General features: G+C 46.0%; 1 protein-coding gene across 1 annotated transcript; it reads left to right on the top strand.

Moving 5' to 3' along the window:
• Positions 1–16729: 16729 nt before the first annotated feature.
• Positions 16730–50728, top strand: TNFRSF12A (TNF receptor superfamily member 12A). Its single transcript, XM_086932067.1, has 5 exons — positions 16730–16914; positions 38000–38101; positions 39450–39584; positions 45340–45397; positions 46829–50728. The coding sequence occupies exons 1-4, from the start codon at positions 16845–16847 to the stop codon at positions 45393–45395; spliced, it is 363 nt and encodes a 120-aa protein (XP_086788193.1). The 5' UTR covers positions 16730–16844; the 3' UTR covers positions 45396–45397; positions 46829–50728.
• The last annotated feature ends 21361 nt before the right edge of the window (positions 50729–72089 follow it).

Genomic DNA, 72089 nt, shown 5'->3' with positions numbered 1-72089 from the left:
CGCTGGACCCAGCACAGGCGGAACACCTCGAACGTAACATTCACGTGGAGGAGGTGATATCAGCGATAGCCAGGCTCAAACACGGAAAAGCTCCAGGCCCGGACGGTTACACGTCCTTGTTTTACAAAACCTTTTGCCCGGTCGTGGCCCCTATTCTCACCCGCCTGTTTAACTCCTTTTCCGAGCCGGGAGCCATCCCACCGGACCTGTTACGGGCAACGGTCTCAGTGATCCCGAAACCTGGGAAGGACCGGGCCCTTAGCGGCTCATACAGGCCTATCTCGCTCCTGAATGTCGACCTTAAGCTGTGTACAGGGATTCTAGCATCTAGGCTGGCCCTGCATCTGCCGGGCCTGGTTGAGGCTGATCAAGCTGGCTTTGTGCCTGGCAGACAAACCGTCGATAACACTAGCGCACATTTTGGAGAAAGCTTTGCGGATCCCGGGTGAACGGATGTTGCTAGCGGTGGATGCCGAGAAGGCATTCGATCGGGTTCACTGGCCTTATCTCGAGCAGGTGCTCCGGAAACTGGGTGTTGGAGACAAATTCTGTTCGATGGTCTTCAATTGCTACAAGTACCCTTCGGCGACGGTGAGGGTCAATGGGTGCAGCTCCCGCAGTTTTGCGATCGAACGGGCACTAGGCAGGGATGCCCGCTTTCCCCACTCCTCTTTGCTCTCTATATGGAGCCGTTTGCCCAGAGAATTCGCCAAAACCCGGATGCGATTGGGATCAAGATGGGGCAGTATATCCACACGGTCAGTCTTTATGCGGACGACGTCCCGTTGACCTTGGATGATCCTAGACGGGCCCTCCCCGCTTGTATTCATGAACTAGACGCTTTTTCGAAAGTGGCTGGTTTTAAGATGAACATGGCCAAGTTGGTGGCTTTGGATGTGTCCCTGGCCACGGATACTAGACAAGATCTGCAGCGGCTCTTCCCCATGCAATGGTCATCATCCCTAGTGCCATATCTGGGGATTCTATTAGCGCCCATGTTGCCAGCGATGGTAACGGCCAACTATGCCTCTCTTAGCAGGAAGATCAAGGAAGAGCTGGGCCGCTGGAGTAAAAGCCTGCTGTCCTGGCTCGGCAGGATTGCGGCGGTCAAGATGACGGTCCTGCCCCAGATCCTATACCTCTTTCGGGCCTTGCCGCTCCAGCCTCCTGTGGGCTGGATTAGACAGACACAGGCCGACATCGCACGCTTCGTCTGGCAAGGCCGCAAGCCGAGGATGAAGAGGGTTCTTTCCACGCTGGCCCCGGAGGCGGGGGGCCTTGGTATCCCGGACCTCCGGAAATACTTCCAGGCGGCGCAGTTGCGCTATCTTGTGGAGTGGAGCAGGTGGGAATCCGACAAACACTGGCTCTTTCAAGACCAGGCGGTGGCGGGCGCACCCTCCAGGAGGTTCCATTCTTGCGCCGGATTCATCGCCCCCCCAACCTCTACGCTTCTTTCGTCATGCGAGTCCCCTTGAGGGTATGGGACGCGGTTAATGAGGTTTGTGAACTCACCACGTTCCCTTCGCCTTTCACGCCGATAGCGGACAACCCTGATTTCTCCCCCGGGATGGAACCAGGCGCTTTCTCCCACTGGAGGGCGGCGGGCTGCCGAGCGCTCTTCCAGATATATGGACCGGAGGGGGTGATCCCCTTTCAGCAATTGCAACAGGAGTTCCAATTGCCTGAGTCAGATAGGTTGCGATATATGCAGGTTAGGCATTGGGCGCTTCATTCTCAGGTACGGGGCTCTGCTGACCGCCAGATAACGCCGTACGAGCGGTGGTTGGTGACCCGCGCCTCTGATGCTAAGCTAATCACTGATCTTTACAAATTCCTGCAGCCCCCTCCGTTTCATTTCTATAACCCGGGCAGGGAGCGCTGGAATAGGGAACTGGGAAGGACACTTAGTCATAAAGAATGGGATCAAATTGCGCACCGAGCGAGACACTCTGCATGTCACACAGGTCTCACAGAAACACTCACCAAGGTGTCCACGTATTGGTATTATACCCCGGAGAGGCTACACGAGATGAATAGGCATATCGAGAAGGAATGCTGGAGGGGTTGTGGTCGGGTGGGGACCCTTACACATATACTTTGGGACTGTCCCTTGCTAGAAGCTTACTGGAGGGAGGTTCTCGACGAGATTGATGTTCATTTTGAAATTGAATTGCCACGCTTCCCGGCGTACGTATTGCTGGGCCTCCCGAATGGCCTGATGTACCCGCTGAAGTCCCGCAGGGGCAGGCAAATTGCGATAGCGCTGGGTTCAGCGATTCAGAACATTTTGATCCACTGGCGTACCGCCACGGTCCCCTCCATCACAGGTTGGCTGCACAGGCTTTGGCATGTGCTGGGTATGGAGAAATTATCGCTTATGGTGGCGGGAGAAGTGGACCAATTTGATGAGCTATGGCAACCTTTACATGCGCTTTTATCTACAGAATTTAGGGAACTCACCTGCTCGAGGTACCTCAGACTTCTAAGATTGACACCACCGGTGCTTTCACCTGACTAACGGGACACAAGATCTGGGCTCACGGGGAGGGGGGTGTGGCGGGCGGGCAGGTTGCGTTATAGCCGAGTATTGGACGGGGGGGAGGTGGGTGGGGGTTGGGGTGAGTTGGGGTGTTTGGAGGGAGGGGTTCGGGGGGCTGGTGGGTTGGTTTATTGCATTATTATCTTTCCTTTTCTAGTCTGCTGAATGGTGTAGACTGTATTCAGCTTTGATCCTTTTGCCATTGTTTTTCCTTCTTTTACAGTAGCTTTGTCCACCATCGCGCTCGTAGATTTACACTCAGCTCATCACCTGAATGTATGTAACTCTACTCCCCATGTGTCCTTACCTCCTATGTTTTGTCTTAATAAAAATGCTTTAAACCTAAAATATAGCTCGTTGGACTATAGAACGGTTAGCACTATAGAACGGTTAGCACATTCACTGATTTGTAAACCTACCTTCCCTTGACCTAGAATAAAGAATAAAGTACATTATAGATTTGAAAATAAAGGGGGAGAATTAACGGCCAGGAAAATGGGCAAAAGAAAGGCTGAATCTATTAGCAAAACGAGTGCGGGCATGGGTGGGCAACAGTCGCTGAAAATTAACCTCACTAGAGCAATGGGGGAGATCGAGGAGAAAATAAGCTCAGTGGAGAAAAGTGTCACGCAAGGGCGGCTGAGTGCGCTTGTAGTTAATATTGAAGAGCCCGAAAAACACACAAAAATGGTGACATCAAATAATGAGGTGTCTAATCCCACAGTAAATGCAAATGGGTGTGTACTGTCCATCTCAGAGGGTGTAGAGGTGTGCAATTTAGACCTTGAAAACCAGCCACCCCCTAAGCGACAGAAAAACCCTGTAGAAAGCCCGGTGATTAACAGCACCCCACCTACCAGAAAGAAGAAGGCTATAGTTAGGGGGGCGAAAAAATTGGATGGTAAAATGGCTGCAGTAATAAGAAAAACGCCATGCCAAAATCCTACAGGAGATCAGAAAAATGAACTTGTGACATTAAGGAAAGAGATGGGTGAGTTCAAAGACAATGTAATGAGCATTCTCAAGAAACTTTTAGCCAAGATGGAAAAAATTGAGTGTAATATGGGAGATAAGGCAACAGCACATAGTGGTAGTGTTAAGCAGGGTGAGACTAGAATTATTAATGTGGACAGGGAAAATAGTAGGGGGAAACAAATTAATGGCCCAGAAGGTAATGTTGAACGAACATCAGTGCCTAATGATGATAGAGGATGTAGTGTGGTATCCTGCAGATAAACCACTATCCATGAGCAGGGGCAACCACAAGGGAACTACGCAAACTAAAGAGGAATGTAGACCAGGGCTAACTTCCCCACGATTAAATGAGAAAAGTATGTACCTAGATTTGCCGCCTGCTGCTTCCCCCTATGTAGTTGTAATTGCCAATGTACCGCAGGTAGTACATGGGGAAAATGAAAGTTGGCAAACAGTTTGTAATACAACTTTACACTGGGTGGGAAATAAACCTGGTTTGACAGGTGCAATATTTGAAAATTTTTAGATGGTCAGGTGGGTTGCCTGGGTGGGAAGGGGCCCGAAAGCCACAAGAGGTGACTGTATTGTACTGGCGCTTAGCGATCCAAGGTTGATACATGCTATCCTGGTCAGCGCTGGAAGAAATTATTTGGGAAGTGATGATCTTAGCATTCTTCCGCTAGGCTTTTTCTATTGGGGCCAAAATCAACAAGAACATGGTCCCTTGAGGAGGGGGGCATGTAACGACAGGCAGAATTGGAATACAGTACAGTTGTTTAACAGATTCGAACCCCTGACAAATTTGGAAGACATTGACTGACTGTACGGGGCTCCCAAACGGGCGATGGGGTGTTCCAATAGATCACATATGGAATATGTGCACTCTGGTAGGATTAATTCAAATTATATAGGAGATCAGGAAATAGTCCCAGGGTCCGTGGTAAAAGAAGTTGATCCAGAGAATATACATCCCGCAATAATGGAAAATATAATGCTTCTGGAGGAAGATAGTCAGCCAACATCTAATTGTTCAAAGTTGGGTATAATGTTCTAGAACATTGCAGGATTATCTAGCAAAATGGCAGATCAATACTGGCTACAGTTCATAGCAGAGTATCCCATTGTTTGCTTTCAGGAAACCTGGGTGGTTGCTGAAACCCATATGCCAGGTTATCGGACCTTCCATACCCCGGCATTTTGGAGTGTGCAGGAATGCAATAAGGGTGGATTATGTACTTATATTTCAAGTACCCTTGGCATACAAAAAATAAAATCAGACTGTAAAATTGAATATTATCAGATTATAGAACTTTATATAACTACGGGTAGATGTCTGGTGTTGATTAACTTTTACAATAATATTCCTCGGAATAAGACGCTGGGCGTCTTAGTGAAATTACAGAGGGAATTAAGTAAAAAACTGAAAACATTAAAAGGGGAAGTGTATTTTATTTGGGGTGAGGATTTCAATTGCACCCTATGTCAGTTTTATCATAGTACCAATAGGGTATTATTGGACTCACTGCGTTGTTACTGAAAATGTCAAAGTCTGTTAGGTGCTCCGGAGTATCGCCCTCTGACTGGGAGCGTAACAAATGTGAAGGTAGCACTGCTCAAATAGTGAGAAGTGTCCCCCGGGCTCCTTTAAAGTCCTTGTATTAAGGTTTCACCAGTAAAAACGATACGAAAATTGTACTTTAGAAATGCTTGCTTTTTTATTCCATCTTGTTTTATTCACAAGGAAATCTTTGTTGTAGGCATAATAACATCTGTGGCATGGGTGAAAAGAAAGGGGAAATAACACCACATTTTGCGCATGCGCATTAGGGGAGAAATTGAATGAAATTATATTACAATTTGATTTAGGGTACTCTAATGACATGTGCACCACGATGGTGGAATTTGAGCCCACCTATAACGGGAGGGGCTGCAATTCAACAATTGATTTTGTCTTGACGTCCAGCAAACTAGTTGGTAAGGTATCTATGTTTAAGACACATAGTATGCTATATAGTGACCATTACCCATTAAGTATTAACCTCAATGCTGTGCTTGGTATACCCAGGACCTGCAGTGCAGGGGATAAATATGGCACTGATATAACACTTGCTAGCCTTAATGGATACTCGCTAAAATGGAGCAAGGTTGAACCCCAGCCTTTCCTGGTTCAACTCATCAAGGAACAGGAAATGGATTTTTCCACCTGCCTAGAATTGGATAAGAAGGGTGAAGATGTCATAGAAGCTTTCCTAAAAATATCAAATAAAATCAGGTGGATGCTATTTGTGACCGTTAAGGGGAAAGAACACATTAGGAAGGAAAAGGTATGGTTCGACAAGGAATGCAGCAAGGCCATAAAAACCTTAAGAGAGCTTTGTAAAGCAAACCAAAAGTGCTGGCAGACATCAAACAGGCTACGCATACGTATAAACAAGCGCAAAAGAGGAGAAAACTGGAATTAAGAACAGAGGCATGGCAGTACCTGTGCAAGGCTAGTGAAAATAAATATAATATAGGGTTCTGGAACATAGTTAATGCACCTTTTTTTATCCACGAGAGAAACAGATATAAGTGATGTGGCAATCGAAGAGGATAGGTGGGTACAGTATTTTAGTGGTCTCTATAATGATAGAGCAGGGGATGAAGATAGTGTAGATATGGAGGAGGGGGAAGGTGAAGTAAGGGGAGAAATAAGGGATGTGACACATGAATGGAGAACGTAACACAAGATATTTCCCCTCGACATTATTTTGAATTTGGATAAAGTAACAAAAGCGACAGCAGATAGTGCGTCTGGCAAAGCGCCCGGCCCGGATGGCATACCAGTCGACATTTTTAAGCATAATATTGACCTATGGGCTCGCTTTAATGAATGTCCTCACGAATTGTATGCAAAAGGGTTATATTACCACTTGGACTGACTCAATAATCATACCAATTTTTAAAAAAGGTGATCAGAATGAACCGACATGTTACCGTCCCATCTCCCTGCTTGACTCCCTTCTGAAAGTGGTTGGGAGGGTAATTTTGAATAAAATACAACTCTGGGCCGATGAAATTTGTGTATTAACAAAATTACAATATGGCTTTCGAGCAGGCCTTGGGACAGTGGAACAAGGTCTGAATTTGAGTCTGATCATTGATAAGTACACCGTAGCAAAAAGTGGTAATATATTTCTGACATTTGTTGACCTTAGTTCAGCATTTGATTGTGTAGTACATGAAACATTGTGGGACATTTTATTGAATATGGGTGTTGAATCAAGCATTTTGTTGTTCCTAAAAGAGTTGTATAGGGATGCAGGTGCAAGAGTTAGGTATGGGAAACAGGGGGAATGCTCCAAAAATGTTTAATAATCAAAGGAGTGAGACAAGGGTGCGTACTCGCCCCATTCCTTTTCACTCTTTATATAAATAGTGTTGGTAAACATCTGGCTGGGCACCCAAATGACCACCCAGTAATTGAAAGTTGTCCCATACCTATTTTATTATATGCGAATGACGCAGTTTTAATGTCCAGGACACAAAATGGCCTACAAAGAACACTTACACAGTTCGTGGAATATATGCAGGACAGTGGCCTTAGGGTGAATATTAAGAAAACTTTTAGTATGGTATGTGGAAAGAACACCATTTAAAAAAAAAGTCGTTTTTTATTAACAAACAGAAAATCTAGTGCATTAATAGCTTTTCGAACTTGGGTATAGTCTTTGCGAGTACAGGAAAATGGAGGAATGCTATTCAGGCTAGAAAACAAATGATGCTGAGGGCAACTGGGGGGGTTACAAGTTTTGCAGGTAAACTGGGCAGTAAGCCAATCCCAGAGATGATCTCTATATATAAAGCTAAATGCATTTAGACGGCAGTGTACGGGGCTGGCATCTGGGGCCTAGCAAACGCTAAGAGTTTACAACAATGTGAGAACGTGTTTCTAAAATATCTTTTGGCGATACCTAGCTCCACTGCCAATTTCACCTGCCACCTTGAATTGGCTTTGTCACATATAGAACATACTATCAGGACTTATCCACTTTTATTGTGGCACAAGCTTTGGGTGACAAATGAAGCGATTTTTAACCGCAGTGTTATCATGGACTGCATGAAAATGGAGAGGGCGGCACACATCCCATGGCTGAGCCACATTAGGGCCGTCACAAGTGACATTGGGCATCCGGAATATTTTGAAGATCCCGAAATATGAATTCTATCTCCAGAAAACAATTAAAAAAGGAATATATGTTATACCTGGAAGATAAAAGATGGTCCCAAGAGAGAGGGAAACAAACAGTCATGATGAACTATGTGCTACAAATAGACCCAGGAATGCACCCTTGCTTATCCCAACTTTGGGGGAGCTACGATCGTATGCTGCTGACCCGGTTCCGATTGGGCATAGTGTTTAGACTAGTTACATTTTATGAAACTAATGACTGGTTGCACGATCTGAAACCCTGTCCATGTGATGATGCATCAAGACAATCAACTATCCACGTCACCTTTTTCTGTAAATTTTATGTTAACCAGAGGAAAAGATTTTTAATACCATTTTTAAAAAAGAATGGCCTGAGACAGTGAAATGATGCCCTTATGTTCTTACAATGAATGGATAGGGAATTATGTATCAGTGTGATGGTTTCCTACTTGAAAAATGTAATGAGATTCATAAGTTCAATGTAGGGAAAACATATTGTGATGTAAGTAAGGCGTGACATCACATTCTGTGGATGCTGTTAACAGCATAAACTACAGGATATGAACTGTAATGGACTTGTTTAAATTAATCATATTATAAGGTGACAAAACATGTTTTTCCTGTAAATATGAAAGTGTGTCCCATCTAAGGGTGGGCGTAAAATTCGTTTCGCGGGCGAATTTGCGGATTTTCCACGATTTCGCTATCCGCGAATCTCGCGAAATCGTGGTAAAATCCGCGAATCAGCGGGGACGAATTTTCAGCCAAGCAAGGGTTACAGCAGCAGGTGCAAAAGTTGAACCTAATTTCTTTGTAACCTTTTACAAAAGAGTTACAAACAAATTAACTTCAACTTGGACACCTGCTGCTAATTGCTTCCTGGCGCCTCGTTGCCTACTTGCAACTATTCTCTGACCCTGCTCTGACCCTTGAAGCAGGGTCAAAGAATAGTTACAAGTAGGCAACTAGGCACCTGTCCAAGGAATTAAACCTCATCAGGAAGCACTTACAGATATAAAAAAACAGGGAGAAGGGAGAGGATGGCAAATACACCCATTTTGAGTTGTCAGGAGGGGTTAAACTAAAAGAGACCTTTACAGCACAATTTTCATATGCATTTTGCTAAAAATAAAAAGCTGTATGTTCTGTAGGAGCAACTCAGGAATCTGGCCCTTCAGAGATCCGGCCTCTCTTTCTTTCTCTCGTTCCCTCTCTCCCTCTCTCTTTCCCTCTCTTTCTCTCTCTTTCTATCCTATCTCTCTCTCCCTCTCCCATAAACGACTGCATGGGTAACTTCGCTATGCAAGCGGCTCGCGAAGACGCAAAAAGCCCCGCGAACACGCAAAACACCCCGCGAACACGCAAAAATCCCCGCGAACACGCAAAAAACTAAAATCCGCAAATTCGCACAAATTCGCGAATTTTGCGGATCGCGAATTCGCAAATCCACAAATTCGCAGATCGGGAATTCGCAAAATTCGCCCATGCTTAGTCCCATCTTCTTATTACGGTTTGTGATGAAATAGAAGCAGTTGTGTATGTAATGCAAATGTTTTTATGATGCTTTTAACTTGTGCTTTTATGGTTTTATAACAAAACCAAATAAAGTGATATTTGATTTGATTTAATGTAATAGCAATAGTGTGTGTTTAGAGGAGTTCTGAAAATGTTTGGGCATGGTGCCACTGCACCTGCTGCACCATTCAAATCAAGCCTGTAATGCCTGCAAGATAACTGCATTTGTGACTGTCTGTTTAGTAGTAAAATATAGCAATATTTGGTGTTTATATGAGTTATGAAAACCTTTGGCCCCTATTCCACTGCACATGCTGCACTATTCAAACCATGACCCTTTTGCTTGTAAGGTAACTGCACTTGTGACTGCCTGTTTCGGAGTAAAATATAGCAATATTTGGTGTTTAGAGGGGTTCCCAGAGCTTTGGCCCCGGTGTCACTGCACATGCTGCACAACTGAAATCATGACTCTAGTGACTGCAAGGTAACTGCACTTGTAACTGCTCATTAAGTACTTAAATGTAGCAATATTTGGTGTTTAGAGGGGTCCCTGGAGCCTTTGGCCCCAGTGTCACTGCACCTGCTGCACCATTCAAATCAAGCCATTTTAACTACAGTGTAGTAGTAAAACATATAACAATATCAGGCTTTAGAGGAGTTCTGGCCACTTTTGGGCCTGGTCCCACTGCACCTGCTGCACCATTCAAACTATGACCCTGTTGTCTGCAACATAACTGCACTTGTGACTGCCTGTATAGTAGTAAAATATAGCAATACTAGTAGCCCGCCCCGGCGTTGCCCGGGGCAGAAGGGGGCTGGGTGCAGCATCGCAGCAGGAGAGGGGCAGCAGAGCGGCCGGGAGCAGCATAGCGTACTTACAGTGTTTCCTTGCACCCGTTTTGTTGGTCCTGGCCGCTTCTGCCCACGCTCGTGTCCGCTGGTTCTCTGCGCTCGTTTTCTTGGTCCTGGCCGCTTCTGCCGACTCTCCTGTCCGCTCTTACTCTGCGCTCCCCTGGGCATGTCGACGCTCCTCTACTCGCTCCGGACCTTGGAGGGTGTCGCTTCCGCTGTTTCTCCGCGCTCGTTTTCTTGGTCCTGGCCGCTTCTGCTGACTCTCCTGTCCGCTCTTAGTCTGCGCTCCCATGGCATGTCGACGCTCCTCTCCGCGCTCCGGACCTTGGAGGGTGTTGCTTCCTTTCTCCTGTCCGCTCCTCGCAGGGTGTTGCTTCCGGCTTCCGTGCTCCCCGTGATGTCAGCACGCATCAGCACGCACGTCGTTAGCTGGCGCTACTTCTAAGGGACTACTTTCCCTTAAAAATTAAGTTTACCTTCTAACATATATATTTTGTTTTTATATAGCCTATGTCCTTCTGCTTGCCCTGACGTTTTCAAAGATGCATTGGATGTTTGGATTGGTGGTATACTTTTTGAGTTTACCTGGCTCAAAGGACACAGTTCTCTCTTTATAATAGTAGTATAGATTAGGTGTTTAGTCAGGTGCCTTGAGTTTTTGCTCCTTGTGCTACTGCACCTGCTGCACCATTCAAATCATGAACCTATTGCCTGCAAGATAAATGCACTTGTGACTGTCTTGTTTAGTAGTAAAAATGAAGAAATAATTTGGGTTTAGTGGGGGTTCCAGGAGCTTTTGGCCCCAGGGCCACCGCACATTCCATACCGTTCAAATCAAGTCCATTTTAACTGCAACATAACTGCAATTGTGACTGCCTGTTTAGTGATCAAATATAGCAATATTAAGTGTTTAGAGGAGTTCTGACATTTGTGGGCCCGGTGCTACTGCACCTGCTGCACCATTGAAATCAAGGTAACCGTGTTAAAAAGACTGCTATTTTCAATTTTAAAAAATTACAGAAATAAAAAAGAAAGCAGCGACATGCATCCCGCAAAAAGCCAGAAGCCGGGAAGACAAAGGGTATAAAAAGATTATTATTTCATGGCCCAGTAGCAGGCAGCAGAACCTAATGAAAACGCCTTCGATTTACAATCTGGCATAGCTCATGAGCAGACAGAGAGGGTTAAGTGAGATCTGCACTTTGGCCTTTCAACTCTTTGAACGGTACACACAGCAGGTGGCTTGGTACATCCTGTCGCTCACCTTCCACAAGCCTTCTAACCCGGGTCTCCACCAGTACCTTCGCACAGGGAAGGGTAAACCACAGAGGGGTGAATTCACAAAGATATCTGTGCTTTTAAGTGACACGTTTGTGAACTAAGTGGTATGAAGTGATTTTCTAAAAGTAGTTTCTACCCCTGATTATTCATGTGGACTTAAGGCCAGATGTACAAACTGAATCCATCACAAACCCGCGAATCTGCAAAATTACAGGATTTGAGACCGCAAAGAGTTTTTCCTAATGTATGAAAGCCCTTTTATAAGTCATAATCAGGGGGCGGCTCCATTTGAGTGGAGAAGCGTTGCCCCCCTGAAATGCCCCAGAGAGAAAAATAAAATGGCAATGAAGTTAATTCATTATCATTTTAATTTTTTTCACCCCATTCCGAACAGAGCGTCAGGACGGGGCGGGGCTACTGCTGACTGGTGCAGCAGAGAGAGCAGGGCGCTCTCAGTTTAAAGTGTGCATGTCTTTTTGGCTAACCGTCTTGTGGCTGCAAGCCACACATACACACTTTAAACCTCTCTAACCCAGTTGTCTTAAAACCCCCAGTGCTCTTCTGAGCGCTGATAGAGGCTGCTCCCACCAATCCTGTCACTGCTCTCATGCTGGAGAGCAGCACCAGGATTGGCTTGGGAGATTGTAGCCGGCCTGCCTCGAGGATAAAAGACCATTGAGGAGGAGTAAGCATTGCAGGTAAGTTCTTTTAATTGCATTTTTTTTTAATGTCCCACCCGGCCTACCACCCTCGGGACATGCAAACCACTACTAATAAAATTAGTTCTAACTCAACATTTTTGGCAGGAGAATCTTTCTAGATCACAAATTTGGATGGGAGTGGGGCTGCTATTTCTCACATAAAAGGAATGTATCGATAGTTTGTGACTACAATTGTAGGTGCAAACCACTGATAAGTCACTGGCCCCCTACTTGGGGTGGCAACGGATTTGCGAATGGTTAGGTGTCACCCCAGTAATCCTTCCCCTTAGCTAATCATGATGGTGGCCTGTGTGGGAGAGCAGGCAATAGTTCAGACGATCACTGCCTCCCCCACCCCATGTCCTACAAAACATTTCTTTAAAAAGCATACTTGCACCTTTAATGGACATAAACTGTTCTTAATAAATGTTTCCCGTTTTGGAAAGGAAAGGCAGGGATGGAGATCTGTTGTGCCCTGCAGGCCTCCGTCCTTGTACTGGCAGTCAATCACAGAGTGCCGTAAACTGTGACCTTCCAAATTAATAATCATTAGGTAGCTTGTTTCATGATCCCCTGTGAATGGACAATGTGTGTTGCGTACGTAGATCGCATCACAAACTGCATTCCCATTCACAAACCCGTCACTGTGAAAACTGCACCTCCCTGGTTTGTCAATGGAAATTCCACGTTTGCGACTTTCTCTTTTCACAGCAGATGTACCTTTGTTTTCAGAGTGGAATATGGAGAAATTACCCCTTAAATTAGTGGTGCTGGGAAAGGGGATTCTCCAGTGTGGGCCCCGGCATTTTGGGACCCTCTCCTGTTGTCGCTCTTGCCCTGGGTGCATCTTGCCATGTTGAGATGGTTTCCATCAATGCCCACGACCCTGGTCCGCCATTTTGTTGATTCTTGTCCTTTCCTTTGGTCCCTTGGATTCCATCCAGCTGACCTTCATACATTTCTCTTACGCTGGACTGCCTTATCTCTTCCCCCCTCAGGTCCCCCTCTCTCCTCTCACCAATCTCAGCCTCCGACTCTTCTCCCCCACATACCGCTCTCTACCTCTTTTTATTTATTTATTTATTTATTTATTGTTCGTTTTTGTTTCTCTTTTCCCTCTGTAAATATGTGATGCATACTTGTCCAAGCCTAATCGTGGGTAAAATGGAATCCTGAGACAATCTACTGTTTGTATATATATGTATATAGCGATAACTCTGACCACTAGTGTATGTAGTGGACCTTTGTACTCACTACCATTCATATGTGATTCTTTGAGTTTATCCATTTGTATTTCTTCCTTGAGTGACTTTACAACTTGTACATTTGCAATTTTTTCTATTTGTATCTCTTCCCTGTGTGACTTTACAACTTGTACATTTGCAAATTTTTTTCTTGTTTGTATCTTTTATGTAACTCATGTAATCCTAAATCCTTATGTATCGCAACTGGCTTTTTTGTAAAGCATTCTGACAACTTCGGGTAATGTTCGCGCTATAGAAAATCGCATTAAATAAATAAATAAATAAAAATAAACTGAACTTGTGGTTGCCTGTTTAGGAATAAAATATAGCAATATTAGGTGTTTAGTGAGTTGCATGGAGTTTTTGGTCCTGTTGCCAATGCACCTTCTGCCCTATTGAAATCATGACCCTAGCGCTTGTTAGATAACTGCACTTGTGACTGCATTTTTTGTTGTAAAATGCAGTAGTAATTGGTGTTTAGTGGGGTGCCTGGAACTTTTGCTCCTGGTGCCACTGCACCTGCTGAACTATTGAAAATATTACCCCAAAGTGTGCTAGATAATTGCACTTGTGACTGCCTGTTTAGTTGTAAACTATAGCAATATTAGATGCTTAGAGGAGTTCTTACAACGTTTGGGCCTTGTGCCACTGCGCCTGCTGCACCATTCAAATAATGACCATGTTGACTGCAAGATAACTTCATTTGTGGCTGCCTGTTTAGTTGTAAACTATAGCAATATTAGATGCTTAGAGGAGTTCTTACAAGGTTTGGGCCTTGTGCCACTGCGCCTGCTGCACCATTCAAATAATGACCATGTTGACTTCAAGATAACTGCACTTGTGATTTGCTTTTTAGTAGTAAAATATAGCAATATTTGGTATTCAGTAGAGCTATGACAATTTTTGATTCAGTGCCACTGCACCTGTTACACCATTTAAATCAAGCACCTTTTAACTGCAAGGTAACTGCACTTGTGACTGCCTTTTTCATTGAAAAATACAGTAATAACCGGTGTTTAGTTGGGTGCCCGGAGCTTTTGGTCCTGGTTTCACAGCACCTGCTATATCATTGAAATCATGACCCTGTTGTCTGTAAAGTAACTTACATGTGTGACTGCCTGTTAAGTTTTACATTTTAGCAATAATCTGAGTTTAGTGGGGTCCCTCGAGCTTTTGACCCCGGTGCCACTGCACCTGCTGCAACATTCAAATCATGACCCTGTTGTCTGCAAGGTAACTGCACTTGTGGCTGCCTGTTTAGTAGTACCATGTAACATAGCTCTTGTATATTAACTTTATTTTTAATGTGCAATGTTTATTCCAACATTTAGAATTTGATTATAATGACCAAATAGATTACGTTGAAAAAATCTATCTGATAAGGCCTACAAAGTGCAAAGAAAAGTACTGAGGCATGAATAGGAAATGCCACAAATGTTCTAAGGGTACAACATCTGCTTTATACAACAAAGTAATAAAAATCAAGCATTCCAGCATACTGTTGTAAGCTGTCTACGTTTTCCATGGGAAGAGATCTCATCTTGACAGTGAATGGGGCTTAAATAGTGTGAACATATTTAGTAGAAGTATTGTAAATGCGCGCAGCCAGGGGAAGTTAAAAAAAAGTTCTACACAAAAGCGAATGAACACAGTAGTTTGTGATAGGGACAGATAAAAGTTACCTTCTAATATATATATTAAATACAAGATATTTCACTAGAAACCCTAAAAAAACATATGTGAATCAAACTGACTGCATTTCGAAAGAACTCACTTGGTGCTATTCCTACATTTCTAATTAACCAAATAGAACGGTCTTCAGCTTTTATCGATAGAAAGTGAGAGAGGTTACCTGTTTTAGGTAATTTAGAAATGTGTTCCAGAACAGTAGAGACCTGGGAGAGGATGTGGCGAAGTAACTCTGACTTTAAAACTGGGAAAACGGGTTTGGCTCAACATCCTGTCATTCTGGGCAAATCACTTAATCTTCCTGAGCCTACAAAAAATGAATGTATTATTGCGTAATGTAACTGGTGCTCATAAAGTGCTCCAATACCTTTGGGTCGAGTTTGCTATATAAAACTGCAACAACAAAAACGTTTGTTTGTGTGGACATCTGGTATTCTCTCTCATAGTGTTGGCAAGTAAGAGGTCAGGCTCTGTGGGTATTTGTAGATTGGACCCAAATTAATGTAAACATCTATTAACAAGCCACCGATCGGTCATAAATTGTCTATGTGTAGTTAGCTGCTGCAGTGCTTAATTTGAGCCGGTGGTTTCCGGTGCTCAGCATGAGCACTTAATTGTCATCACCGGGCATGTGACAGTCTGCCACAAGGTGGTGCTATCTGCCAAATTTAGAGATGACCCCAACAACAGTTCATTCTTAGCTCAATATACATTCAAAATCAGTATTACCTGCTGTACAAGCCATTCTTAGAACTTTGGGGGCCTGAAATAGTCTGATCTGCCACACTTGTAGTAGTCTGAATGTTAGTACTTGTGTTGTTAATATAATTGGCAGCATGGCAGGCGGAATATGTGGTACAAGCTGCCATGGTCTCCTGACAGGACCCAGGCACTGTTTTTTTTGCAAATTAAGCACTGCTGCCAAGAAGACTTTATTTGTTATGTGTATTTGTAAAGCGCACTATCCCCCACTAGAGCCCCTTGAGTTAATTTATTTTAGAGTTTAAATGAGTCTGTTTTTCAAACTGAGATGGACGCAATCGATTTTTTAGCTCAGCCTCATTATGTATGTTTTATTATTTATTTTTTCAACTTTAGAATACACTTCATTTTTTTTTTAACTAACTTTTGTGCCATGCCCTTTATCCGTGAATCTCATTATGAGTGGATTCCAGGCACTGTACTCAATACTGTCAATCAGTTATCATTTACTGTGTCAAAAATAGGTGCACTTTATAACAAACGTTAAAGTGAAACTTCCAGGCCCAAAGTGCAACATTATTTTGATCCAAAAAAGAGGTGAGGCTGAAGGTGACATGTGTCACTTTGCGACTTTGAAAGAGTCAAAGTGACCCGTGTCACCTTCAAGCCTCATCGTCTTTTTTGTGTAAAGAAAGTTGCATTTTGGGCCTGGAAGCTTGGACCAAATGTCCCATGAACACCGCAACAGCGAGGAAGCCCTGCACAGAGGCGGCCTCTGTCCCGAGTCTGTAAACTCCGGCTTCCTGTGCAGTCGCTGTCGCGCCCTCCTTCCTCCGGTGACGCCTCAGCCCGGACAGGCTTGTGTTCTGTCTGGTTGCCGGGGTATTGGGTTTCCCGCGGCCCCACCCCTACCGGCGCAGACCCCGATCCAAGGGGTGATGTCAGGGAGGGGGCGGGCACCGCTGCCGCCCCCTCCCTGGCGAGCCAGCCCACTAGGGGTGGTGAACTAGAACAGCGTGCCCAGGGAAAGTTCATTCATTCTTTGGAAGCCCACGCAGCGCGGCTGGGATCGAGGCGCTGGTAGGGGGGGCACAGGCGTCGTCGGGCAAGAGAACCCCAGCGTGGAGGACTGGCACAGAGCGGGCACCAACATGCAGATTTTAGGACTAGGAGCCGCCCTGCTGCTTCTGCTGGACTTGACAATGGGAGAGATGGCACCAGGTAAGGGGGCAGAGTTACGTTCAGGTGGAAGCTGGCCTCGATGCCAGGGTTGTACGACACTAGTACCCCTGTTACCGCGCGAGCAATGAGGTGCTGGGACACGGTCACAAAGTGGGTGTCACATTCACAGGGCCATCCTATGTGCCAGGCTGGTAGCGGCATCAAGACACTCACAAGCGACGCCAGCAAGCCTGCGTACCCATATTAATGTCAAAGCCAGTCCTGTGGTGGGCGGCAGGTTGGCGCGAGGTGCACAAGCGCCAAGAAGCACTCTGTCTTGGACGCCGACGAACCAGGTACGGGCGAAGTGCCGGTATACACTTACCGCGTACCGGGCAGCACTGATTGTCAATGGCAGGCGCTTTACATTTCTCACTGCAGGTGCAGGCACTTCTGAGAAGCGGAAAACACACACAGGGCGCAACTACTAAGACTGGCACAAAGTTATACGAACTCCCAATTGGGGCCGCTGCCGCACATATGGGCACTTTACGTACCACGGGCACTGGTGTATGTACAAAAATGACTACCCCACTCCTTTCCGCCGCCCGTCCACTGGTTGGATTGTCAAACCCCGGCTGGGTTTCAGGGGCCCGAAAATCCGTGGTGATGTTGCACCTGCTGCTGTATGTGCTGGAACCTCGTCGCGAGCACCCCCATGTGTATCAAATAAAATGATGTACTGTTTTACTATTTCCAAGACATTAGAACAACTTTTGGGGAAGATTTGTGCGACATGTGCTGGAACGAAAAGATAGCTGTAAACACCACGAGACAATAAGGACTTTACACCCACCACAGCGCTCTAATGCCGGGATTTAAAGGCCGGCACTTTAAACTGAAACTACCAGTCCCATAATGCAAAACGTTGTGGTGAATCGTCGGGGTTGATTTATGGTGTCTAACTTGGCAGCTGACAATTTGTAATGTGCCTAACCACCCTCGAAGGTTGATAGATCTTGGGTCATGCGTGTTTTGGGTGTGGGGTAGGTTCATCCAATGTCATGCAGCTATGCTGATTCGGGTTAGGGTGCCCTTCGCAGTGGTGCGATTTTAACTGCCGGCCCCTAGTGGGGAAGGGAGAAGCGGGGTTCCATCATGCACTCGAAGTAGCGCGGACACCCCCCTGCGCTCTTACGTGTGTTATCGTCACGGATTTCCCTACAAGGGGAGTGCGCGTTCACGGCACGTGCGGGCTCATGAAACACTCAGGGGGTGTGGGGAGGAGAGGCTTAGGTAAAGGGGGAGGAAACTGGAGAGGCAAGACCAAGAGAGTTGGAGAGCTGAGAGGGCGACGATACCATTTAAACACAGATAATGGGTAAAGAGGGAATCAAAAGTAAAATATAGAATCACCATCATAAAGGGAATGACAGGTACACTGCGTAAATATAGTGCAAAGAAACTGAAATAACATAGCGCTAGAAAGTGGAAGATCAGAAAAACTACGACTACAGACCCAAATGCTGTAAAAAGCCTAGAGCGAACCTAGGGAGTTGAATGGAAGAGGAGGGGACAGGAATAGACACATGGCTACGATGAGGAACGTTCAGAGAGGAGGAGAACAAGAAACGTGGGAGAAAGACGACGTAACTGCGTGGCGTCAAGGTGAATGTTAAAGACGAAAGGATAAAGGGACACGTAGGGAATGGAGGAGGGACCTGCAAAGAAAGAGGCTGTGGGTCAGGGATGCGAGACGCTTTGACAGGAGGAAGCCGAATCACGGAGACTGTGTGAGGGGCGCGAGACGGAGCCTCGTGATGCGCAGCACTTCCTCGTTGCGCGTAGGAAGCTGTGGGATGTTCCTCAGTAGCCGTTGTACGAGGGAACTCCGTGACAGCTCTGTGACCCGAGAGATAGCTCCGCTGTCTGGAGGAAGCGCGCGTGAGATCACGCAACTCGCCGATAACTTTTTTCATTCAGCCTGTGAGATTCTTGCACTTTGAGGTATAGCCAGCCAGAGCCGCTTGAATTATGCGGCAGGGGATGAACAAATTATGCGGCATAATTGACTAAATTATACAGGAATAAATTACATTATGCGGCGCAATGCAGCACATTTTGTGATCGTTTTACGACCTTATTTTGTCATTTTTACATAGGGTAACACTGTCTGGGCCCATATTTCACCTCATGAGTACCAGTTTTCCACTCGACCAATAGAAAGGGGACCAGACAACTTTTACAAAGCAGCTTTCACTGCGCTGCAACGTGCCCCCACGCTTTTACTAACTTTTGAGCATCTGAGTAGACACATTTAGTTTTTTTAAAAATAAAATCTGCAGATTATGCAGGGTGATAAATTATGTGGCAAATCAGTGGCTGTGCTGGAAAAGTAGCTGCTACAACATGGCGTAATTCCAATGTGCCTGGGTATAGCTCTGCTGTGTGGTCACTACTTTCCATTCCAAGCCCGTTCAGTCTTAGGTCGAGCGCCGCTCACCTGGTGGCACATTCAGAAGGAAAGGGGCATATTGGGCGCAACATTCACTGCAGTCCGTTCGTTGCCTGTTTCTCTGTCCTGGGGGGTCCCACCTAGAATCCATTATTCTCTTTTTTTCCTCCTCCCTACCTGCACTTTCCTTTACATTCACCTACCTCTCCATGCCACCTTGCGTTCTCTCATCTTTCATCTGCTACATCTCAGATCCGTCTCTTATCCCTTCTCTTCCCCTCCCTGATACTTTAATACTTTCCATCCCCTCGGTTGCTTCCACCTATATCCTTCATGTGTCTTCTTTTATCTATACATTTCCTACACCCCTCCCCCTCTTTCCATATCCTTTTCTGCTTTATCTCTCCCCTCCCTTTCTCCTTTGAGCTCTCTCTTTCTTGGCCAGTTCTCCAGCCGCCTGCCCTTCCCCGTCTCCGCCCCCACCGTCGACTCATGGCGAAGCTATGCCCAGACTAAGCAGCGCTTCCATTCAGGGCGAAGTGTGACTCACCGGCCCCGTGACTGCCGGTGGCGCGACGTCTCACGTCACTGTCCGGAGCGGAGGAGGGCGGGAAGGCGCGTTGCACAAGTCTGGAAATTACAAGGAAGCTGAGAAAGCCCGGGGCTGGGAGAAAGAGATAGGCAGTGAATGTGGTTGGGGGGTGTGGTCCTGTTTACAGAAGAGAGCCGCGAGATAAACATCCTTTCTCTTTCTGTGCCCAAGGTCACACAAACAATCAGGCTGAGAACTCGGCTCGCTCGAGGCCACGTGCAGTAGTTCCACGTCTCCTTGCCACACGAGCCCCATAATGCATTGACACTGAGCGAGGCCAACACGTGCAGTGAGGCAAAGCAATTTGTTTTCATCCACATTAAAAAATATATGGGTGAAAACAAACACCGGTCCTCCTCCTCCCAAGCTTTTCTCCCAAATATCTTTCTTATTGAGAATTTTTACATTGTGTCGAGCTAGGTCTTAAGTATCAGAGCGCCTGTAAACTTCGCAGACATTTTGAAATCAACAATTACGAGTGGGCCAGTGTTTTCCGAACGGAAACCCGTTTATGCAGAGGTGAAAATTAAGAGTTGGGTGGTATTTACACAACCCAGTCTGATCCTAAGTATCCCAAATTTAGCCAAGCTATTGGGTAAACGGGATCATCAGCAACTCTGCAGTCCCATCAAGCAATTCCAACTCCCCCCCCCCCCCCCCTCCCCCACCCATGCCAATCTGGCTTCAGACCGGGACATAGTACAGAAACTGCCATGGCCCACATTGTCGACGACGCTGTACGGTTACTCGTTAAGAACTGATCCTGCTTACTAATCCTATTTGATCTTTCTGCTGTGTTTGACACGGTCAAACACGATATTCTCATGAACCTCGTAAACTTCTGGATGGGTCTCTCTGGTACTGCATTAACATGGTTCTTCTCTTTCCTGGATCCCACAGGAGGGCTAGGGGAGGTCAAAAGACCTGCAAGGGTTTACTCCCCTACTCAACATATGAACCACAAAAGAAACCCCTGGGTCTATCAATACTGCTGTCATAGCTAGTGGACGGGGTCTCTCACCCAGCATAGGTGGCATGCTTCAACATTGGGTACATCCTTGTACCATGATGCCTAGTCACAGTACCAACTAAAAACTCCTCACTGAGAGGAAGGAGCTTAGGGATTTATTTTGAAAGAGAGGTATAATAAATACCTAATTGATGAGCTAGTGGTGGCGATGGCAGCAGAGCAAGTGAAAGTGATGATTAAAACTAGCTACATGGCTCGTAAATATCTTTATTAGTGCGTCCCCGGGCCAGGATTAAAAAAAAGAGCACTGCGGAAGTGATTAAACCCACTTTTAGTGTCAGAAATAGGTCGGCATGTCTACCATACTGTCAACATGACATACTTGCCAGGGAAGTTCAAGTACATCCCCAAGGAGGCACACCAATGTAGATCACAAAACTGTGGTTCAAGGTTCAGTTGAAAGTGATATTTATTTTCTTCAGTTCACTTTTCTCATATTTTCATTCTTGGTCTGATATTAACAACATATCGGAAGACAACGTAAACTCGTTATTATCAACATATGAACTTTTAGCTCCAATGCATTTCGGGCGGAGGTGCCCTTGGTCACGGAGAGTTCATAGTTACAAGTAGCGCGAAAAACGCTATCTGCCGGTCATCCGCTCGCTGTCTCCGACTCCGACAGCGAGCGGATGACCGGCAGATAGCGTTTTTCGCGCTACTTGTAACTGTGAACTCTCCGTGACCAAGGGCACCTCCGCCCGAAATGCATTGGAGCTAAAAGTTCATATGTTGATAATAACGAGTTTACGTTGTCTTCTGATATGTTGTTAATATCAGACCAAGAATGAAAATATGAGAAAAGTGAACTGAAGAAAATAAATATCACTTTCAACTGAACCTTGAACCACAGTTTTGTGATCTACATTGGTGTGCCTCCTTGGGGATGTACTTGCGGTTCTCCGCATACACAACTTTACTGATATTCATAGGTGTTCAGACGGATAACACCACCCTGTGAGAGCACCCAGAACTTTGAAATCTTTTTGCTTTAACATATCAACCTCTACAGTTGTGCACCCTCCAACTTTCACTGTTTGTCAATTCATACTTGCCAGGGAGACAGACTAGCCCTATAATTAGCCACATCCGCTCTGCAACAATTGTCTATCCCTCTAGTCAAAGTACTTGCAGATGTGCAATACAGAGGTACCTTGCTAAAAAAAAAAAGAAAGAAAAAGGTCGACGTGTTTCAGCCTATAACCCTCAGCAGAGGTGTTGCAGCTTTCTTCAGGACCTAGATATCGGTGCTGCTGTTCAGTGCTCAAAAAAAAAATCATAACACATGTATATTATTCTCTCACAACACATTCTGTGCAGACACACACACCAGTGAACCTGCTGATAATGGATCCACCAGTGAAGGTCCTTTGCCAGCCCTGCCTCTCTGCATACCTGTCTCATTGTTGTACATACATGAGTGACCCACACCTGGTGCACTAAATTTCTTTTCAGGTGCTTACAAAAGGGCACTACACATAGTGGTCCTATAACCATGTTATATCATTTATTTATCCTGGATAAAAACCTCTGCTGTAAAACAACACCAGGGCCTCCTCCAGAGTAGCCAATCACCAACTCCATGTAGTAAGGTAAATAAAACCTTTCCTTCTTACTGCAGATCTCAAAACAGCAGTTCAAGCACTTGTGTTCTCCAAAGTATACTATGGGAGTGCCACCCTCGGGGACCTACTGAAAATAAAACTAGCACCTATAAAGGCTACCATGAATGTGGCTGCTAAGCTCGTTGCAGGCGCAAAAAAAAAGTGATCATATCCCCCCTGTCTCTCATTATATTGAACTGGCTACCCTACGAAGCAAGGCTTCATCTTAAAAGTGCTTGCATTACATACAAAGCTCTTTACAACTACACTCCATGCTATCTGGTTCTATCTGGTGGGAATAGACCTTCTCGTAGCACAAGCTCCTTACAGCTGAAGCCACAAAAATTCAACAAAAAGAAAACCCACAAGCGAGCCGTCTCTGGAATTGCCCCAAAAATGTGGAACTCTCTTCCTCCGAGGGTCAGGACAAACCCTTTAACAACCCTCTTCATAAAATTGAAAAAAATGTCATTTTTGAATAACTTACTTCCCCACTAAGGAGACACCTCTTTTAACCTCCCCAACTTCAATCCTGCGCCTGCCAACATTTCTCTTTAATGCTACCCTTGTTTTGCCATTCTATCGGTTATTCAATGTCCATATCAGTTGTGTTAATCGTTGAGTTTCTCCTCATAACCACCTTATGTATACTGCATTTTAACTCCCAGTTACTAGAAATGGTGATGTTGGGGATCCCCCCCCCGAGATCCTATGTGCTCTTCTTTGTATACTCTCTGTACAGCGCTCTGATACCAGAATTGATCACGCTATATAAAACTTCATGAATAAAATAAAAATTGGGTTCAGCACTCTACCCTCTTCCAGAGTTTATCCTTTCACTACTTCTACAAACAAAACTTACCAGATCTTCTGTAAGCATATTTCAAACAGCCTCCAAGATCAGTGATCTGGGGGATCAAATATAGTTTCTGAGTCCATCTTGGAAGTATAATTTCTCAAAGAACATCGGAGAGGTATGGGCCGCTTGAAAGACAATTGGGGTATTTTTCAAGAAGGAAGTTTTTTCGGGGAAGGCTGAAACTGGTGGGAAGATTTTAGCTACTTTTGTGGATACAAATAAAGACAGTTCTTTAAATGGACCAGTACTCTCAGGTACTGAGTATACTTGCACTTCTTTATGTTAAGAGGGAGAGTGCCTGCACTTCTCAGAATCAAGTAGGTTCTCTGGTATAGGTTACCTGCATTTCTATTTTTCCATTTAAAGACCTGGATACAGAGTTCCATAACTTGAGCACATGGCCCAAAGAAAGCCAGAGCAGTAGAGGATAAATTCTTGAAGTATTGGATATGGAGGCGAACATTGTATTTGCCTCTATTGGTCGGGGAGCTCCCTAGATGGTCACTTTATCAAAAAGGTATTTTGGGGTATCCTGTCCATCCCTGGGGCTTTGAAGGACTACTCTTTCAGCTCAGAAGTAGAGTTCCTAGGAAAGTGCTCACCATGAGTTAGGAAGGGGCCATAGGCTGGTGAGCGGTACTGCTCCTGAAGCTCAATGGTAGAATTTATTAAAAGTTTGTGTATGGGTCGTGTACTAACTAGCGAGAGGAGTTGTTCTATTCGCTCTGTGCCAGATTGGCACATGAGTCAACTTCACGTTTCCTTTCCTTGGAAAAATTGAAAATGCTTTACTCAGTTTCCAGAGTGGAACCAAGCACAGTGTTTGCTTGTCTTGTAGGGCGGCCAGGAGTCTGCATAGCTGTTTACGTACTAGGAGCGATCTGGTAGGGGGTAAGACATTCTGTCCTGGCTCAATTTTCAGGACAGGTCTGAGAGATGGACTTGTTGTTTTTCCAAAAGAGTTTTTCAACCTTTTCAGAAAAACATCATATTTATTTCTTTAATTTTGCTGAGATTTAGACTTTACGCAGGGATTGTTTGTTACCTATTAGTGAAAGCTCTAATTTTGCGAGACTGGCGCTTCCAGCATATGCAAACAATGTTTAATTGACCTGCCTAAATGTATGAGTATTGCTAAAAATGGACAATACACCGTAGTCTTCTCACAATACCATGTGTTTTAACTATATACCTTGCACGTCATTTATTTTCTTTATTAATAGTCCCATGTAATGGGCATACAACGTGTGGGTGGCAGACTGCATTACATAGAGCAGTTTAACGAAACCTTTTAAGGCATACAGAATATTCACATAGGATTAATTTCATGGGGCCAAAATATACAGCATTAAATCGTATTGGGGGCAGAAAAGAGTATCCGTAACTACATGAAATAATATTTACAAGAATATTTGCAGTAGCCACTCTGTGGGAAAATGAGATTTCGGGCATTACACCAATTGACCCCATCATGGGCATTCACAGGGCCATTTATAGGAGGAGGTTTCACTGAAACACAAGGATCTTTCACTCTTTTATATGTTTAATAGACTGAAGATGTACTAATGGTGGGTATACTTCCTGAGAAGGATTACTTTCAAGGTTTTGTCTTGTGGCCTTTTCAAGAAGGATGCTATGGTCCTGAAGATGATGTTTCCCCTACCTGTCCCCAAAAATGACAAGGTTCTGGGAAAGATAATGTAGGGTTTTAGAGTAGTTTGCCTAATGTGTTGTGCTAGTTGACTTGAAGATACTCCTTGCATCTGTGGGAAGTCACTTCAATAAGATTGGTATTGTTAAAATGTGATTGAATATTTTTAAGCCTGTGGCAAGCCCGGCAGCTGCATGTAGGTCTGCTTTGAGACGGGATAGGTGCAATTTGGGACTTCCTATGAGGCTGGAGGTACCATGGCCCAAACTCGAGAGCACAAGGGAAGAGCTACTTATTTCCAATCTAGAGCCAGGGTGAAAGGTTTAGTTCCCATATTGGATTTATATTCGGAACTCTGCCCCTTTTGCAACGGCGTTGATGAGAGCTTGTCGGTTAAGGTTTTTTTGTCCAAGATGACGTTTGAAGCAGGTTCAGTTTAACATGATTGTACATCAACCATGCTTGAATACCACAAGAATTCAGGTCACAGGTTAGTCATCTTTCTCAGGAAACCTTTTTAGATGGAGCTGGATATTGTCAGCATTAAGGTGGTGCGACATACTGATAATTATGAAAAAGGGTACAATATAGGGACTGAAGAAAGTAGAAGAGATGATTGAACATAGGGAACCCCTTAAAGGAGTAAAGTGGGCTTAGGGAGAGAGTTGATTATTTTTATGCCTTGCTTATGATTTTCCAATTAAGACGAGAAGCCATGTGGAGGTGCTTCATTTAGACTCTTTCCTTCTTGGTGATTTCATCCGAATGAAGATCTCGGAAATGTCAGGGAGGATTGGGAGTCAGGAGTCACCCTTTACCAGAATGTGACGTGCTTCATCAACCCTTTCTAAGGTTGAAGTCTAGGTGCCACGTCATTGACTGAAGCCTGATTGGAACTCAACAGGGAGGTAGTTCTCTTTTATGAAGGGTTTCATTTGGGTATCCAAGCAGCTCTGTAGGACTTTTACCTAGGTGGGTAAATTGAAAAAAAGTGGAAATTTTTGAGATCTTCTCGATCCACCATATGCATTTTTTAGTTGAATTTGGAGATCTGGATGGCTCGTGGTTTGAGGGCAGAGGATTGAGCACAAGGTAGCTTTCCTACCAGTGAGGCTACCGATCATCCTTGGTGCCTGGTCCCACTGCCCCTTCTGAGCGAGCTCCAACCCAGAATCTGACCACACCAAGGGACCAAGTCTCCCATCATAGACAGCTGGGGTTCTTACTGCCACAGTGGCACCCATGATGTCCGATTCTCCTCAACGGCTCATGCTTTTCAATGCAGAACACTAATGACAGGTTTGTAGACATCTATGTCAGTGGAGTGACCCCCCAATGTGTCTCCTGCAATCTGCTCAACAGCTCTGTAAAGCTTGGCTCCTCCTGGGCCATCTCCACTACTGTTTCCTTTCATGCCCCAAATAGGTCAGCAGCCTCTCGTACATCCACATTGCAAACAAGCATTATTGAAAGCATTAACATGCCAGCAAATATGCACGCTGAATCTATCCAGTGCACATTAAGGATTCTAATGGAGCGGGCCACTGTTGACAAACTAAGAAATGGCTAACAAGATGGATGCATCACAGCAGGCTTTCTCTGCATCCAAAAAGCTTTATCTTCAATCCAGCTGACAACACAGGCTCCGTAGACCTACTACTTTATTTTAGTCAGTATGTGAACTGAGATGTTGTTGTTTGCTTCCTCTCCGAAATGTGCTCAGAGCTCCACTATCAATTTACAAAAAGAATAAAATAGGTAAGCCGCCAACTATCTGGTCAGCCCATATCAAGCCTCTTTTTCACCTGACCGGAAGTCTGCTAGCTCTCGGCATCCCTTTACCTATCATTCCGCACTTTAAATTCCCAAGAGGTGACTGGTTCGCGTTGTATTGGTGAGAGGTTAGGCACTAAGACTCTTACATAGCCATTTATGAATCGTCCTCTTGGCCAAAATGATGAGGATGTACAAAAACAAAGTAACAAATGAGAGTATGTTGATTGAACATAAAGAACAGGGGGTATAATGCAAACCTAATGAACAGAGAAAAACAGGGGGGAAAAGAATCATTCATTAACACTTTTCAGCGCAAGAAGGATATATTCCACGAAGTAAGGGAGTTATTTTCTGTGATGAGGCTCTACTCCGTTTCGCCAAGGCAGAGCGTGCCTTTACTCTGCAACCCTGGTGGGCTACAGCCCGCCATATTTAGAGATTTCCATTGGCTTGGTGCAGATATCCATGCCTTCAGAGGAGTCGCTACCTTTTTGAAAAAGTAGATCTAAACATCCACCCTAAATAGGATGAACTGTTTATGGTACTTAGAATTGATGCCTGGCGAGCCTTTGGTCTGAAGTTTCCGCCAGCGGAAAAATGGTGGTTCGCCTGACTGTACCTAGAGCGGGTGGATTGTCACTTTGGGGGGATGGTACTACGACACATTTGTGGCCGAGCATACCACCCGCCAAACTCAAAATAAGTTGCTATGTCTTTAAAGCTTGAAAAAAGGCCACAAGGTCCAGAACAAGGCAAATATCTGGTGGAGGAGAATTTGACAAATGCGGAGCAGCTGCAGGGAATGTATGTTTAGAGAAAGCTGGTCGTTGAACAGGCCCGGACTGGCCATTGCGGGCACCGGGCAATCCCCCGGTCGGCCGCAAGGGTGGGGGCCGGTTTTGGGCCCCAGGGGGCCGTTTTTGCTACAGGGCCGTTTTTTGCAGCATAGCTGCAAAAACGGCCCTGTAACAAAATCGGCGGATAACCGGCCCTGGCAAAGAGCACGGTCGCACCCCAATCCCCCCCCTGGGGGGGAGGGGGAGGCCGGCCGAGCACTTTGCCAGGGCCGGTTTCGGTTCCCAGTCCGGCCCTGTCGTTGAAACATAAGAAATTCTACACCATGACCTGCTTAAATCCTGCGCCATGAACTACTTAAATCCTAGCCTCTCTGGAGCCTCAGATCTTTAGCTTGTGAGCGAAGTCAACAGGTTGGCCCTGAAGAAGGCTGTGCAGACAATATTCCCCGCCGTCCTAAAGTGCAAGGGCAACCCTTGCAAATTAAACAACACTGCAGTAATGTGATACAGTTTGCTAATGCCAGAAATCAAATAGGCAGTAGTGTGCAAATACGATTTCCAGAGCAAAAAAGTGCGTTACTAGGTAAGCCAACCATTTGTGTTGTCTTCTTTCCATCTCTAATATCTTCATTACTGGTTTAGCTTCCCGGGTAAGACTGTGGAGGTGGTTGCATGCTAACTTTAACACCACACATTCAATCTTTGATCTTCTTAAAAAGTCGGGATTCCTCCAAGCGCAAGACGAAGACTGACACTTGTTGGGTGATGTAAGCAAATAAGAAAGAAACCCCCTGCGACTTGTTGGGTGATGGGCAGTTTGCTTTGCGCTGCTGGTGATTGGCAACGTCTGCTCGTGGTGGATTTTAGTATGACTGCAGCACACTTTTGTTCATTCTGGTAGTGTGTCTGAGTGTGCGTGGTGTGATATTTAAATGATTTTTCCTTTCCTTTCCTAGACTGAGTGTACTGAAGTCTGTCCACCTGGTTGCTTCCCCCTCTTCCTCACCTCTCTGTCTGTGTTGTGGGTTTGCCCCAGGAATCCATCTGGTCTTTGCAGCGATTATGTATTACTGTTGGATGTATGACGTTACAACGCATGCTTTTACCACGCATGCCTTTACAACGCGGTTTTTACAACGCATGCCTTTACAACGCATATTGCTTTGGGGCACTGGATAGTGAATAGTTTAATTTACTATTCCAACTCCAGTCCCCGTGGATAGTAGGGAAGGTGTTGGATAGTACATTAAACCTATTCCCTATCCTAGAGCCCCCCCCCAGCGCAATGCGTTGTAATGGTTTGCGTTGTAAAAGTTGTGTCGTAATGGTAGTGCGTTGTAAAGGTTGTTTACCATTACAGTTCAATGATGGTGCCACATCTTGGCGAAAGGCAGGTCGCACCATCATTGGTGGTCTGAGCTAGGCTCTTCTGGTTTTTAATAGGTTCAAGGTTGTCTCCTTGTCATAGCTCAAGAAAAGCTCAGACAGCCCAATGCCACCTGTTTGTTTGTGAGACAGATACAATTGTTGGGGAGAATTTTTCAAGTAGTGCAGCCTTTCACCGTGTCCTGGGTGGCCACGAGGTTCTTATAGATGCATTTAATAACCGTACCCTCCAGCAATGACTGTTCCTCATCTGGCAGCACATTATTCGGGAAGAAAAATAAGACCATACGGCTTCCGTTGTGAAATGACTTCAATGGCTGCACCCCCTCCCCCGGCTTACAATGTGGTGTCCTTGAAGCAACACCCCTGCTTGGCCTTCACGAGGTGGTAGCTCGTGAGCCACACTTAAGAACAAATGTTCAGAGGTTAGACATTCTTATAGTAAACCTGAGATTTTCAAATCTTATACATAACATAACGTGTATTTATAAAGTGCACATTCACCCAAGGGCACACTGGCACTGAATAACAATTATTGTTACCAAACTCAATGGTACTCATTCTATTTACCTAAGAAGGATGCAAGGCTGAGTGGACCCCTGGGATTTGAACCTGTGGCCATGAGGTCAAACACAGGCCCCTACAGTGGAGCATTAGTCCCCTTATCCACCAGACCCGGATAATATATATCTTCAAGGTATGTAGTTATGGAGTTAAGAAAAGTAACTCTATACTTAACTTTGTATACTTTACGTTTGTGATATTTTGGCCCTCCGTACTTATGTCCCATTTTATTTTTGCCCTCGATATTCTGACAAGAGACCAAAAAGGCAGGGGCAGCGGAAATGACATCACACTTGATGCGTAAGACAATCATATCACAGGACTGATGCCCCTTTCCCCCCAGAAGTCCCCTGTTTGCTACTGAAGGCCTACAGGACAGGCAAGAAGTGCAAACACAAACGTAAATAAATACCAAAAAAAAACCTTTTTGCCCTGTTTACTTTCTGTACCGGCCACCTGGGTTAAGAAAGCTGTGCCACTGGTGCCAAGGGGCACTCTAGGGTACCTATTTCTACCCCCAATTGACATTGAACTATATTCTGTGTCGGGTTAATGGTCCTGTAAGATGAAGCCCCCTGTGTTTGGGAAATGTGGGGTTCACTTCTCACGGTGCCACGCGGTGTCAGACAGACTGCTGTTTTCTGCCCTCTGCATCTTCACCGAGCAGGACTTTATTTGGGCTTGATGCACAAAAGTAAAAGGTGACTTTTATCCGCGTGTTCTTCGGAGTTCAGCCGTTTCTCCACCGGACGGGAGGGGGGAACTCTCGGATGGGGGTGAGGATAGAGGGTAGGGAGAGTCACCTCTTTCTGCAGGGCCGGGAACGTGCGAGTGAGTCAGAGCGGTTTTCGGTGTCCTGGTGGAATCTGCGGGGGCGGCTGGGGTCATGGCATGCTGCTGCTGGGAGCAAAGAGAGGGTGGACGGGGGCGACGGAGGGATCAGGGGAGGGAGACAAGTGTCGAGAGCATGAGGGTGATGGTGGGATGAAGGGTCAGGTACAGATGAAGGAGCACTGAGGTGTTTGGGAGTGGCGGGAGTTGAGAGAAGGGGGTGACCGGTAGATGGAAGCTAGAGCCAACACGGAGACGAGGGCGCATCGAAGGCCCCTATGAGCGAGGGTGTAGCCAGATAATAAAAATACCCCCACCAGGGGACGCCTTAGGCATGTGCAAGCTGTGCACCTGCACAGGGCCACCAAACCCCAGGGGCCACCACGCCAATATATATCCTTAATATAATAATCCTCTGAGGATGGATACATACTTGTGTGGCGGCCCCTGGCAGGGATTTGGCGGCCTCCGGCTCTGTTCCACTTCCAAACACCCTGACCCCCCCCCCTCTTCACTGGCCTCCGCGCCTGCGTTCCTCCGGGGCCCCCTACCTACGCTCCCTGCCCAAGGCCGCCTAGAGCCGCTCGTTGAAATAAAAGCTCTGATGGCACCAAGCAACTGAGGCAAGTGATCCCACCCCAACCCAGAAGTGCTGCCTATTACCTTCAATCTACCAGTTCATCCTTTTAGCCTTCTACTGACCCACTGGAATTCATTATTTCACCTTAATGTTCTGTCATGCATTGATTTTTTTTTCTCTGGTTTATCTCATTAAATCTTTCCTCATTTTAATCACCTGTCCACTCTTCCACTCTTCCATCCATCCACCCTGCCACCCTTTCACCCTTTCACCCTTTCACCCGTTCATCCATTCATGCATCCGTTCATCCACTCACTGTCCCTCCTTTTCCTCTACCATCTTTTTCCCTGGCCTTGAACCTATCCATCCCTTTAACTCTGACATCCTTTCACCCAGTTATCCATCTACTCATCCATCAAGTCTGCCATCCTTTGACCACCCTATCCATTCACACACTCATCCATCTCTTCAATCTGCCACCCTGAATGAATGTATAGGTGGGTGGGACACTTCTGCCTTTGAGGTAATACGCGAGTGCGCGAGGGGTCACCTGAGGCCCCTCTGATGGGGTCACCTGAGGCCCCTCTGACGTACACGATGAACCTCGCCGACGCTTGATAGGACGCTTTACTGCGGAGGCACAACGTGAGGCGTCAGTTCAGAGGTCAGCCTGAGGGTTGTGTAGGCAACCCCGAGTCAGAGGTTTATTTGGAGGGGAACCTGTAGCTAAAGCAAGGGTGGTACAAGCCACTAAGAATTGAGGTGAATTGACAGAGAGAGCAGTGTGCGGGCCCCGCTTCTGTAGTAGAAGGAAGGGATAATGTATATTGGAGGGCATGTGGCATCGGCGTGGGTGCCCGCAGGGTCGAGGAATGCGAAGAATTCGACAGGTGTGGATGGAGTGTGTGCGGAGCGATGAGAGGAGAGATAAAGACGCAGGCGGGGAGGGCGGGAGGGGTGGAGGTGGTGTGCCTGCAAGGCCCTGATCCTCCCCCCTTCAGCCTCTTCCTGGCCTGCAGGATGTGTCATCAGGGCGCCTCTGATTCACCCTCTTTGAAATGGTGTTTCTTCATCTGGAAGGAATGTCTTTTGCTCCTCAGGGGGGGAGGTTGGGGAAGGAGGCCTGCCCGCTCCCTGCCTGCCTCGGAGCAGCCAGAGGTGCAGGGAGCTCCTCCCTCGGGCTGCAGAGTGCCTGGTCCTTCGCCAGTTCATTGATGGGGTGGGGTCGGTGCTTTAAATTGATACATAGAAGTGCAGGTACTCATTCTATAAAGTGCCGGTACTCTCCCGTTAAATATATTGCAGTCAGGGCAAGTGCTCTAGCTTTCATGTTAAATGAGTGCAGTGCTATACCGGACAGTACCTGCCCATTTAAAGCACCGGCGTGGGTTGCAGAGGTCGGCGAGCCTGGCACAAGCCGTATGCCTGGACTGGCTCTTCTGGGCGTCCATTGCAACCCTGGAGCAGAAAACGAGCCAGCCGTTCCTCGGTCTGGTTGGCGCTCTCACCTGAGAGGAGGGTGACACGGGTGTTAGACAGGTGATCGTGTGGATGTCCTAGGCTAGAGTGATGTGAGGGCTGTTATGCTACTGATTTTTCAGACGCTTTACCCTCGTCTAAGCACCTCCACAGTACTCGCATCACCAGTCTGAGTAGGATCAGTAACTAAAAACAGCAACAAAAAAACACCTGTGAAGGACGTGCAATCAAAAGACGGGATGCAAGTGGGGGAAGCAACATGGGGGATGGCAACAACATGGGGGAGCACAGAAGCACAGGGTGATATAGAGCAACATAGACATAAGGGGAGCACAGAAGCAGGAGGTAAGGCGGAGTAACATGTGGACACAGAAACATGTGGCGAGTCAGAGCAGCACAGAGACAGGGGCCAGAGAAGCACACAAGGGAGACAGCTGGAAAACACATGTACGTTCATAGAGTGCTTAACTAAAAATAGAAAAGTAGCACAAAAACGAGCAGTGTAAGGACATAGTAATGTGTTCATGCTCCAGGGCAGGGGAAAAGGGACAATCGCACAATGGGGAAGCAAAGTACCACACAAGTCCTCAAATAAGAAGCAAGCAAATGAGTGACAATGCAGTCAACCACTGGTAAAAAATGGCAAGCTATAAGCTTACACAACATCTTGCAACAGACAGTACATTTGAGACCTAAAAAAGCAAAGTGCAAACTCTTTGCTGAAGTCTGTCACTTCACTTTTGCCACAATAAAGACCTGAGACCTTTGTTTTGCAGATTCACTGATGTGTAGAATCTCTCCACCTGTCTGAGACCTAAAGTAACAGAGATTGGGGTGGATTGCACTGTGATAGGATGGGGCACGAAAGGAGAACAATATCACTCTAGTAACTGAACTGCACACTGTGCAATTGGAAATCTTGGCTTTAATCCAAGCTCCATTCTTTACCAAATTGTGTGATGCTAGGCAATTAATTTGTTTTAGTATACCTCCCTTTCCATAAAAATCACATTTGAGAGCATCTTCAAATAATTCTATGCATAATTTATGCTGGACAAAAACCTTTCTTGTATATGCTTTAATAGAATGTAAGTTTGCTCTATCTATAATAACAATATAGGCCACAAGTGAAATGATGCCGCTTGGCAAAGGAGTACACTATTTTGAAGAGTCTTTATCATATTTTCACAAGATACTTGTTGCACAATTAATATGTATACATTTTGATGGCTTGGTTCATGCTCTTGAAGCCACGTATGACTTTGGGTGGGCTCCTAGTAATTTGATAGCTTGCTCCACGAAGTCACTGAATCACTGGCCAGTACGACTTCGCCTATTACCGGTCACTGGCCCGTCAATTAATTGGATTCTCACTCCTATTCTGTCACTGGCCTCGTGCACTTCAGTAGACTCATTCATTTCACGTAAATGGGCCAGCACACTTGAATAGAGTATCATTTGATCTCCCAAACTAGCCTCACGTGCTTCAAAGCGTCTTATTCGTTCCTGGTCACTGGCCTCACGCACTTTAGTGGAGCTTGTCTCATTCTCCGTCCCTGGCTTCAAGCACTAAAGTGGAGTCTCCATCATTCTTCATAACATTTCCATGAACTGATTGACTCTCCCTATCTGCTCTGTTCCTCCAAATCTGGCTTCTGCCCATAATGCATTGCTATGAAAGCCACTTAATGGGTTGTTGACGAGGGTCCTCGCCATGCTTTATTATCTACGCCCCTCTTTGCTCAGCGGCATTCACACTGCTGACCACAGGCCTCAGATTTCTGTTATCCCCTCCCTTAAGACCGTTGGAGGTGAAGTGATCTAGTGATTCTCTTCATTCTTGCCTAGTAATGACCAGTTTATATGGAAGCGATCTTCAAGATCTGTCCCCATCTCATGTGGCACAGCGTTGCCTCGGGTACAACCCTGCCTCCCTTGCTCCTGAACATTCATTTGAGCTGCCGGAAGTCCTCTTGGATGCCACTGGAATGTCTATTCCTTCCTCAGTAGACAGATAATACCCAACCCTAGCTTTGTATCTCGGCACTGAGCACCATGGTCCACTTTAACATAAGCCTCACTGATGTCCATCCATCGATGTCCGTCCATGTCCCTAAACATCACCCTTGCACCACAGAATCCTTCTTTCCTCCTCCCCTCCGCTTCCAACCAGAGCAGCTTTCTTCTTACCTACAGTAGATCACCAGGCCCTCACATCACCTACCAAACCACCTTCAAATCCTTTTTTTTCTAGCCATGCAGATCGGAAAACCACTACAAGCTCCGCAGAGGGCAAATCTTTTCACTGCTTCTATTATTATTATTTCCTCTGTGTAGCTCTGGTCACATTCACCCTGGGCTGAGTTTCCCGACTCCTCCATAGCCGCTCCATGATTGCTTCCTTGAGGAGCAGCCTCTGCTCTTCAACGTGTCCTGTTGCCAGATCAGATCACATATCAGTGGCTGTGAAAGCCATCCATTGGCTTCGTATCAAAGTGAGTATTATTTTCCAAATCTGTTCTCCGTCTCATCATATGGACCCTGGATCTTTCATCCGAGCACTTGCCACAATCGCTGTAGGAATGTTCTTCACCTCACCATACCCCTCAACAAGGAAACCGAGACATCTGGATGTGACTCTGTTAGAATAACTTTTGGCTGCTGTTTTTCAGGTGCCTGATGGAAAGGGACCTTCTATCCACTACCTCCACTCTAGCCACAGCACCTTGTCCTGCTCCCTGAGGCCTGTGGCTGACTCCTTACTATCAACTCTTCCTGCAAACTTTCCCATCCGTCCACACTTCTCGTCCTCTTACCAGCTCCAGGCTTTCTACTGTTCCTATAAAGCAATTGAGGCCCTTTCCACTATGAAGCCATACGTAAATGCATGATTTAACAAAGGCCTCAGGCCACCCCTATATCACTGCCTTTTCCATTTCAGTTCAGGTTTCACTTGTTTCCTGCGTGAAAAACTTCATACTCTTCACAGGATTCCCACATATTCCCCTATCCGACAGTCCCGCAAGGCCAGACTAATATATTCCCTATCACATGAAGTAACCGATGACATCCCACACCTCAGAGGAATCTCACCCATTCCCCAAGCTTCTAGTCTCAAGCACTTCATTTAGTCTCACACTTTGCTTGGGTCGTGTTGCGTTAAGTATAGGGTATGGACCTGTATTGCTCTGGGCGTTATTCTGCACAGATGTAGGATTTCCTGCTGAAAGAGTCTGATTAGTGTCATGCTGTCTCTCTTCTCCAGTGTTTGTTACCTCTCTGTCCTACTGTCAAGGTCACTCTTGTCAGAGTCTGTGTCTCCCTTCCCCATTTTCCAAACCTACATGTTTCTGGGCCCTAGTGTTCACGTGGCCCTGCCTGTGTCTGCTGCACATCCGTGAGTCTGTGTTCCATTGTTCATGTGGTCCTGCCTGTGCCAGCTTCACATCCATGTCTCGGTGTCTTAGCGTTGTTCTGTTGGTCCTGCTTGTGTCTGCCTTCCCATCCATGAGTCTGTGTTCCATGGTTCATGTGGTCCTGCTTGTGTTTGCCTTCCCATCCACGAGTCTGTGTTCCATGGTTCATGTGGTCCTGCTTGTGTCTGCCTTCCCATCCACGAGTCTGTGTTCCATGGTTCATGTGGTCCTGCTTGTGTCTGCCTTCCCATCCACGAGTCTGTGTTCCATGGTTCATGTGGTCCTGCTTGTGTCTGCCTTCCCACCCACGAGTCTGTGTTCCATGGTTCATGTGGTCCTGCTTGTGTCTGCCTTCCCATCCACGAGTCTGTGTTCCATGGTTCATGTGGTCCTGCCTGTGTCTGCTTCACATCCTTGCCTCTGTGTCCAGGTGTTCGTGTAGCCGTGCCCTTCCTGCTCCAGAGTTTCTTGGTCCCAGTAACTCACTGCTCTCATGTTTCAGTGGACCATCACTCATTCCTAACAATCCTGATTTTTTCCACAAGCCCCTGGAAGATCTCTCACATAAGTATTAAGTAATCTGCAAATTTAGCCTCCAGCCTTGGTACCATGGTCTTCACAGCCGGTTGTAGCAAGTGGAAGGCCCAGGAGCCGCCTCTTGTTAGGTGCTGGCCCAGTGCCCAGGCTGGACCAGCCTTGGTGTTAGCTGATCCTTGGTCTTGGATACCATCCGCATGCCCAGCCCTGTGACGCCGCGGCTAATATTCGTTCTGTACTGCTGAATCTGGGCCTTCAGTTGTTTGTTGGGACTGACGACGGACACTGGAGCCCACCTCGCTGCCAACACCTGGGCTGTCTATGACTTAACACCCCAAAATATCCAAATCACCCACTGACATCACTGCCCAAAATACCTATCTCACATCACTTCAAGAGTTGGGGCCCTGACTCATCACGTGTATTCTTGGCTACGCCAATCTCCATGTGCCTGATTCAACAAGCCACTCCTGACAACGTTGAGAGTCCACTGCTGCGTGCTTGGTTTCATATCTTGAGGAAATTTCTCACTTTTAAGGAGAACACAAAGATTAGAAGAAATGTAGGATAGTCACAGATTCCTTAAAATGCTCGCGTTTGTACAATTTCTTTACTTTGTGCATTTAAGTTCACCCTTCAAAGCTCTATAGGTGCATTTCAGCAAGCTCTTTACTGTATATACCCAGGCGATCACCTCAAACCACAATACAAGAGAACACAGGCCTACCCTATAAGGTCCTGCGAAGCCAGCGGATGGCTAGTGGGGCTCTGCATCATCCAGCATGACCAGTTAATTCACACACATACAAACCCGTCGGTCAATACGCTAGCCAAGTTAATCCAGTTAGCACCCAAGCAACCTGGTCAGCCCTCTGGCCACACTCCACTAATTTAAAACACATCTATTCATCAACAACAAAACATCAAAATATCCTCAAGCAGCCTGCTACAACTGAACAACAACACCCGGCTGCTCTCAAATCCTCAAAACTTTTGCTGGAAAGTTCCAAACCAAAATGGCGCTGTGAGGCCATATCAGCGGTACATGCCATATAAATGTGTGTAACGCGCATTAATAGACCACTCATTGTGTGTCGTTCCATGGTTCTGGGTAGTTCTTCTGTCTGCCTCACGTCTATTGCATTTAGTGGGAGTGCATTCTCTTCCACCTGCTTCCTCATTATATGCTCTTAAATGATATCTTAATTGTTGACAAATTAAAATGTACACGTAGATTCATTAAACTCTCTTGTTGTATTCTCTCCTCTCTTTATTTGCCACTTTTTCTCTTCTATTTCTTCTCTCTGTCCTTTTAAACCCCCTCTCACATCACCGTTCTCCTCCTGCTTACTTTTCTCATCATTTTTTAAATTTCCTCTATTTTCCACCCACTTTTCTCTTTTCTGATCCCCTTTTTCACCCAATCGCCCCACCTTTTTCTTTATCTTCTCACACACCACCCCTCTCTCTCCCATCATCTTTTCTGCCTCCCTTTGTCCCCTTGCTTGCTGGCATATCCCTCTGTTCGCTTTCATTTCCCCCTCTTTTCTTTCTTTCCACCTCCTTGGCTCCTGCTCTTTCCTCTCAGGCACCAAATGCGCCCAAGGAAAGACGTGGAGCTCCGATCTGGGCAAGTGCATGAACTGTGGGACCTGCAGAGAGGCGCCCAAGAGTGACTTCTGCGGCTCATGTAAGTATGATGCCCACCGGCGGGGGGCTCTTCAGCGGCATAACATAGAGTATGGGAGTCCTTGAACACACCAGGGTCTGCACTGACAGGGCTCTACCTAAAGCCCAACCCTTTTCAAATTGTATATTAACCTCACATACGAAGATCATAATTACCTCCATATTTTACGCCGATGATACGCATATTATCATCTCTCTTTCCTCACAAACTGAAAACATCTCCAACCAACTTAGCTATTGTTTCAAACATGTGGCAGACTGGATGGCAGAAGCAGCCTCAACTTAAATGGTGAAAACACTGAGCTAATGGTGGGAAGCAACCCCAATAGACGGATGAGAGTGAATCTTAGCAATCAACCCACCCAAAACCAGAAGTCAAGATGATTGGCTTTTGGCTCGATGACAAGCTTTCCATGACAACCCAATGTAAAAAATAGCTGCAAAAGGCTTTGGCTTGCTTAGAGCACTAAGAAAGTTTTTGAGATAGCTACCTGAACCATAGCGCAGAATTGTGGGGCAAGGATTGGTCATCTCCTGCCTGGATTGCAGAAGCTCCCTATAAATTAGATATTAGCAAAAAATGAAATGCGAAAAAACAGCACCTAAAGTTTATTTTACCTATTGTACCGCAGATGCATATTTTCAAAGTGATAAGATGTGGTTTATCTCATAAATGATACCCTAAAAGTTCATCTGTTTCATGCCTTTGCAAAAGGGCACATTTTTAACAAGTTAAATAGATGTTCCGTTTTGAACGAGCACGGGCCTGCACACTACTTGAGAGTCGGTGGGACTTCCAGGAAGTGCCTTGCACAGTTTAGCAGAAGGTTCCAAATTATTACGCTATAGCTAAAGTAGAGTCAGGGAGTTGGGTCCATTCAGTCCTTAAACCCTTGTCTTCTCACAACGTCCCTAGGGACTCTGGCATGGTGCATGCCCAGGGGCTATAACACATACAGGCAGAATGATTGTGTAAGAAAAGTAATCACGCCCAAAAAACAGGGATGTTCTGTTTGAGACTGAGGTGGTGCCAAAAGACCAGTGGATGCTGAGTCTTTCAAACAGGGGCATTCCCATAAGTCTCTCGGAGGTCACCTCTTATGTAAATTAGAACTGGGGTAGTTTTCTCATTCATTGACTGGTTGGGTGGGAGGATATAATCGTCAATAGAAGACATTTTTCAATTTCTTTTAATTTAATTACATTTTGTATTATCCACTTACACTTCAGAGGGACCCCTGGGCTAAAGGGTTGGAAATGAGCCTCTTGCAGTGTGGGGTGGAGTCAGCTCTGGGTTGAATTGAAAGCATGTATTTCATACCCCTCCTGGTTTGGTTTTCTCCACACAGGCACGGAAATAGCTCCAAAGGAGTATGCGTGGCTGTGGCCTGTGGTTGGCAGCGTGGCAGGCGTCTTAATTCTGGTGTTCGCCATCGGCGCGTTCCTCGTAGTCCGAAGATGCAAGAAGAAGGAGAAGTTCACCAGTAAGTATTCACCCCTGTTAGCAATCCACTGGTGCTCATTTCAGAGCTCCACCCAGGTTTTAGTCTGACCTCCACAGTGGCCAATAGACCTGATTCCAGAGAGAGTTCATTTCAAGGTCCTGTTTTTATAATGAGAATTGCTTCAATCGTGGAGGGACAGTCTGTTTTGTCAATTTTCTATTTTTTTATATAAAATGCATAAGAGGCCTTACAAAACCAGTTACGATTTATAATAATGGGACTATCCAATAAAGCACGACCCCTAGAAAAACATCATTTAATGACTCTCCACCATGAAAGAACACTTATTATGGCATTACATTCTTAACAGTATATCTTATTAAATTAATTAACTGTGTGTGAATATTAATAGAAGCCTTCCAGTGCGAAGCAATGACAGAAGAACACATACAGAAGTTCTGTGCATGAAAGTACAGAGGGTAAAAAGCCATAAGTGATACGTAGATGTTACAAATATCATCGGATATATACACATCAGTGAAATTGATTTGCAACGCAGATAAGCTCATTTTAATGCCAAAATCCCTAGATCTTCAAGCCGTTGAACTGAACTTTTAATTTTTCCTTGAAAAATAATGTAGTTGTTGGAAAAAATCCCAACTTCAAACTGTAGACACCAGTACAATTGCCAGTAGCCTGTCTTTTCAGGCATGACATGTCCTCTTATAACTGATTTAGTTGGGATTTTTGAAAGCACCAGCACCTTTGAGAAGCTATTGAATGGAAGAAGACCATTGTCGTGCCGCAAGCTCCATGACAGAGACCAGGTGTAGCGTTTCTGAAACCCCTTTCTACGCATGATCTACTTTAACAAAATTAATGTAGACATGAATTCAATCTGTATTTGTATGTACCTCTAGCTGTTGGGTCTCATTCTGAGTAGCTAGTACTGGGGGTCATTCTAAAATCAGATGTGATTTTACCATTACTGTGCAGTGAATCAGACCCAGTACCATATAATTGCAAGATAAACCTCATGGAATGGAGAAATTACCATGTGGGTGCGATTTTTTTTCCATCATAAAAGCACACTGAATTCCCAATTCTATAGGACACTTAAAAATTATTCTAGCACACACGTAACTACCTCCTCCATTTCTGGTTTTCACCCAAACTCTCCTGGATCGAATGGTGTCTCTTCTCTCCGCTGCGCTGAACGTTCCGCGCTGGTGCGGAACGTTCTATTGCGCGGGCGGGGCCGCGACGTTCAGCGGACGGCCACAGCACTACCGAGGTATTGCACGCGGCGTCCGCTGAACGTGCGCCGCACTTAACGGGTTAACTACAGTGGTTGATCTTCCTATGATAAGCGAAGCAGGGTTCCTATTGACCAGATGGATCAAAGGGTTTTACCCATTTTGTGTCTGTGGGAAAATGTACTCGTACATAAGGCCCTAGAGTTATGAGTTCTTCCTGGAAGCTAATAATTCCATAATTCACTTGATGGTAAATGGTGTGTTTTCTCTAAGTGTTGAAAGAAGAATTATCTTTCTCGGCCTCGGGTCTTTCAGAAATGTTCATATAGGGAATTGTCCGAGGAGGAGGAATTAATGCACTGGGATGTACTGGTGTTTGGAAAAGATGTTATTAAGAGTAGAATATTCATGAATTGGAAGTTGCTTCCCAAAGGACCACCACCCCTAGGAGGGGGTGTTGTCCCTCCTTGCACCATTACCATAGTCCCCAGCCTAGGTGCAGAAAGCACCCAGGGTCCCATGCATTTTATCAGCTCTGCACCACCAGATAAACACCCCGCACCGCAGCCGAGGTGGATTATCGCGTCGTAAATTCATCTCTCTGGCTCTGCTGTCTGCGCGCAGCTGCCACTCTCTTTAATATCTCATCAGGCAAAAATCTCTGGATCCCATTGGCTGGCCGGTAACCGGAGACCGGGCCACGAGAGGTGTCTGTGGAAATGGCTGTCGCTGGCGGCAAGCGCGAGAGAGAGACGAGCAGCAGAACTGCGACTCCCCGAGATGAGCAAATGTCTCTTAAATACCTTCCCAAATGTGATTCCAAACAGTGACCTAAGCCCCCTGCTGAGTTCAGCAAGCAGGTGTGAAGGAAAGCTCACGCTCCCGTATGGCTCGTGCACGCATCTGTTTCAAAGATGTACGTCTGCATTTTTTTATATTTACACTCCTAGTTTGTCACACATCGGACCCGCCTTCAACTCTCTCCACTACCTGTCACTCATTCCCTGTAGGCCATCAGAAACCACTTGTGTAACAAGCCAATAAGCCAGGCTGGCAATTTGAGCCCTAACTATACGAATTATAGAAAAAAACGCCTCCTGCAGTGAAAAAAAAAACAACAACAGAAAGATTGCTTTCTGCATACAAAAAATCTATGACATAAAGAATGTAATGAAGTATTATGATTCTGTGTATTTTTGAGATGTAAAGAAAAACCCTCATGAAGTCCAGTGCAAGCACTCTAGAATTGGTGGAATGATACAGCAAATACCACAAAATGGGAGGATACTACTGCTAAGGGTGCAGCTAAAGCCTTCTTTATGTAAAAGTTAAAGAAATAGTAACAATAGGTCTTTCATTTAAATGTGCTGCAAAAGGAGATCTAAAAACTACAGCGGTAAAACTACATTGGAACAACAGGAAATATATAGCTAAAGGATGATTATACAATAAGTATACAGGAACACCATCTTAGAAGACTACACTCGTTTTTATACTTAATTTATGACCATGCCTTGGTAGGCTTTGTTAATATTGTTGAAATAAAGCCACTGGTTGTTTTGACTCCTGTCCCTTCATTTATGACCGGTTTGGAATAAAAATAACTTAATATCTTTGTGCTCGACCCACTACAAGGATCCGTATAAGCCGGGATGTATTGCGCACATATTCTAACGGAAGAGGTACACGCCAGGCCTGTGTCTTGTCTCCGTCAATTTTTGCAACAGGGATACATTTGCTTAGAGTCTAATCAAATGTATCCCTGTTGTAAAATCATACCCCTTGGGTGTACTCTTGGTCTAAGCCTTAGACGAAGAGTACACCCAAGGGGTATGATGGTGGCTGACATTACGCACACGATTTTGCTGTATATTTATTATATCTTGTCATACATTGGGTGGGTGGGGGACTTAAAAAAAACTAGTCTGGCTCGCACAGTGGGAATTCTGAAAAAATTCTGAAAATACTCAGGGCTAAATGCTCATTGGAACAAGTTGTGCTCACGCCCGACTTGGCTGGCTGAAGATTCCAATGCATCCAGCAATATTCTCATTAATTGTTAATACGCTACTGTGTGATCTCTCGGGATCCAGATCTACCATGCTGATTCCGATCTCTTTACAGGAAACATCAAGGGTGCTCTAGGTTGCCCTGTTCCATTCTGGAGGAAACTCTTGCTTTTAACGGCCAGGAGGATAGGGTTGACGAAGATGAAAGTGAGGCCAAGATTTTACCAACGTACCAGTGCCGTTGCCTAGAGCATTCTTAATGAGCTAGATAGTTAAAATTGGATTATTATGGGGCGCTGGTAGATCCCAAACGGTGTATGCTCACAGATGAAGGGGATTAGGAGTGCTATATTTTGGCTGTACTATGTCGGCACAGCTCCAGTGGGGGTTTGGTGGTTTTCTGAGAGCTTGTAAGTGGAGGCTAGGATGGTTTCAACTGGTATGACATAGGGAGAATTGGTTGATCTGTTCTTTAGTATTCAAGGGACCAGTAGAATAGTGGGCACACTATTGATGGTAGGTCGGTACTGTTGGGGCAGACAGGCGTGTAACAGAGGCCCCCGCATCCCCCCAGTGTGGGGGGTCCCGAGCTGCAGGGGGCCCCCTCAGCACAGTACTGAGGCCTGAGAGCTCCAGATTAAATCCATGCACCTTGCAGGTGGGCCCCCTCAACTTTCGTTACGCCACTGGGGGCAGATGTTTAACTAAGACGGGTTCCATAGTGACATACGCTCGGTTTATACCAATTAAGGAACTGATGTGGAGACAAGCAACGGTATGGACCTGAGGTGTGGCTACAATGAGTGGAGGATGAGTCAGGAATGACTGTCTTTCACCGTGGTAATGCAAATATTCCCTTAGGACAATTCTTGAAATATGGGGCATTCACTGAAGCAGCAAGACTAACTTTGAGATAGGGAACCTGATAGACCTGCAATCCTTCACCTGCTGTTTATCAAAGAAGCCATTCTCTACAGTGCTATATAGACCAGGAAAACTATGAATTATTTGTATAGTCCCCTGTTTGTTTCCTTGAACCCTTAAGAACATTGTTTATACATGTGGGTGGTTACATTTAGTCCACCTTTTGTGTCATTGATGCTGTACATAAATTCCCTTGTGGCTTTGCGATCACATCATGTGACCAAGACAGTGGATACTGTCGAAACGCGTAATGGCGGGCATGCTGAGCGAAATTGAGCTGAAATAAACACGCACTTTGTTTGGTACCATCTCTGGGTTCCTCTCTTCGTCTTTTCAAATCTGCGTACTATTGTGGCAGTGCTGGAGTTCCTTGGACGAGTTTTACTTATATATATATATATATATATATATATATATATATATATATATATATATATATATATATATATATATATATATATATATATATATTTATTTTAGTGGTACAAAGTTGAAACTTAAACTGCAATTTCATTTTCTACAAATAACTTATTTGGCTCCTAAGAGAATTGGGCAAACTATATACTATACCCAGTGGGCAGTTTGTCTTGGCCTGAAGTATGGAAGTGTTGAAGCTAGGTTCTGCGACATAGTTTGAAGCTGTCCTATAATGGAACCATAAAGCTCGATGCAACCCTGGTCTTCTCTGAGGTAGCTGGCGGCCGATTTGATGAAACCAGAGGCATCTTTATTTGGATTATTGGCTTGCCCTAAAAATCTAGCAGCAGATGCATGCATTAATACTTGCAAAAAGGTAGATTGCAATGAGCTTGAAGGCGGCACAGCACATGATATAACACAATGGATATAGGAATTATGTTGGTGGTCGAAGATTGACCATATGCTATTACAAACTGAAAAAAGATTCTGGATCATTCACACAGCATTGGCCCAGCCCTGCAACACATTGGTGGAAATATTTATTGCCAAGAGAAATGACGGCCGGACCCTTGAATCCCTAGCAGAGGAGTATGTGGAGGGTCATATATGTGTGTGAGTGATATATAATTGGCACGTCCGACTGATAACTAGAATTAGATTTGTGTCTGTTCAGCAAGCATTGGACAGGGAGTGGACAATTATAATTAGGAATGGCTAGCTAAATGATCACATTGGATGAGACCTGACTTTGTGGTGCTAAAAGGTCTCTGGGCAGAAGAAAACTAATAATCAACAAAGAGGGATCCCAACGATGTAACGAGTGTACAAGAAAACATTTTTAAGGGACTTTGAACATATAAATTTCAGGATGTTTCATTTAAAAAAATTATAAACCATTAATTAAGGACTGTGGGGTAAGATAGACAGGATAATGAATAATAAGAGAGATTATAACAAATAAGGTTACTTCTGTACTTACAGTTATATTGGTTTTGCTATATCCAGAATGAACCTTGCAAAACCAATAAAACTGTTATTAAATGAGAGGTATATCCTGTGTCCAATAATTGCCTTCTACAGACGAAAATAGAATATTGCTCTTGGTTCCCAAGTGCTATTTTTAAGAGCAAAAAACATAGGCGTCCATCTGTTGCAGTCAAATTAAAGTGTTCCTTTCTCTTTCAGCTCCTATTGAGGAGACCGGTGGACCTCACTCGGCCGAGGAATCCCTACTCAATTGAAGGTATGGTTCGAAGCGCTGAAAATAAATCCCTCAAAACTGCTACTTCAAACACTGAGGTGGAATCTCATTCGTGCTTACCCCACTGGCCGTATCCTCTTTAAAGGATTTGCTTTGCCTATGCTATTGATCTCATACCCCTCAATGTCGCCTCAAAAGTAACAATGACCATTCCTTTCCTTATCACTAGCCTCAACTGTTTTAGGCGAATCCCACTGACTACTACATTAGCAGCCACACAAACTTTAGTGGTGTCTAACTCCTTCCTATACCTTTGTGTCATACACCTAAATGGAGCCTCACTCATTCTCTCTTTACTGGCTTCATAAACTTCAACATTGTTTCACTTATTCATATACCAGTAGCTGCATACAGCTCAATGGAGTCCATTCCTTTATCAGACATTCCATGCCGTTGATGGAATTTCAGCCACTCTTATTATTGGCCTCCTACTCCTCAATCAAATCGGTCTCACTCATTCTCACATAACATGCCCGCACACCTCAATCAAGTCTCACTTTATTTTACATCAATATCATCATAAACATCAATGAAGTCTGCTACTCCCACATCACCGACCTCCTATTCATCAGCCGTCTCAATAATTTCTCCATCACTAGCTTCATAGACTTCAGTGGATTCTCACTCATTCCTACCACTGGCCTCAAGAACTGTGGTGGAGTCTACCTCGCAGTATTGTACATGCTGATCTTATTTATTTTTTGGGATGGTGAGAGGGGGATTGATGCTGGATTTTTCCCCGAAGTTGTGCAAAGGACACAACAACTACACATACTCACACTAAACACCATTCGGCACCTCGCCACCCGCCGTGATCACTGTTTCCCCCAAAAAGCTGAAAAACACATCAGAGAGCAAGAGCCTTGTCTAGAAATGACTGCCTCTCTTTTTCCTTTGGAGAAATTAAATCCAGCTGCTTTCCAAAGAAAATATGAGTAAGTGCCGGCAGCGGACACACCCCAGACGGACCATAACGTCACGGAAAGACGGCGCGGGCAGAGCTCCTGCATCCCATAGCCCATGGCACCAACCCAAGAGCTGAGCTGCTTTAATGAGAATCAGGGCTGCTGGCTGTTTGTCCGCCGCTCCGCTCTCACAGCCCTGGGAGGTCCCAGGTGGTGTCTGGCCAAGCCCTCGCTACCGGGTTCTAGGTGTTAGGAAAAGGAATGGCCAGCAGGAGGCCAGTGACTGATCTCTGTATAGAGAATTTCCAGGGATTGAAGTGGACTTTTACTCGCTCAGTCCTCAAATAGGTCACCTCGAAGAAGACACAACTTTTATTAAATTGTTTTGGGTGGGAGAACCACTGTGGCTGTTGTTCTGTGTGCACATGTCACCATAACTGTTGTTGTGTATCATGCACATGGCTCCTGTGTCGCACCTTGCCTAAAACTCAATTCTTCTCCTTTCTAGGTTGCCGAAAAGACAACTGGTGAAAAATTCTGTTTCTTGACCTCCAGCATGGAAAGAGCGCTCTGATGGAAAATGTTGAATCGCAGCTTCTGATGGAATCTACTCGGGTGGATCTCTGCCCATGGGGACTTAACTTTGTGCCACCCCGGAGAGTAAAGAATGCTGCCATGGAAGTGGAGGGAACGCTAAAACATCGGACTTTCTGCCCCACTGGCAGATTTATTTTTATTTTTTCAAATAGTAGAGTTTTTTAATATATATATTTATAATATGTATATTGAGTGGGAGTAGGACCATGAGTCCAGTTACTTAAATACTGAAAGATTAAATTACTTGGCGCTATTAGCTGGGAAAGGGGGGAAATGCACTATTTTGCACATTTTAATGCACTGGCTATATCTTTCAAGATGGGTGTGAAAGTGGAGGTGGGGCAGTGCCATGCACAATTTTCAGCCTTCAAGCCAATATCTCCTACACCCCCACAAGGTCAGTTCTGAGGGATCTAAAGATCTGCAAAGTACTTATAACTTTGTTCTATGACTTGTCTGTACAATACAGTTGCTTTCTGGGCTTCCACTCCTTATATAGCTGATCAAGATTTCCTTGCCACCTCCCACCCCTATGGCTTCTCTTCACCCCTGAATTCCACAAATGTTCCAGAAAATTCGGGGTTGATCTGTCCAAATTTTTCCTTTTTCAATCGATTTTTAAATCGCTCTAGAAAAAACGGGAAATGATTGCAGAAAGTAGCCTGGAACAAAGTAAATAGGGGTGTCTTTTTCTTTATTTAGGATTTTGTGAGCAAGTTGTTTCGTGTTCAAATGCAAATATCCTGCTCTCTACATCACTGAGTGTATGCACAAACTCAAAAGCGTGCTATAGCCTCGGACTTCCATTTATGTGAAACGTTGCGTTTTGCTACTTCCTTTTCTTTGACAAAATCACCTGTGCTCATGAAGATCGGTAGGATGAGGACATGGTCTTTCTCAGGTTAGGCATTCTGTCTGATTTGCTAAGCTTCCTTCCTCAGCTCTGCTGGATCTTCAGCGGAACATGCTTCCCTGGAAAATCTGGCTTCTGCAGATAACCCTAATGAATGACTGTCCCTGTTACTAAAGTTAACCGGGCCTATTAGTCCCACATCGGTGGCTCTGCCCTTCTCAGAAGAGAGATACCTTTACAGCCCTCTTACCCATCATGACCCTCCATCGCCGCACCATTTCAGTATTAATAAAAATGAATGGTATTAAATATTGGACCTTTCCAGATCTACTCAGGTGATGGGGGACCACGAAAATAGAAAAGTAGGCAAGAAACAGTGCATCTCCGTTAGCTCTTTGTTCTCTCTACGTCTCCCTCACTCCAGCGTCTCTCTTAGGGCATGATGACACAGCATTAAGCCAGGACCACCAATAAGAGAGTCAAAGGGTGCTTTATTAGGACTGATCTAAAGCTAGATCTCAAACACTACATTTTCTACAGTCCCCACCTTGCTAATGCTTTGGATTTATCCATCCCCTCCCATCCTTAAGCCGCCCCCGGTTTGTGAATTCTCCGAACCAATCAACCACTTAATGTAGTCTAATCATATCTCTTCTCCAACCCCATCTTTCAAAATCCCAAACTGTTGCTCTCCACTCCCCTTTTGCCTAAAGATCTGCCAGTCCCTCCCCTTTTGGATGTGACTGCCTGCACTCCAACCCCTATTTCTAGCTGCAGGTGTCCACCCACCGGCACCTAGCCTTTTTGGACTAATGCATCACCCCCTGTCTTTTTCTGGACAACGTCTTTCCTTTTGTTGCAGTGAGAAACCTGCATTCCCAAGAAAGCGGCCATCCTAACCATAGGTTGAACTGAACCAGAAGAAAAGCCTCCTCTGCCCCCACTCACTAACTTATGCTGCCCCCGCCGCCTGCTCAAGCTACCTCAATAATTAAATCTTTCAAGGAAACCTAACAATGGGAAGGGACGGCAGGAAACAACCAAAACACTAACTCTCGTATAGGATCCCACCAGGGAATAAGGACCCCCTTAATACCTGACTGACTACCTACCTATGACCCACCCATAAGTTAGTTTGACCTTCCTATTACTGCCTGGGCCACGCCACGTGCCAAAGGACCCTGGGGTGAGATGTTCTAAGGAATCCTCTCTCTACTGGCGGCCCATTCTCTCACCTTAAGCCCTCCCACTACACTTCCTCTATCTACTGCACTGTGGCAGCTGCTGGACAGTCTTGGTAAGGGGGTGGGGGAAAGGCATAGCTTTTGCTTACCATTCAGGGGTTTATAGCATTGGTATACTTCTATTTTAATCTCCAACATTTAATATCTTGTCCTCACCCATTAACAAGTGGCTGCTGTCCATACCCTGGTGCTAATTCTTTAAGATTTCTACCCATGCTTCTGTGATCACCTGGAAACCTTACTTAGTCCATGATTGCTACACTCTGCTCCCCCCACTGCCACACACATCACAGTTGGGACAGTACTGCCAGAAAGGGGGAGCATCACCCTTCTAATAAGAACTCAAGTTCAAACTTTAAATTTATTTCACATTCCTCAAAAATACTCCTTGTAATTTGGAGCAAAGAGGGAGTTGACCTATGTATGTCAAGTCAAAAACGAAACATAACTGAAACTTTGGGGGTTTTGGATTTGTTTACTAACCTTGGTTTTTATGCTAAGATGGTAAGCATATCATGTTTTAAAAGCCCTAAATCAACTTATTCCAATACGTTAGATGCATAATGGTGGCAAATAATGATTTAGCAGTGCCTCATAGTACACCAACTGTCAAAGGTTGGTGTTTAGCTGCTTTAAAATTCTTTTCATTAAACGTGAAGTGCGCAGCACCATGGACAGTATAAAAACAAACATGAAAAGCAGGGATCTGTGTGTGTGTGTGAGCGTGTGGATGCACAGATGTCTCAAGAGCAGGTTTAAAAATGTAAATAGGTGCAAATAGTGTACATATATATGAATTAATATTCTTAATTATATGCAGGAGATGTCTCTACCAGGAATCTCCTGTACCCATAAGGAATAGTTAGTAAATCCATGGTGATAAAGCAGATTCAGTTGCCTGCTAATAATCTGGTCACCACCGCAGAAACCCCGTCTGGGGAAAATGTGGCACCTATGTTTCTTGTACTGAAGGTCGATGGAACAATAAGGCTGCACATTGATGTTCATATTTTTAGTAGGCCTGCTGACACTTCATGAGACTGATATGTACATACTTTGAAATGAATGCTAAGGGGCATGTGTGTTCTTTTAGTGTGCACCATTTTATATATATAATGCTGTAAATATGTATGATATGTAAATAAATGTTAAATATCAACATCTGTCATGGTAGGGAGACTTCTCTTGAGCAGAGATCCTGACAACTCTGCCATGTCCATTTTTTCACATCCACTCTTGCAATAGTGCTAATTCTTTGAAAGGCAGTTGAACAAAGTACAGGTCAAAAAGTCATACACAGCATCATTGAGCAGATATGACTCTTTCACAAACCCCTCACTGACATTTGCTCACACACACACCCTGGTGTACATAAAATATATGAATGACAAAACCTGGCAATGGCAAGTAAGAGTATGGTGGCTGGGTCACCAGATTTTATTTATCTGCAAGCCAGGCCAGAAACGTAGTCCTTGCAGATAGGCACAGCTGTATGTATGCGCACGGTCACAGAAGCATACAGAACCACACACTTTAAAGTGTAAGCACCGGCCTGGCGCAGGTTATTTATAATAAACACTATTTGTGTTGTCAAAAAAATATTTTGTGTGGAACCTGGTTGAAGGGTCAGTTGTTCCTGTAGATGTGTGGTTCTGGATGAGTTGATGCTCTCCGCTGCTTTTTAATATGAAAAATAAAAAAATACAATGATCAACTGAGTCCATTCCTTTCTGACCATCCGATACAATGGGATGCAAGTTGAAGATTTTTAGATGTATAGGCCTTCGTTACGAGTGTTCTGGTTAACTGCGTTGTGTGGTAGCCTCTGTTAACATATACATCAGCGATATGAGATCTGTAACATATCAGCAAATCAAACCTATTCATTGTGTGTGGGGGTGCCTGGTTTTATTGGTACCTGCAGCTTTTGGTGTCCTAAGCAGAAAATTTCACATGTTGCTCTCCAAAAAACTTATGATGGCATGGTATTTGTCACTTAGTTATCAATAGGAGGGAAGAGGAATGGCTGTCCTATCGGTTCCCCGAATCAAGGTACAATTTATCAGAAGGAGATAGGACACTTGTGACCACTTATTCCAAGAGATTTGAAAAAGCCCTCATAAACGCTGCGTATCTCGAGAAGCGGTATATCTTATTCTCCGCCCCACGCGAGCGTTATGGCAACAGTCATTGGGCTTAGTCAGTCAGTGTCTTGCCAGCCTCACCCGAGGCGATCTCTGGTTTTTTCGTGGCAGTATCCAGAGAAAAGCGAGTTACCCCACAGAAGCTGAGTGATAAATAAAAAAGTGTGCAGGTGATAATAGGTTTTATTCAGTTCACTTGACCACTTATTAAAAATTATTCGGTATGCTCTGGGGATAATTAGGAATCCTTAGCATTGGTCAATTGGACAAAAAAATAACGTCGACATGTTTCTGCTCTGTCGGCCCGAGGGTCTAAGAGCTTTCGTCAGGACAAATAAACACAAAGTGATTAAAAAGTGATGCCACAATTATGACATAAAGGGACTCTATTATTTAATAGTCTTACCCTTGAAGGTTTTCAAATACCTAGGGATTTAAGAGAAATGTTAAAGAATGGGGGTAACTAATGGCCATTTTACTATTTCATATTAGAAAAGTGGTCTTTAAGACATGCATTGTGTCAATATGCTTATTGCATAATTTCTACAAACATTAGTGTAAGAAAACACACAACAAATATGACATTGTGGTGAGTTAAAACAATGCATGTCTTAAAGACCACTTTTCTAATATGAAATAGTAAAATGGCCAAGGGTAAGACTATTAAATAATAGAGTCCCTTTATGTCATAATTGTGGCATCACTTTTTAATCACTTTGTGTTTATTTGTCCTGACGAAAGCTCTTAGACCCTCGGGCCGACAGAGCAGAAACATGTCGACGTTATTTTTTTGTCCAATTGACCAATGCTAAGGATTCCTAATTATCCCCAGAGCATACCGAATAATTTTTAATAAGTGGTCAAGTGAACTGAATAAAACCTATTATCACCTGCACACTTTTTTATTTATCACTCAGCTTCTGTGGGGTAACTCGCTTTTCTCTGGATACTGCCACGAAAAAACCAGAGATCGCCTCGGGTGAGGCTGGCAAGACACTGACTGACTAAGCCCAATGACTGTTGCCATAACGCTCGCGTGGGGCGGAGAATAAGATATACCGCTTCTCGAGATACGCAGCGTTTATGAGGGCTTTTTCAAATCTCTTGGAATAAATGGTATTTGTCACACCTGAAAAATTCGGACTTCGTGGATTTGGAGTTTATCAGGTGGGATAAATATCACACCAGTTATTTGGCCATAATAATGGGGACTACAGTGCCAGATTACGATCGGCCTGGTGATGGGTTAATATTTATTAAACCCAGTTAATAGCAATAACGTGGAATTCATTTGTTTCAGGTGCAATCAATAGTTCCAATTACAGGTTGCACCCACAAAACTGAGCAGTATTTACCGAGAGAAAACTGCAGTGGTTGGTGTTTTCAGAGAAACATAATTGTGAAATGCACGGTAACAAATATTACAGCACATATTGCTCTCAATCTGGTCACTTGTAATCAGCCAAATAGACTCTGGCACAAAGAAAGAGTGGGTTGGGATTAGCCTTCTCCAACTATAAGGAGTTGTATTTTTGGTATGGTGCAAATGTCAAAACTCATGCTCGCTAAGACCATGTGAAAATGTAACATGTGGATTTCACAATTATGAAAGGGGTTGGTGTAAGAGCGCTTCACCCTGAAGTGTACCACTGCAGTGCAAGTAATAACTATGAATGCTTCAATTACTTACCGGTAATTGAATTACTCTGAGTCCTACTCCCTCGCTTCCATTCCTTACGCATTTGAGGCATCCCTGCCTCACCGGACACCCATACCACGTGATATATCACGTGGGGACTAGAAGTATTCCACCATGCCCCTCAAACCTCCTGTAATACCACATAGACCCAAACCATACCAAAAGGTTGGCCTGGACCACCAGGGAGGGAGGGAGGGATGTAAGTAATGGAAGTGAGGGAGTAGGACTCCGAGTAATGCAATTACCAGTAAGTAATTGAAGCATTACCTCCTCGCCCCTCCCTCGCTTCCATTCCTTATGCATTTGTGAAGTACAAAGCCAAACAGGACAACCAAAGAAGGTATGCAAAAACAGGTGTATTAAAAAACACAGACAACAAGGAAAAACCACTATTCAGGAACCATAGTGGAAAGAACCTTGTACCCAAAAACATCAGCACAGTGAACCTCTCGGCCAATTCTGTAATGAGAGGCAAAGGACAACGGCGCAGCCCAGGTGGCAGCTTGGCAAAACTCATAAATGGAAGCCCCTTGGAACTCCGCACAGGACGCCACCATGGACCGAGTGGAACAACCTCGAATCCCCAAAGGAGAAAGGTGCCCCGCCGCCATGTACGCCATAAAAATCAGAGACCGAACCCAACGACTCAAAGGAGTAGAAGGATGCAAACCCCGATTTACAGGCCCAAAATTAACAACAAGCTAATCAGAGCGACGGAAAGGAGCGACCCGCTCCAAATAGACCAGGATAGCCCCCGAACATCCAAAGAGTGCAGCCGCACCTCAGACACTGACAGCGGGAAACCAAAAAAGGAAGGAAGGACTAACTCCTAATCCCATGGAACTGAGAATCCACCTTAGGACGAAAGGAAAGAACCGGTTTCAAAAAGATCCTGTCCTCAAAAACCCGACAAAAAGTGTGTTTAGAAGAGAGAGCTCCCAGCTCACCCAGGCCGCGAGCAGAGGAATGGCCACCAAAAAGAAGGTCTTGAAGGCCAAAAGGTGCAGGTCAACAGAATTCAAGGGCTCAAAGGGAGGCAACATAAAAGTGTCCAAGACCAGAGACAGATCCCAGGTGCGAATAAGCCGCTGAGGGGTAGGAATAACATTGCCCAAACCCTTAAAGGTGACCAACCAATCCATCAGGAGATTGCCCCACGAGCTCCGAAAAGCCTTAATCGCAGGCTACTACAAACGAAAGAAAGAAACCTTCAAGCCCAAGGCAGCACCGCCTTGGAGAAACCCCATCACCTCAAACAAAGAAGAGGAAGCAGGTCCAAACCCTTGTCACAAAACCACCGACTGAAAGAACGCCAGTGCCTCAGGTAAGACTTGTTGGTCAACGGGCGCCTAGCTGCCTGTAGAGTAGAGGCTAAGCCAGCCGGAACTCCTTTCACATAGCAGACCTAAGCGGTCAACCTCCAGGCCGCCAAGCGCATTGACCAGAAAATCCCGCTGCAACACCAAAGGGGACCGAGACCGAGACCGAGGCAGCAACCACTCCACCTCCGACCTCCTCTCCACCAGGAGAGGAAACCAGGAGGCATGAGGCCAAGCGGGAGCCACCAGAATCACCGGAGCCCCCAAGGATCCGACCTGCAGAAGGAAGCGGAGAAGAAGGGGGAAAGGAGTACAGAAGCCCGCGAGGCCGAGGGCATCCACCACCCAGGCCGAACCCTTCCGACTGCGGGAGACAAATCAGGCCACCTTGGCATCGCCCACACACACAAAGAGGTCCACCACAGGAACACCCCAATGCACCGTCAGATCCACAAACAACTCCCGACTGAGGCAAAAATCCACAGAGGACGGGATGGCCCTGCTGAGAGCATTCGCCAGCGAATAGGACATCCCACGAATATGAATAGCCGAGAGTGCCACCAGATGAGACTCCGCCCAAATGAATAATTGTGACACCACCATAGCCAGAGACAAGGACCTTGTCCCCCCGCCTATCCCCCCCGCCTATTCACGTAAGCTACGGCAGAGACGTAGTCTGTCCGGATGAGAACAACGGAATCCTGCAGAAACTGGGAGAAGGCCAACAGGGCCAAACGGACCACCTCCAACTCCATCCAAAGTGATGAGTTCCCGCCCAGTGAGGGGTACCAGAAGCCCCTGGTCCGATGAACCCCCAGCCAGGCCCCACACCCCGAGAGGCCACCACGGGAGCCGGAGGAGAGAGAGAGAACCCTCTCAGCAGATGATTCCGAACCATCCACTAACACATTCGTTCAGATCTGAGGGGACACCAGAATTGGAAATGAGAGGGGGAGGCAACAGGGAGACCAACGCACTAGAACAAGAGCCATCACTGTGTGCAAATAAAACCGGGCCCCCAGAACCAGAAAGTCCATGGCCGCCATGTCCCCCCCCCCCTGCACCTGGAGCCAACCAGTCACCACCTGAACCGGACCGGACAGAAGAGACTGGTTGTGAGATTGAAACTTGTTCACCCGAGGCTCGGGCAGAGTGACAACCCCAAAATCTGTCCGAAACCGAGTCCCAACAAAGAGACAAGCTTGGGACGGAACAAGGAACGACTTCCCCCACATCGATAAAAAGCTGCGCCCCCTCAAAACGGCCAGAACCACCCCATGTGACAGAGAGCCAAGTGGATCGAGGGAGCAGGGACCAACCAATTGTAAAGACAAGGATGGAGAAAGAACCCCTGGGCGTGGGCCAAGGCCACCAATGGAGCCAGAAGCATGGTGAAGGCCCACGGAGGGAACATCAGCCCGAACGGCAAAACCGCAAACCGGAAGAGGGAGTCGCCAATCGCTAAAACATCTGTTGCTCCCGAGCCACAGGAACAGGAAGAGAGGCGTCCCGCAGAACGACAGACGCCAGACGCCACGAAGTCCAGGACCCCCACCAATGAAATGATTAACTGCAAACACACCATGTTGAAGTGAATGGTCCAAACCCAACCATTCACCCTATTGAGGACCAGAACTGGCCGGAACCCCCAACAACTACTGGACCAGAAACAAAATGGAAAAACATCCCTGACCCCGCTTCGCAAGGGGGACCGGTACGAACTCCTTCTACGCCACAAGAACCCAAACCCTCTCCAGAAGAGCCGTCTGCGTCGCCAGGGACCTCGGGACAGGCACATGGAAGGAGACCCAACCGGGTGGAACAGCAACAAAGTCGATAAGACAACCTCTCTTGACAATATTCAACGCCCAGCAATCCCACACATCCAGCCAAGCATCCAGGAAAAACAACAGCCTCACGCCCACAGACGAAAAGTCCACCTCCCGGCCGTCGTCAGGACGTCCGCGTGAAGGCATCCGACAGACCCTAGGGACCTGCCACGGCAGACGTCATATTGGGCAGGAACGTGCGCCAATGGCCTGAAAAGGTAAGGAGGACCACAGGGAAGACCAGAAGAAGAAGCCGAAAAAAGATTCGGAATCTAGAAGCAGCGAGAGTGAGACGATGACGACTTGCCCTTGCAAGGCAGAGCAAGTCCACGGACCTCGAATGCATCAGTGATCCAACAGTCCAACTGCACACTAAAAGGCATCAAGCCAACAAAGGGGATCTCAAGGAGAGAGGGCTCCTCCGAAGAATCCGCCTTCCAGACACGCATCCACAGGGACCCAGGACCAAGGAACCAGAAGCCACGGCAGAAGAATGAAGCACATCCAAAGAGAAGTCAGCCAGGAGTCGGCCTGCAGCACCACATGGACAAGCAAGCCTGAGCATCCCGTCACCCCTTGAATAGCCGTGGCAAGCCACCCAAAGACCAACACCAACGACTGCACCACAGAAGATGAATAAATGCCAGCTATGACAGAGTGAGCAAGAGAGACCTCCCCTAGGAGTGCAGCTACTGCCGGAACCCCCCTGATCATGCGTCCATGAAAGGGCATAGCATGCACGGGGGGCCTAACACACAGTTGAAATACACCATCGACCCCCCAGGAGCAGCGAAAGGTGAAAACCCCAACCAATCCCCAAAGTGCCGGAAAATCGCAGGAACCTCAACCCGAAAAAACTGCCCGGAAGAGGAAGAAGGCCTGGCAGCTTCCAAAGAAGTGTCCTCAGAGAGCGAGTCCACTGGACCCACCGCAGAACGAGAAGTCTATCGCATTGCATGGACCCTGGCTATCAAAGCGCGAGCCACAGCAGCCTCAAACATGACCAGTACCCCAAAAGACTGCATCCAGAAACACGCTTCACTAGAACGAAACAACCACCAGAAGCACAGCAGAGAGATGCTGGAACAACTTCCCCATAAACAGAGAGCCGAATAACCAGGAGGCACATAAATGAGGAAAAGCGGATTAAAAAATACAACCCAAGCAACGAACCCATAATAAAGGATACAAAACGACCCCACAAGAGACCCTTACTGTAGCAGGACCAGAAACAGCCAGCCAAGGATCCTTGCTGTCCCCACCGCTGCCGCTTCCCATTCCGGTCACCAACCCGGAAAGACAGCCCAAGCCACACCGGACCGGTGACTCCGTCAGCCGGACCCCACCCACTCCACTGCCAAATGTGCACTGCTACTCCAGACACAGCGAGGGAAGGCACAGCGCTGCCCAGGCCAGCCCCACCAGACCCCGCAGGCAGAGAACAACGAGGGAGAGGACCTCCCACGAAGAATCCAAACTAAGAAATTCAGAAGAAGACTGAAGCACTGCAAACAGCCAGCGCATGGTACGCGCGTCTCAACAGGTGAGACAAGAAGAAAACAGGAGGTTTGAGGGGCGTAGGGGCTACTTATAGTCCCCACATGATAAATCATGTGGTATGGGTGTCTGGTGAGGCAGGAATGACTCAAATGCGTAAGGAATGGAAGCGAGGGAGGGACGAGGAGGTAATGGCCATTCTTTATTTTAATTGCAATACTTATATTTTACTTTATCGGACTCAACAGTAAAAGTCCAGAACCACAACCTATAGACCTTGACTGTGAGTCTTAGGAGCAGGCTTTTTCCTTGATCCACAGTGTTGTAGAACCACCTAGCAGTGTGAGGTGTGAGCCTGCACATGTTGCCTGCTGAGCATGATGCTGGATATTGGGTCGGGAATGGAAAGTTGGCTTCCAAAACCTTGTTGACTCTCTTGGGTAGTTTAGTGGATTAGTCAAAGTTTAATCATGGGAGGTGATTTGATGACTGAATTAGATAATGTTTATCACAGGTATTGACCGGGTACTCACAATAAATAGGACAGCTTATTCAAGGTAATTACTTGAAAAGAAATAGAGCTTCAATAAATGCATCACAATCAATGATTGAAAATAAGAATGAATGCTGGTGATTTAATGTTTCCAGCCCTGATCATAGAAAAGTTCCATTCAATAAAAGCTTTGGGCCATATAAGCTTGTTCCAGCGTTTGCAGACCGGTTCTGCCACTGTTCTATGTTTTGATTGGACTGACTGCTTTGCTTCTTGTGACTTTGGACGGCTATATCTCATGCTCAATAAGAACCAACCATTGGGGATCAGTGGTTCATAATTCAGTGAGAGTTCCTGTAATAGATGGTGGTCATGTTAAGTTTAGGTTCCTCGCTTTGGCTCAGTAGATGGTATGTTTTGTCATTATCGATTGGTCCATCAGCTATGTTTAAAGTTTGGGCACCAGCCACTGAGGGCTTTGGCTCATGGGGATATAATGTGTCCCAGGCTGACTCCCAGACATCCTAGAGGGAGGCCTGGGAAGGGAGTTTGTTACTCTGTAAGGCAGATTTGTCCTGATCCTTGCATGCACTGTGGTAGCCGTGTCTACATGGCGTACGGCAAAAATCAATCAAGAGAAGCTCCTCAGGCAGGAAACTTAGTTGTAGTAAGCATCAAGCAACGGCGGACTGTGGATGTCGCACCTCTCTGCTATGTTGTATTTGTAATTATCCATAAGTGGTGAGAGCTGGTGTGCACATACAACTCCTGCACCTGCCATTGTTTGGTGCCTACTGCCAAGCAGAATAGAAACTGTGAGAGCGTGGAGAAGTGCACTACCAAAGTTTCCTCGCCAATAAGTGAGGCTAACCAATTCCTTTATGTAAGGCAATCCTTTATTTAATCAAACAACATGAACTTCAGCCAACATGTTTTGTTCAATAAGAAATTAACTTCTTTAGGGCATAGATTGGTTGACAATGTGTGGAGAGCCGTGGTCCTCGGTTTCCCAATATCCAAGGAAAATTACGATGAAGCCCGTGTAGTATCAAAACTGGAAGTAGCAATCCGTGGGGGAACGTGTGGCATGGCACGTGAAGTTACGTCCTTAGCCGGCCTCCTACATAAGGGCCTGTATTTGTGTACCTTAAGCGTTGTGCATCTGGTGTGTTTCTCCCCGTGTCGTCAATGTGGAAACTTTACACGCTTTACCACATGTGCCCCCATGGATTACTACTTACAGTTTTGATACAACACATGCTTCATCGTACTTTTCCTTGGATATTCCATGGATAGCTGCATCCCACACGTGTCAGTGGGCAATTGACTGCACACATGTCCTACTTGTGCCCCCTGGTGACACTGAACACAATTACCACAACAGAAAGCACATGCATTCCATTAATTTGCAGGCAACAGTGGACCACCTGGGAATTGCCACCCACGTCGTCGCCAACTACCCAGGCAGTGTGCATGATTCCTACCCTTCCCCAAAGTCCATCATCAACCAGCACTACCAGGATGGCACCCATGGAAATGCATTGCTCGTTGGCAAGTACCAAATAAACACACCACACCCCCCAACTTCACGTTCATGAAAATCGCAACTCTGGGAATGCACACGTCACAGACTCACATCCAACATGCCAAACAACAGGCCCACCCACCAGACACGACAACACAATTACAGGGCTAGCCATGTACATGAGCCATCAACTGCACCACAGCCACACAATAGCGGAATGTAGTGAGAGGTGGCAAGTGACCCATGAATGAGAAGGACCCAATGCCGAGTGTGGCAAAAATGTGCTGGACAGACTTCAGTATGCAGACCACAGACATATCCATGTCTACGTGCACTGCTGGTGTATGGAGTGTATTGGACAGTGGACGCAACCATGTCACCCCCGTCAGTGGAGAAGATCGTGGAAATGTAGCTTGTGACGTCCACCCGGTAGGCGTGTGCGGAGTTGGCTGTGCCGGCGTACCCCAGGCCAGTGAAGGGTTGTGAATAAAAAGCACATAGCCCTGGGCGTGGTTCTCTTCCAGAATGCACAACGTCTCTGCCAGGGCGGCGCCTCCCACCCTGCAACGAAGCTAAGGCCATCGCTGTGAGCGGTGTTGCCTGCGATCCAGTGCGCCTGCTGCACCCCGGGCCTCTGGTCACCGTACCAGTCCTGCCCGCCTCTGCACAGCCAGGCTTCACTGCACACCTGCAGACACCGGCATGTGTCAAGGAGAGCCCACCACATGCCAGCACAAGCCCCAAGCCCAAGGCCCGCGAGCTCAGCAGCCTCCTCAGACCATCACTGCCTCCGCGACACAGGCCCACAGTACTCCTTTCTCGTTGACATACTCCACCGGCCTACACAGCTGCCAGGTCGGTCACACATTTAGAACTGAGTCTTGATTGTGCAATGGCAGAGTACACACTTTATGGCTGCGTTCATGTCACTATACGCCTTTTGATGTGGTGCCACCAACTCTGTGCATAGCATCCTGCACAACACCTGTCTGTGGTCCCTTTCTGACTACTGCCTTCGGCCTACACTGCGGTCGAGTAGGTCACACAGTTGGAGCTAGTCTTGATTTGTAAATGGCTGAGTTAATATCATTGAACGCATGGAGAGGAGCAAGAGGAAGATGTGGTGCAGTCCGGAGTAGAAAAGGTTCCTCGATACGGAAGTGATCGTACACTGCCAACTGCTCTGGTGTTACTAACTCTGTGCCTCACAAGCCAATGACACGTGGCTGTGGGCCACTGCTAACCGCTGCCTCGGGCCTACACTGCGGTTGAGTAGGACACACATTGGGAACTCAGTCTTGTTTTATATATGGCAGCTTTAATAACATTGTACTAGTCTCATGGCAGACTGCACACCCCTACGGTGCCACTAAGTCTGTTCTCCGACAGCCATGGACACTTACTGGTTGAACTTTGTTGGTGACTGAGTCTATGGACTGGGGGTTGTCTTCATCATCATGTTGGTGATACTGATTTGTTGGCGAAAACAAGGCTGTGGCATTCCACTCCTCAATTTGCCGCTTCCGGATGGCTTCAACCATCTGCATCATGCACTGGAGTACACCTTCCACTGTTCCCCGCAAGCCTCCGCCACATTCACGTCAGACATCGATGAGGACCCGCTCAGCTCGCGTGGCACATCTCACTGCACCGCAAGTCACCGTCCCGTGGTGGTGGGCCTGTGCCGGCTGCAGTGCATCCGGGGCCACTAACTCTGTGCAGCTCAAGTCAAGGACCCTGTCTGATAGAATATTGTATGGCCATGTGTCTGTGGCCCTGCGCTGTCTGCTTCCTCCGGACTAAAATGCGGTACACCAGGGCTCACACATCAACTCAGGTACTGACCGGCCCGGATGTTGCATCACCACAGGAGGCACACGCCACCAGGACCACCTTCAAACTCCAACTGCCGGAGTCGAAACAGCTGTACTGGCAGACCCAAGGAGTTGCTCACACCTGTCGTGGATGCCATCATCTGCCTGATACCCTGCTCAGCACTCCAGGTGCCACTGACTCGGTGCACCACGACTCATGGACCATTTCTGAATGAGTTGTGTGCTGTGGGGAGCTTAGAAAGCAATGCCACCTCAGGCAGTGTGGGAGACCTGGGACGATGATGATGAAGATGATTCATGTGTAACACACACCACAGCAGCAGCATCATGAATAACCCGAAGGGACACAATCCTAGACATGAGCACGCTCATCTCTATTGCCTCACCCTCAGTGCACTGCAACTCACGGACATTCCTGTTGGCATGTTGGGTGACCTCTGTACTAGCTCCGGCTACCACCATGATGCTCTGCAGTTGTCTCTGTGATACTGGTGTTGTCTGGTTCCGTTTAAATGGTGTTCACTGTGCAAGTTGATGCCAGCACCGGGCACTCCATGCGGGCTGGCCTACACTCACCCCACACCCATCCATCACAGGCGTCACTGTACATGTGACCCTGCCAATAAAGGGGCCAGGCGCACGTGCCCGTAGCCAATTTCACAAACTGTCTGCGTGTGGTCATGATGTGTGCATGAGGGCCCCGGGGCCTCCAATGTCACACTGTGCTGTGTACAGCGGACGCAACCATGTCCCTGCTGGCAGCGGGTGAAACCGTGGACATGTAGCTTTGTCGTCAACCACTCAATGCTTAAGGGGAGTGCCCTGGGCCATTGTACGCAGGCCCGGCGAGCGGTGTGGCTGATGCTTCAGTGGTCTGGGCATGGTTCATTGCAGGTAATGTGCACATGCATGTGTATCTGTCATGGTGTGGGTCTCCTTTGTGGGGTGTTGTTGGTCCCTGATGGGAATTGAACACCCACGTATGTGATCTAGTTTGGCTTCCATGGGCTCTGACCCCAACGGCACCTGTTAGGCCAACTCCTCTTGGCATTCTGACACCTGGCATTGGAATGCGATGTGTGCCTAGGTGAAGTGTTGGGCGCCAGCCATGGTGGAGAGTGCTTCCTGCTGTGTGGTCTGTGCAGGGGCTGGGGTCTCCTCTGTGTGGCTTGGCGGCCCTGCTCGAGGGGGGTGGGTTGCCTAAGATGTCCATGGGCTGTTGCAGGATGTCGGTGTCAATGGTGTGGTGGTCTCCTCCAGCATCACTGATAAGTGGTGTGGTCGGCTCTGCAGGGGGTGTCGTTTGTGCATCTGCAATGTGAAGGGGAGATGCATGTTGACATTGTGTTGAAATGTATGTTGCCACATATTCAGAAATGTATGTTGGCACATTGTTCTAGTTTACATGCAGACTGTATGACTGTGTACATTGTGACTGTTTGGGAGATGCTGAATATTTGATGTGGGACAGTGGACATTTGGACTACATGACGGATGTGTGGTGGTACACGTGCATTTCCGTCTCACAATTTGCTGCTATGTTAGATGTCAGTTGTGTCCTCTGTTCTGCAGTGTCGGTGTTGCACTTTGTGCCATATTGTCGTCGGATGTGCTTTTGTGGTGCTCTCACCTGTGTTTCCGCAGGAACGTCATGGATTGAAAACATCCACAACTTCTCCCTATCACCTATGCCGTCAGACCGTGTCTAGACAACAGAGGTAACACGGGGAAGAAGGGAGACAAAACAAGGAAGAAAGGAAGGAATACTTCAACGTCTTCAGCACTCAGAGGACTTCATCAAGCAACGTAAAAGCTGTCATCAGGGACTAACTTAAAGCTGTAGGAAAAAGGGAATATAATTTAGAGATTAACCAACTTTACTAAAATTTTAATGTCTCTGTAAACACCTTCAGTACCTTGAAAACTCCCTCTTTCTTCTGTTAGGAATTATGAGATTATGAGGCAATTAGAATTGTAGGGCTGAAAAGGTAAAGGAAAAATCCTTAAAACAAAAGTGTATCTGGGAATATTCTACTTAACATAAGAATATAGTATTTGCCCACCTATACAACTCTTGAAATACATTCAACTTTGTTAGAAGTATAAATAGCAAATGTAACATAAATTCTTCTTTGTACATAGCAAGTCCTCTGAAGGTAGTCTTGGCAGAGTTGAAGGAGAGGACTAAAACAAAACCCCAAGTGCTTCCTATATATCCGGTAAGTTCATGGCCAAATAATGAATACACATAAATATGCAGCACATGAGCGCTAGCACAGTAACCACAGTATCAGTCAATATAAATGAATACTGCAAGCAGTGCGAGTGCGCTGTTACCAATTCCTGAATTTGTCCATTCAAACTTTCTCTCCGCGTAGCAGATACGCCAGCTGGAGGGTACAAACCACGGAGGTGCAGGTTCAGGAGACGAGCTGCTGAAGATCTGGACGCCGAAGGGCAAAAGTGCTGAGGATGCGAACGCCAAGGAAATGGACAGTAAGCCAACGCAGGAGTGAGGGGCCACGATGAACCGGGAATCGAGTGAACGGAAACCGGAACGCGAAGCGTCTTCGCGCGCAGGGGGCCGGTCTTTCATTCGCCTGACTTCCCCCTGCACACGCGCATCTGTGAGTGGCCGCGGCCATCTTCATAGTTCTTTCTCGCTCCGCCGATGCGGCAGTCCTGACAGTACACCCCCCCACAGCCCCTCCTACTGGCTTGGGTTTCTCAGGATGTCTTCTGTGGAATGCTCGTAACAGACTAGGGGTGTGCACTTGGCTAGCTGGTTCCCATGTACGTTCCTCTACACCAAAACCTTTCCAGTGTATGAGATACTGAAGTCTACCACTCACTCTACGGGAATCAATAATTGCCTCAACTTCATATTCCTCTTCGTCTTCAACTATTACTGGATCAGGGGTTTTAGGTAGTAGTGTACCAGGTGTTACAGGCTTTAGAAGGGAAACTTGAAACACTGGATGAACCTTAAGGGAGGCAGGCAAGCATAGTTTCATCACTACAGGTTTCACTAACTTACTAATCTCATAGGGGCATATGTATTTATGTTTGAATTTACAAGAACCTTTCAAAGATAAATACTTAGTTGACAACCACACCTTGTCTCCCGGTTTATAATCAGGTTCAGTGCATCTATGCGCATCGGCCATTTCTTTATATTCTTTCTTGGTCTTGTCTAAATGCATAGATGTATTGTTGTGTATCCTGTGTAGGTCTTGTACCAATTCCACTGCTGCTGGCACAGAACAGGAAGAGAAGTGTGGGATTGGCAAGGCCCTAGGGTGATAACCGTAGGTGCAATAGAAAGGTGTATGATCAATGGAGAAATTATGACTATTGTTATACGATATCTCCGCTATCCAGACTTGCTCATCCCAATCCCTTTGTGAGTGTAAAACCTGGCATCTAATGTATTGTTCAAAACTCCGTTTCACCCTCTCTGTTTGCCCATCTGTTTGTGGATGGTGACTTAAAGATAGGCGAACGTCTATTTGCAATAAGGCACATAAAGCTTTCCAAAATTTGGAAACGAACTGAGCGCCCCTATCGGATACCAATGCTGAAGGGAGTCCGTGTAAAAGCACTATTTGTTGAAGGAATACAGAGGCTAGTACTCGTGATGTAGGGAGACTGGTTAAAGGAATAAAATTAGCCAGTTTAGTGAACATATCCACCACTACTAAAAGGGTGGTGTTTCCTTTTGCAGTGCGAGGCAGCTCTACTATAAAGTCCAAGGATACCGTATGCCAGGGACAAGGAGGCGTGGGGAATGGCTGTAACAATCCTGCAGGTCTTTAATAAGATGCCTTCCCTTGGGAGCATACGTGACATGTTTGAACAAAGTGTTTTGTGTTTATTCCCATAGTGGGCCACCAGAAATATCTCCGGAGAGACGCTAAGTTTTTCTTGTAACCTGGATGCCCAGCTGGAGGATGGGTATGACATCTTTCCAAAGCCTGTAATCTCAACTCTTGAGTGGGAAGCACTAAACCACCTTGTACATACTGTAAGCCATGTTCTATGGTACACTCTTGGAAACCCACTGTTTCCTTCATAACCGGTGATCTCTGAGCTTCTTTGGTTTGTCTTAGGAATTCTTCGTCAGAACATAGAACTCCGATTATCTTTTCTCTGGCTATAATAGGAGGTGGATTCTCTAGAACCTCCATAGGTTCATAGCCAAAATGGGATAAAGCGTCTGCTTGCCTATACTTCTTTCCTAACTGAAATTGGATTACGAAGTCGTACTCACTAAAAAACTGTGTCCATCTTAATTGTCTCATAGAAAGAACCCTGGTGGATTTCAGGAATTGGACGTTTTGATGGTTGGTTAGAAGTGTCACTGTATGGTTAACTCCCAATAGATACTGCCTCCACTCCTCAAACACCCTCTTGATTGCTAGTAATTCCTTATCTCTTATTGGGTAATTTAACTCAGCTGGCGTTCATTTCTTGGAGTAATAATCTACTGGGTGTAGTATTCCTATGTTGCGGTCTACTTGCGAAAGGACACCCCCAACTGCCACTTGGGACACATCCACCTCAACCACAAAAGGATAAGAAGGATCAGGATGTCGTAATATGGGAGCTTGTGTGAAGGCAAGTTTTAACTTGGTAAAGGCGTCATTTGTCTCAGGTGACCATACAAATGGTATTCCTTTTCTCAATAGTTTTGTAATCGGAGAGACAAGGTCAGAAAATTTGCAGATAAAGCATCTATGAAAATTGGCAAAGCCAAAAAAGCTCTGCGTTTCCTTCACCGATCGTGGAGCTTGCCAACAAAGAATGGCCTCCACCTTTTGTGGATCCATACTAAGTCCCTGTGGAGAAATCACAAATCCTAGAAAACTGACTTGTTGTGCATGAAATTGGCATTTCTCCAATTTACAAAACAAATGATTCTCCTGTAACCTTTCTAGCACCTTGTGTACATGGGTCTCGTGTTCTTGTAAGTTCTGGGAGTAAATCAACAGATCGTCTATGTACGCTATGAAAAATTTGTCCAACATATCCTTCAGGACCTCATTAATTAAGAATTGAAAAGCCGCAGGGGCATTATAAAGCCCAAAGGGCATTACTAGGTATTCATATGAGCCAAATTTGGTGCAAAAAGCCGTCTTCCACTCATCTCCCTCCTTGATACGCACCAGATGGTATGCTCTGCAAAGGTCTAGTTTAGTAAATATTTGTGCATCCTTGATGTGATCGAGAAGGGAGGAGATGAGTGGAAGAGGATACCTGTTCTTTATAGTAATTGTATTTAAAGCCCTATAATCAATGCAGCATCTGAGACCTCCTTCTCTCTTCGGTATAAAGAAGAGGGAGGAAGAAGCTGGTGACCTAGATGGACGTATGAACCCTTTCTTAAGTATATCATCCAAGTAATCACGTAAATAAACATTCTCTTTTTCAGTTAAAGAATAAACTCTGCTACAGGATATACGAGCTCCTGGCTGTAGATCAATTCTGCAGTCATAAACTCTATGTGGCGGTAAACTAGTGGCCTTCTCTTCATCAAATACTGACATGTATTTCTGATAAACTGCTGGTAGTGTGCCTTCCTTAATATTAGTAGTTAACCCACCACTCACCAAGGGGTTCAAAGGAAGAAGACTATGGTCTTTACAATCTTTGTGGTTGAAATTAATTGTCCGTGCTTTCCAATCTATAAAGGGACTATTCTGGCATAACCATGGTATTCCTAATATAACTGGGAGTTGAGGAGACTGTATAAGATCAAATGCGATTCTTTCTTGGTGTTTTGTTCGATAACCAATTTCAACTCAATGGTAGTATGTGTTCTGGGACCAGATTTCAGGGCGCTACCATCTATTGTTGTGACCTCTGTGAGAAGTTAGCCTGGCATATGATGTCCACTATTCTAGTGGGCACCTTGCACCAGTCTAAACGACCCTTATTGATGGTGGTTGTAAAGTCAACCTCATAGACAGGCTATCCTAGTGGTAGGCTGGACCAGCAGTCTTAGGCTAAACTCCAAAGATCATGTGAAGCTGTTTGTTTTACCAATTATGATCCCTTGAATACCAAATGAAAGGACACCACACAAGGTATTTATCAAATATATATGTATTTATTTCTTACACAACCCCTCTGACTTCTTTATGAGGTCAGAGATCGAAGTACATCACAAGTTACTCAATTAGCATACGATAAGTTGCACAAATACAGTTGTGACCTTGGGCCTCACAAACCATATACTAAGTAAGTGGTATAAGAACCACTTCAGGAATAGGGAATAGGCCTAGGGCCCAGGGAATCGCTGGGGCTACCCTAGACAACCAAAGGTTAGGAAGTAGGAGACCCACGGGAGGCGTGTGCAGTGTCTAAACACAGTCGCGAGTTACCATTGACTTAGAATGGAGAACGTACAAGTTACAAAGTTAAAGATTTAGGGCACTTCCGGATGGACTACGACAAAGCCACTTTAGACTAGGACACATGGATAGTCAATACCCATGGGAGCACCGGAGTACTCGAGTTACCTCACCCAGGGAAGCCGGGTGCATAGGTGTCTTTAGGTGTCGGGTTTCGTCAATGTTTCCTATGGAGAGCTGCGAAGGAGTGCTGCAGGCGACCAAGGGAAAAGTGTCCGGGTGGATCCAGGGGCGGATCGAGGAACTGAAGAACCTGAAAGCAGAGGGTACAGAGTCTGGGTCACTAGCCAGTGACCAGGAAGGAACCAGGAAGGAACCAGGCGATGTCGAGGAGAATTCAGGTGAAGAGGTGAAGCTTGTCTCTGCAGCCACGAGGACCAGGAGGTGTCGATGACATTCAGGAGTTGGATTGGAGTTGCCCCACAAAGGATCTTGTTGACTGCAGTGTCGGTATCCAGATTAGACCCAACAAGCCTAGGCAAACGCAATCCATGCAGGAAGTGAAGAATGGCCTTGAGTCAGATCAGCAAGGTCTGAGGAGCTTCTCCTTTGCAGGGAAGCTGGAGCAAGCCTGGAGCAACCAGGAAAGTGGTGTAGCTTTAAAAGAAGGTCTTTGGAGGGCTAACTAGCCAGCGGGCTAGCAACCGGGAGATGTGTCGAGCTGAAATGCAAGAGCAGGCCCCACGCGGCACTCGTTGAGTGTGGAGGGCTGAGCTTCGGTGCAAATGGCGCTCAGGTCTGGGGCTTTTCATACCTCAATGCACAACTGTAAGGGTACCTCGGGAGGCGAGCAGTTAGCAAAATGCAAGTAGTCCAGGGTGTCTGGTCCCACGTCTCTCGTGTTCGCCACAGATCTCATCTTTGCTGTGGATGTCGATCAAAGTCGGAGAAGACAGGAAGTCCAGTTTCGGAGTCGCTGAGTCTTTGGGTTCCGGCAGGAGCATCGACAAAGCAAACCGGCAAGTTACTGGTGGTGCCTGTTTGCACAGGGTTTTCACTCCTTGACCACAAGGGAGATGTCCTCAGTCTTCTAGTCGATATAGAACGTCGAAGGTCCAAGAGTTTCATTTCATTCCAGGATAATCTAAAGTCTCTAGACACAGCTCCTATCTTTATACTGATTTTATGGGCTTGATTACCTGCTAGGTCCCTCCTATGGGTGGACCTGGGAAGGGGGTGGTTACACCCCTTTCCCTTTGTCCAGTTTTGCACCAGAGCAGGGCTGGAGTGCCCCAGCAACTGGTTTGAACCGGGCTATGCATGGAGCACCCTGTGTGCCCCAGGCAGTGTCTGGAAAAGCATTTTTCCATTCAACCCACCCTGTCCCAATACACTACAGGTTGTCTGGGGAGGTGCTGGCACCTCCCCTGACACGAAACCTATTGTCCAGGCCTCCCTTGCTGAAGTTTCATCCAGCAGCAGGAGGTCAAACTCGTGTTTGTGGCAGTAGCATCCATTTTGTGATGCTGAGGCTCTGTTTAAATCTAACCAGGTTAAGCAGTAACTACATGTCTTTTCCCTCTAGAAGGGTGGAATGCTACCCCCGCCGCCAGAACTGGTGGTGGGGGGGCGGGGGGGGATAGTATTCCAAAGTGTTTGACACCTTACACGACATGTTTTGATAAAGCCAAACCAAAGTTAGCCTTAACCGCGAGGATTATAATGCACTTAAGAGTATATGGTATGGCTATATCATAGAACAGCTATAAGGAGATGGTTCTGAAAGCTGCAGAGGGGCTCAGCTCATGCTAGGGCACCCTCTCACATAAAACTAAGCACTCTGCCTCCAGGATTGTTAAGGCCTGCCATAGGAGTGACTTATAGGTTACTATGTGTCTATATATAAGGTAGATATAGATATACTATATCTAAGTACGGGGTGATTACACCAACTTACCCAAGCTGAGTGATCAGCCTGTGGTGTCAGTTTGGATGGCCAGCCAGGGGTGGCATAATACAGGCTGCAGCCACTGGTAGGCCTTGGATGCACCTATGCCCTGGGTACCTATGGTACACTATTCAGGGGCTCACAAAGGTGACCCAATACCCAATCAGGTATGTACCTAAAGTACATGGAGTCCATTTTACAGAGAGAGCAGATAACCTGGGGCCCTGAATAGCAGGATCCCAGGCCAGCTAAGTCAAAAACCAGCATAACACTAGGCAAAAAGTTGGAGTAACCATATAGTCAGATATCCACCTTCCTACAACCTCTTCCAAAACATCCTTAGACTTCTGCTGAATCTTCAATTTCTTGGCCCATTGTATATCCAGAAAATTACTGGAGGCTCCTGAATCAATCATTATTTGTCCCTCAATTGCCTGGTGTTCCCATATTAAACAAGCGGAAAAGAGGAGGTGCCTGGGCTGACATATCATTACATCCAGGGTGGAGACAATCTGTCCGGAATAACCCAAAGTCCCTGTCTCTGAGGACTTCGGGCTCACTAGTTTTGCGGGCGCCTCTTTTGTGGTTTCACAGGGCACTCTCTATGGAAGTGACCCTGCTTGCCACAATATAGGCACAGTTTCTTGTCCCTTCCTCTTTGTTTTTCCTCTTCACTGAGGGGTCCTCTTAGACTGCCTATCTGCATAGGCTCAGGCTCTTCCATAGTCTTTCCAGGTTCGGGTTTCCGATCTCGATATACAACCCATCGGCTTTCTGACCTGCCTCTTTCTCTTTTTCGTTCACTAATTCTGTGATCTAATGTAACCACCAAATCAATAAGAGCTGTACAAGTGTCGGGTGGATCAACTATTGTGCTAAGGCATCTTTAAGATCCTATCTTAAGCCCTTATAAAATAAAGCACCTCATTTTTCTTCAGGCCACCCTGCTTCGGCTACTAGTCTATGGAATGCGGAAATATAGGTATTTAGGTCTTTGGTCCCTTGTTTTAAAGTTAAGAGTTCTGTGTCAGCTGAATGGGTAAATGTGTGACTGTCAAACAGCTTTCTGGATTCTCTTTTAAAAGCATTATAATCTTGCAATAATGGGTAATTTCTATCTATCAATGGTATGGTCCAGTTCGCTGCTGTTTCCCCTAGATAATAAATCACGAAAGCCACCTTAGCTTGGTCAGAAGGGAAACAAGATGGTTTGCACATGAAATGGAGCTGACACTGGCTAATGAAAGCAGCAAATTTAGCAGTGTCCCCAAAGAAACGCTTTGCGGGCGCCAGCGGAATAGACTGGGGGGCATTCACCTGAATGACAGGATTAGAGCTGGTTGGACCAGGACTTCCTAAAATGGCTTTGGTTCTCCTTTCTCGTTGTAGGCTGTCTACTCTAGCAGATAATGACTGGGTTTCTGCCTGCAGATTCCGTAACATGTGGGCTAAATCAGCTAGTGTTACTTGATTGAGCTCCATGGCGTTCGGGTGTAAAAAGAAACTATTCTTTTTTGTGCTTCGCGTTCTGTCGTGCTCTCACCTTTGTTTCTGCAGGAACGTCATTGATTGAAGACTGATCCAAAATTTTCCCTATCACCTATGCCCTCAGACTGTGTCTAGACAACAGAGGTAACATGGGAAAGAAGGGAGACAAAACAAGGAAGAAAGGAAGGAATCCTTCAACGTCTTCAGCACTCAGAGGACTTCATCAAGCAACGTAAAAGCTGTCATCAGGGACTAACTTAAAGCTGTAGGAAAAAGGGAATATAATTTAGAGATCAACCAACTTTACTAAAATTCTAATGTCTCTGTAAACACCTTCAGTACCTTGAAAACTCCCTCTTTCTTCTGTGAGGAATTAGGAGATTATGAGACAATTAGAATTGTAGGGCTGAAAAGGTAAAGGAAAAATCCTTTAAACAAAAGTGTAATTGGGAATATTGTACTTAACATAAGAATATAGTATTTGCCCACCTATACAACTCTTGAAATACATTCAACTTTGTTAGAAGACGAATTAGCAAATGTAACATAAATTCTTCTTTGTACATAGCAAGTCCTCTGAAGGTAGTCTTTGCAGAGTTGAAGGAAAGGACTAAAACAAAACCCAAGTACTTCCTATATATCAGGTAAGTTCATAGCCAAATAATGAATACACATAAATATGCATGGCAGGAGCGCTAGCACCGTAACCAAGGTATCAGTCAATATAAATAAATACTGAAAGCAGCGTGAGTGCGCTGTTACCAATTCCTGAATTCGTCCATTAAAACGGTCTCTCCGCGTAGCAGACTCGCCAGCTGGAAGGTACAAAGCACGGAGGTGCAGGTTCAGGAGATGAGCTGCTGAAGATCTGGACGTCGAAGGGCAAAAGCGCCGAGGATGCGAACGCCAAGGGAATGGACGAAGCAGGAATCGAGTGAGCGGAAA

The sequence above is a fragment of the Lissotriton vulgaris genome, chromosome 7 (assembly GCF_964263255.1).
Source record: "Lissotriton vulgaris chromosome 7, aLisVul1.2, whole genome shotgun sequence".
Lineage (NCBI taxonomy): Eukaryota > Metazoa > Chordata > Amphibia > Caudata > Salamandridae > Lissotriton > Lissotriton vulgaris.
The sequence above is the reverse complement of the archived record's forward strand: the minus strand, read 5'-3'. Positions and strand labels throughout refer to the sequence as shown.

Coding starts and splice junctions, on each gene's coding strand:
- TNFRSF12A (XM_086932067.1), top strand. CDS start 16,845: ATGCAGATTTTAGGACTAGGAGCCGCCCTGCTGCTTCTGCTGGACTTG. Junction 16,915..37,999: donor AATGGGAGAGATGGCACCAG/GTAAGGGGGCAG, acceptor CTTTCCTCTCAG/GCACCAAATGCGCCCAAGGA. Junction 38,102..39,449: donor GAGTGACTTCTGCGGCTCAT/GTAAGTATGATG, acceptor TTCTCCACACAG/GCACGGAAATAGCTCCAAAG.